General features: G+C 38.1%; 1 protein-coding gene across 1 annotated transcript; it reads right to left on the reverse strand.

Moving 5' to 3' along the window:
* Positions 1-27,255: 27,255 nt before the first annotated feature.
* GPR83 (G protein-coupled receptor 83) lies at positions 27,256-57,339 on the reverse strand. Its single transcript, XM_072402661.1, has 4 exons — positions 56,666-57,339; positions 34,807-34,932; positions 31,476-31,609; positions 27,256-28,506 (listed from the first exon to the last, which is right to left on the reverse strand). Exons 1-4 carry the CDS (start codon positions 57,077-57,079, stop codon positions 27,882-27,884), a joined length of 1,299 nt encoding a protein of 432 aa, XP_072258762.1. The 5' UTR covers positions 57,080-57,339; the 3' UTR covers positions 27,256-27,881.
* Positions 57,340-62,499: the final 5,160 nt, after the last annotated feature.

A 62,499-nucleotide genomic window follows, 5' to 3' on the forward strand; every position in this document is an offset into this window, starting at 1 on the left:
ATAATGACCTGTCTGATACCAGGTCATTATTGCATTATTCCACTTAACAGTGGAATAATGCACTTAAAAGTGGAACTTTAGTTCCAAAAAGACATGACACAAAATTCACCGGCTACATTGAATGCCCAGAGGCAATTATTAACTAAATTATGTATATCACCCAAAATCTTAAACAGCAAACAGTGGCTACTAATGTATACAATGTAGCACAATGTTTCTCAACCTTTTTAACACTGAGGAACCCCTTGAAATAATTTTAAGTTCTTTAGGAAACCCCTGCTATAATTACTATTATCACAACTCAAAGTAATGTATTGTGGTCAGTGGGAAGATTTCCTCTTGCTGGCCAGTGAAAAGAATATCATCGTTACAGATAGCCTAAAAGATCATTGGTGTCACTTAAACTATCATGAGAGGCACAAATTGCTCATTGTTTAGGATCCCCTAGCAAGCTCTGGAGGAATCTGAGGATTTCATAGAACCCTGATTGAGAAACACTGACGTAACATATGGAAATACTTGGAATTACATCATGGCATACTATATAATAAAACCTTATTTTCCAGATATGTATTGTCCAGGTAATTGTCCTATTTGCCTTTTTCCTAAAGTAATGTCATATGTATAAAAACATTCCCATTATTACCAATATTGCACGACTAGGATCTTGTTTAAAATGCAAAAAAAGAAACAATTTTTGTTACTTATAATCATTTTACTTGACACTAAAGTGTTCCTAGATTGTTTAATGAAAATTAGAAGTTTATATTTTATCTTCTTTGCACATTGGCTCAGCTTCCATGAAAAAGTGAAGCTAATCTATTTTGAAAAAAAAAAAAACAAGGATTCTTTTTCTCAAAAGATATATATAAATAAATATGGAAAAGCAAAGGGACATTTTTGACTATAATTTTGCTTTTAGATCACACTAAACTCAAAATAATTTGGTTAAATAATTGAGCCCAAGGTAATAACTGAAAACTAAGTAAGGCCAGATAACGTTTTCTGTGCAGTTTAACAATCACTGAATGTTTTTCAGCTACCAATTATTTACATTAAGTGCGTTGACTAATGCTAAAATCAGGTGCCACATAATGCCAAATAAATGCTGTGAGTATTGACTTGCTCACTGCTTAAAAAGCTAACTTAACCTCTGGAAATGCCAGTGGTGAGTTGAAGTATAATCAATTAGATTCTGCATGTCTTTGAAGTTATTGGCTTTCAAACAGATGGTATCTTTTAAACATAAAAGCACTAAATGCATCAGCAACTTCCAAAAAGATATGGTTTTCCATACAGTTTTAGAAGCTAAGCAATTTAAGAAAAAAGGGGGAGGAGGACTTAATGTGACTAATCCATCAGTCACAAAATCCAATCTTTTTTCCCATAGGCATTGCTCTGGATGGAAATGTGATAAACCTAAAAGAAATAAAATATTTGTCACTATACCCTTGAATTTTTGTGAGATAACAAAGAACAGATCTTTTCTTAAGGGAGTATAAAGTCCATGTATACAATCTAATATATCAATGAAAATACCCAGAAAATCTGTACCAGCCAAGGTAAAAAATACAGGCAATGTATATACCACACAAAGAACAGCATCAGCTATTCACTCTGAAAAAGGTGGCAAGTGAAAACTTAAAATATAATGTTAAGCATTTCTGTATAGCAGGAAATTTGTTTATGTTACTGTAAGGTACTCACCCCTCCAGCGGTCCCGGGTCGTCCTCACCCGCGATGACCCCAGACATCACGGGCAACGTGGAGAAAAACGCTGGGGCTGCGGCCGCTCTGCTTGCAGCGTGTCTCATCTCACTGGCGGAGCGATCTATCCTGGCCGAACTACTGTTCAGCCGAACGACACCCCCAGCATCTCTGCAGCCGTGCACAGTAATGCACACGTCCTCGGCATTCCTGCGGGCGCGCACAGTACAGCACAGCCCAAGGATCCTGCTGTAAGAGGGGCGCACAGCACTATGCGTGCCTCTTGTACCCCCGGGGGCAAGGCAGCCAGCTGCCTCACCACGGGGTGGGGCAGCTAAAGTTTGAATTCGGCTGCAGGGGATTATTTATTCCGTATGTTTCCTCCTATCCAATAGGGCCAGGTGACGCAATGTATTTGGGCACTCTGCCTATTTAATGAGACCCTGTCATTAGCACTCTTGTTGATTAAGTAAAAGCAATGAGCAGAAGTAAAGCATAATACAAATATATATTGGAACAAGGTTTTATCAAGTCCTATTATACTAGTCAGGGTCAAATGTTTAGAGCAGGGGTCTGCAACCTGCGGCTTCGGAGCCGCATGCGGCTCTTCAGCCTCCTTGTTGTGGCTCCCTTCGGCTGCCACGGGGAGATCTCTGATGGGGGATTCCCTTCCTCCCAAGACACTGCGGAGGAGGGGGATTCCCTATCCGTAAGCATTTCTGTATAGCAGGAAATTTGTTTATGTTACTGTAAGGTACTCACCCCTCCAGCGGTCCCGGGTCGTCCTCACCCGCGATGACCCCAGGGATCACGGGCAGCGTGGAGAAAAACGCTGGGGCTGCGGCCGCTCTGCTTGCAGCGTGTCTCATCTCACTGGTGGAGCAATCTGTCCCGGCCGAACGACACCCCCAGCATCCCTGCAGCCGTGCACAGTAATGCACACGTCCTCAGCATTCCTGCGGGCGGGCACAGTACAGCACGGCTCAAGGGTCCTGCTGTAAGAGGGGCGCACACCACTATGCGTGCCTCTTGTACCCCCCAGGGGCAAGGCAGCCAGCTGCCTCCCCACAGGGTGGGGCAACTAATGTTTGAATTCGGCCACAGGGGATTATTTATTCAATATGATTCCTCCTATCCAATAGGGCCAGGTGACGCAATGTAATTGGGCACTCTGCCTATTTAATGAGACCCTGTCATTAGCACTCTTGTTGATTAAGTAAAAGCAATGTGCAGAAGTAAAGCATAATACAAATATATATTGGAACAAGGCTTTATCAAGTGCTATTGTACTAGTCAGGGTCAAATGTTTAGAGGACCATATGTAATTTATTCTACTATATATTATTCTTTTTTGTAAATCTATCAATCTAGTAAAAACCACAGCACCAATAGAACCGTTATGCTCAGGTCTTTTTAACTATTGACTTTGTTTCAGCATGGCCTACTAGCTTTTAGCCTTTTGCCTTGCCCTGACTTTCCCCAATCTCAATATTATCAATTTGAACAAGTACTCAGGTATCTGTATCCCTTTCATATTTAAGAACTCTGGAGCATACTCTACAGAGTCTGATAGATAATGGAACACAGAATGCAAGACAATCCATGAGCACGTCTAACATCTCAGAAAAGCCTTGTTAAAAAAGCATACAAAATATAAATATATTGATACTGTATATATGAATTTCTATTCTCTTTCATTGCATGCTGCATTTGTGTTTAGGAACACATTATATACATTATTCTTTAATAAGCTAATAAGGAAATCTCTTTATGACCATTCTACATTTCACAATCAGATTTTAAACCACCATGACCATGAGACAAACTTTATTTTATGTGTCCCATAGGGCAGACATAGGTCAATATCTCCCCTGAGAATTATTAAATTTGCCTGTTGTTAGTGTAAATTAGTTAACTGAAGGACACAAATGAGAAATGTTTCTAATTAGGTCCTTGTTTACTTAGCATGTGGGATATACTTAGAATTATAGACTGGACTGAGAACAAGAGAACAAACATGACAAAATATGTTTATATCTACAAACTTGTTTGTACCCTGAAAAAATGGCTTGAGACCCAACCTTGATTGTTTAGAGTTTTTCTTTTTTTCCATCTCATCTTCACCTTTGATATACCTAGATCATCTTTTGCCAAGGGGCTTTTGGCACCCCACAAATCCAGACTAATTAGGAAACACCTGTGCTCCTTGCAGAGCCTATGGGGTGATATTCTGCCTAAAAAACTACTTCGTTCTGGCAAAAAGTAGGGGTCAGAGGCATCACTGCCCCCATGCATGCGGGGCAGCACGATGGCTCAGGGGTTAGCACTCCGGCCTTTGCAGCGCTAGGTCCCAGGTTCGATCCCCAGCCAGGACATTATCTGCATGGAGTTTGCAGGTTCTCCCCATGTCTGCGTGGGTTTCCTCCCACATCCCAAAAACATGCAGTTAGGTTAATTGGCTTCTCCCTAACAATTGACCTTAGACTACATTAATCACATATGACTATGATAGGGACATTAGATTGTGAGCTCCTTTGAGGGACAGTTAGTGACACAACTATGTACAGCGCTGTGTAATATGATGGTGCTATATAAATACTGTATAATAATAAATGCATGGGGGTCTGGTACTATGTTTGTCACTGAGGTTTGCATTAGAGATATGAATATCCCTTCTGATAGCTTTCTCTCTTTATAAAGTTCCTTGTATGTATGTTCTTGATCTAATTTCAATAACGCTGGGCTGTTTTGGAGAAGGTGGACAGGACCAATGACAATACTTCAAATTTCAATGCAGCAGAACACACCGAAAGTTACTAATATATGGCAAATCGACAGGTATTTTTCTATGCAGTGCTCTTAAAGGTTTAAGGCATATAAAAATGTGTTCTAAAAATAAATTGAAGATGGCAAAATGAAAATGTTTTTACCAGAGTTGCAGTAGATACCAGTGGTTTCAGGATTTGATACTCAGTAGGAAATAATTCAATTTCTAAAAAAAGTAAGTTAATTGCCTGTTAATATTTAATTTTGGAGTTTGGCAACTCCTATACCAAACAAGTCATTCTGTCTGGAAAATAATGTATTTGATGTCTATTCTGTGTACCTAAAAGGCAATGAGGCTTGGACCTCATTGGCCTGTCTCAGGGTCATTCAGACTAAAGAGTCTCCAGCTCACTAATAACATCTGGTCTGTCTACAGAATTACTTTTCATATTCAATGGAAATGTTAACTATTATCTTACAAGGCACAGTAACCTTATCCAGTTCATGTGCCTGTGTTCAATTTTCTCTAATAAATAAAAAAAAAATAGAAGCTGAACTTTTTCTTTATGATCATGGAGACCTAAAAGCCCAGGATAAAGCTGGGGGTCACTGTCCCTATTCCGCTTGGTCCACGGCACTCTGTAACACATAAAAATACTAAATGCTCAGATCACTATGACCTCTAGCAGAGAACTGTTACCCAGTGGTATCTTACCTATCTAATTTGACTGATGTGATTCATGACCTTAATATGCAACGTTCTTGCAATTCTCGTTAATTTTCAAAACTTTTTCTGGTATGCTGAATAATCACCAAAAATTTGACAAAGCATAGTTTTTCCACCTTAAATGTGTGTTAAAGTGCTAATATTAGCGGCTTTGTATTGCATACTTTCTTCAGTTCATAGTTGACTGGTACCCATTATTTATGTTTTTTGTGGTTGTTCTTGGTTTTTTCACCCGTATTTCTGTCCTATCTCCCCTCCTTCTCTCTGACCTCTTAGTCAGTACTGTCAACTCCTTCTTCCCCTTACCCCAGACCTTGTCCAATCCCCTTTCCCATCTGGTACATTAAATATCACACTTGGAGGAACAGAGCCTCTAGGGGACGCTATGGCTTTTACAATAGTGGTGTGAGCCCTAACAAAGGCTAAGGTGCAGAATCTAAGCACAGCCTGGTCTTCTTCAGAGTCTCATTTGGTGAGGATGTTGTGTTGCAGACTGATGCAGTATTGTGGTCCTTGGGCACACTAGGGTGGGCACAACAGAGTATGGTACCAAATCACTAGGCAGGTTAAAAGTCAAGGAAGGCGAGAGCTTAGGTAGGCAGAAAGCAAAAGAAGTAGAACAAATTAGGGAAAATGCAGGGGGGTGGAACGGCGACTATTTCTGCCAGGAATGGTGCTGCTGGGAGCGAATCATTTGCTCCCGGGATGCACAGCAAGGCCCAACAGCCCAATCAGGAGAGATCTGAGCACATGCATATATACAGGGAAGGAGGGAGGGGTTAGTCACTCCATCTTGTGTTCTGTGTCAGAGAAAGAAGCAGGGAGAGAAGTGCATTGTGACAGGGACAAGTTAGGAGCCTTCTGTCTATCTTGAAATATACAGATTGTGCAGTTTTTGACGCTACCTCTTACTATCTAGCTAAAAAAGCAGAAACATTTCTGTTCTACTCTCAAAAAAAAAAAAAAAAAAAGAAGATATTTCATTCTGATAGCACTTGCTATCTATCAAAAAAGCCGGACAAATTTCTGTATTTCTCTCGAAAAAAATACAGATATTTTATTCTGATAACACTTGCTATTTATCAAAAAAGGCCCACCGTTTCCTCCTGCTGCTGCTGCTGCCTGTCAGTACTCAATTCACTGAAACTGTAAACTTCTGGATGGCATTGATGATGCACTACACCCAGCCAGTTACCAATGATGTCCACTCTCCGTCTCGGGGCCCACCGCCTCCTCCTCCTGCTGCTGCCGCTTGTCAGTACTCCATTAACAAAAATTGTATTACACACTTCTGGGTGGCATTGGCGATGCACTACACCCAGCTTGAGATGCCAGTTACTAATGCTGTCCCCACTCCATTCACTAAAATTGTACACTTCTGGGTGGCAATGACGATACACTACACCCAGCACTCCATGACTCTTACCAATGTGTCTCCCTGGCGATAGCTGACCAGAGACCACACTGCTACTGCTCTTGCTGACCCACGCTCCATCTCTGGTCCTCCATCCTTGCCTATGGTCACCGTACTACTTGTCCACAACTTTTTGGGTGCCATTTCTAACACATGTCATGATGCCAGCTAGCAATTATAATCATAATTAACAGGATTTAGATAGTGTTAAGATGTTATGCAGCTATGTAAATTCAATAGGGGTGCGTACATAAAATAGCAACGCATTGTCCAGCTGTTTTGACGGCAAAGACTGTTGTTAGTGGGTTGAGTTCACCCTTTCTCAATGTCCTAATATTTATGCTGCCTTCTGGACACTGTTATTCACGCAAAAATTCTATTGGCCAGCTGTTACATTGCCTGCCATTTTCTGGAAAACCACAAGGAAATTTTTTGTTGGAAATTTTAGTATTTTTTTCCTTGTTGCCACTGTTTTCCCACACTTACCTAGCAAATTTGGTGGTTCTAACATGTATAGGGGCTTTTCTATTAATGTTTAAATTCTGGCTATTGACTTTAATGTAATTTGTGAAATCAATTCGTCGAATTTTCGCGAACCCACCGGAAGTTCTTCGCGCCTTCTTGCTCATCCCTACCAGTGACACAGGGGTCATCACAGAAACAAGGGACCACAGGAAACAAAGGAAGAGACAGGAGGAATGGTGACAAGGAACAATGGGAACACAGGAGACACATGATGAAACAAAGCGCACGAATGACAAAGGGTCACCAAAGACAAAGGGAACACAGGATGACCACAAGTGAATAGACAGGCAAACAACAGACTGGGCTACAAGGGGTTAGCACAAAAGCTGAACTGGAAATCATTCAATTAACAGGCAGGTGAATGGGAAATGCTCAGCAGAGCTAGGGGCTTGACACTGGTGGAAACTAAAATAGGATAAAGCATTACAGAAGATAAAAAGCCTATTCTAAAGCATGAAAGAGAATATAAAGGGTTCTCAAAGAGATTTGGCCATAGTTTTCTAGATATATATAGTAACAGACCTTTTAATTGGTGGACATTTTTACTAATGGGAAAAAAGGGCAGTTGTAGCCAAGGTGTGAAGTTTATTTTGCAATAGCACAGAAGAAAAAAAAATAAATTTTACTTTAATGAGATAACAGAGGTCTTCAAAGTGAAGGAGCTTGGCATGGCTACCATGTTACCTTATCGATATTTAAAGATCGTTTATGCATGTGAAGGACTCTGCGGGGAAGGACATCAAGGAATACATCAGTTAATGAAGAATTACTTTATTTTAAAATAGAGCACATGATCTGTGAATCAAGATTTTTTTTGTTCCCCTCTTCCACCTTATCTGTAAATTGGAAAGTAAAATGATTGATGCTTGAAGAAAAATGAAAGATGAGGCTTGCAAGATAAATGCCAAGTGTTAACTTTTGTAGAATCTGTCTCAGAAACTGTAAATAACAGACTTAGCCATGGAATCTGCAATTCACAATTTCTGCAATGGATTTTGCCCAGGTAAACGCACCAGGATTCCCAACGTTGTTTACCTAGTGACATTTAGAATCAGCATTTTCACATCACTGATCACTGTGACTGACAAAAAAAAATTACAATGCTGGATGACATGATTGATGTGGATTTAGTACTGAGGACATAAATAAAATGTTTTCACAATGTGTATGTCTGTGTACTTCTAGTTTACCCATGTACTAATTTCCCTGGGTGAGGGGACATTATTTTGTAGCTATCTTATTAATGGGGACTTCTATTGCAAATAATCCCCCACCACACTCATCTACAACCATCTGAAGGACAGGGGAAGATATGGAGTCTGGTATGGACAGAAGGAGGGAACGAATGTTTGCTTCCCTTCTTTCCTTGACCACCCAGGTTCCATGCCAGGAAAAATGTCTGATTGGAATATTAGGGATGTTCCATGCCTTCTTTCTTTTATTTTTCGCATATATAAAATAAAACCGATGTGTACAGTTTGTAAATTACAAATTACTCCCCAAGCATGTTTTTTTTATTTTCCCATTGGTTTGCAATTGTCCACATTCTATAAAATAGGTCAAAAAATCTTTGTCCCAATTGACTTAGGGGCAAATCCTATTAACATTTCCTGTTATCTGTATCAACATTAATTTATAAACTCCAAAGCAAACTACCCCCCTCCCCCCATCTCCCCAGAAATTTAAAAGCAAGCTTTCCCATCTATACCTCAACTTCAATTTACAGACAAAAAAACACATGAAATTGCAAAATTGATGAGTAGATGTTATCTGAACAGCCAAATTTGAATAGAACGTCACCAAGTTTTTGTTTTCATTCCCATTACTGGAGGAAGTTGCAACCTCTTTGAGAGAAGTAAAAGTAGTAGAGTAGAAGTAAAGCCAGTCTGTCTCTGCAGAAAGAGGTGGATGAGCCTAAAATTTGCCAGGAAACTGCAAGCCAAAACTTGGGTCAATGTGCAGCCTGGAAGCTCCTAGCGTTATTAGAGTGGTTTAATCTCTGAAGCTATTTTTGTAATATTTCCTTCTTGACTTCACATATGACAAATTTAGAATGGCATTGAAGGCCTCCCACAGTCAGCCAGGTCTGCTGATGAACAAAATGAAAATACATTAGTACTATGAAATATGGATAATCCAGGAAAGTAACACAGATTACCAAATGTGTGCATTTAAAAATATGCTTTAAAGTTTATCTAACACCTCAAGTAAGTTTACAATTAAAAGCTAGAAGACCATAGAAAATAGGTGGAGGAAGAGTTATAAAATTGGTGCCTCTGATGTGACCATTAAGGATTTTTTTTCTATAATGACTATAGCTACAGAGATAAATGAAAGGTTATTTGAAAGTTCTTTACCTGCCCTTCACCAAAAAGTTGGTTTCAAATAAATAAATGAATTAGGTGATCAAGCATTGCTTCTAGATATTGGTAAATAAATGAACCATAAAAAATATTATTAGTAACGCACCGGAAACCCCTTCTGGGATGTGCGCCATATGTCTTTTGTGCCCCTAGATATGACATTACCATCCTTTGATGCATCTACCAAATAGTGGTATGGTATGTTAAAAAGCCTTGGAAGAAGAGGAATTTATCCCAGAGCAAAGAACTGTAAAGAAATAATAAATAGGTTTCCCTCAGTTCTAATATTTGCTTTTTTCCTATACATCTGGAGGAAGATAGAGCTTCGTTCATCCGTGTAAACTATAAAGGGGAAATGCCTAGAATAGGCTAAAATACAATAAAATACACACAGAAAAACCATTACAGAGCTATTAATTTTATTTTTTGTTTTTAATTTATGTATTTATTTATTTTGCTGCAGTTCAGTGGTAAACTAAAGATTTGATATCTGTAAATTATTAAAAAATGTTAAACTTTCAGAGTAATAAAAAATTGCAATTTAGTACCAGCAAGCCCCTGTGAGCAATCATTTTAAAAGCAATCAGGATTGTTAGTGAAAACAAATCATGCATGTAAGCAAAGTGGTAGACAGAAGGGAGGGGGGTTATGAAAGGAATCAGGCTGTTCACTTACTATGATGAATTATTACCTTGCAAGGGTTCATTCAGTTAGCTTAGTGAATGTGGCAATAGTTCTTCTGCAAAGCATACCCATTCACACAAAAGAAAATCTAAAAAAACAAAACAGGATTTTTCTTTATTTTACTTTGCTATGTGAACAGCCTATATTCCTTTTTGTGAACTAAATGCCCCTGATTCATCAAGCAGAATCGGATTATCACTCGCGCATTCGTATTAGCGATCCGGAATCGTACGCGGTCGCGCTATTCAGCAACGGAAAAAGCTTGCGCACGGAGCCGCGCTTATCCGACAGCTTTTTACTGGCGATCTTGCATTAAAAGTCACTGTTCCCCGCTCCCTATTGTGAAGGCTGGAATCCGGCTGGTAGTGAGGCGAGTGTACGCGCATACTCGAGTCCGGACCGCGGTAATCCGCGATCGATGGCCGCGCGTACGTTCGCGCTTCCAGCGAGTGCGGATTTCATTGATGAATCAGGGGCAATGTGTTCTCACACTGCATTAAAGGTCTTTCTTCTCATCTTTGAAATAGGTTACTGAGAGATGACCAAGTGACACCAAGGTAAGACGTCAGAATACATTTCCCAGCAAACCAGCATTACAGTGAGCAAACAATGCTCAGTGATAACTTTAAAAAAGCAAAGCAAGATTTTTTAAAGGATTCTGACAAGTTTGCTTACTAGAGCTGCTTGAAGAATACTGGGAATCCTGATGATTTCAAACTTTGAAAACATACCCTTCTATTACATTCTCTAATGTTGTGATCCTGCGCTCCTGTAATATCACCTAAATGAAACTGCTAGAAGCTAGGGTGTACTATTTTTTTAAAATACTTTCTTGAAGTTTTTGATATCCCAATTGCTTCATTGGGCCCTTCTAAGTCTACAACCTAACCAGATGTCCACTTTAATCCGATATAGGGAAAAATATAAAAATTTATCTACGTAAAACACCAAAATAATATCTCCAAACTCATGCTGCCTACAATGTCTATGCTAAGGTCACTTTAATGAAAAGTTACACATCAATAAAGGACTTTTTTTGTCTGCTTTCAAGTTTCCCAGTCATTGTATTAACAAAATAAAGAAAAATCAAAGCATGAAGCTGCAAAGGCCAAAGCAAATCAATAAATAAAATATGAAATCTGTAAACAAGTAAGTGGAAGCAATAAGTGCTGCTGAGACTCCACTACGGATTAAAGAGTTACTGTTTTTGCAACTAGAAAATTGTTTGCAGTTTAATTTCCTCATTTACCGTGATCATGGTCTTCAGAAATCAGACCAAACATTCTCCAGCCAATATAAAAGGAAAAGGGAGATCTCAGGTAAAAGAGAGAGAAGGGTTATTTAAGATCACTAATTAGGGATAACTGACCATTGAGCATTTATATGAGTTTGTTGGTAATCCCATTCCAAATACATGATAATATTATGGACTTTCTACAGGCTGATTTCCTGCAGAATTACTCCATACCAAACTCATTTAACCATGTCCAGTCTGCTAAAACAGCCTTTCCCATACTACTAACACATAGTTTTGAAAGTTCACAATTGTGTAAAATGTCTTTGTATGCTGTAGCATTAGGAGAATCTTGTATTGGAAACACTTGATAATATTAATTTGGAAGGGTGTTTACATATGCTTACTTATATTTAGACACTCACAGGTACATTAGGATGCACTATGGTTTGCTCAGTGGTGATGTGAGCCCTAAGAAGGTCCATAACAAAAAGTTTAACAAACAACCTGGTTTTCTCCAGGGTCTCTAGAAGTAAGGGTTCTGTGCTGCACATTATTTCCAGGTTAAGGTCTTTGGGCACACCCGTGTGGGCTGAACAATATGACGTACCAGATTAACAGGCAAGGGAATAGTCAGAGAAGGCTGGGCAGACAGTAAACAGGTGATGTCAGGAACAAAGCCAAAGGTCTAGTGCCAAAAAGCAACAAATAAACACAGGCGAAATGGGGGTCACCTGAAGAAACTGGGGAATGCAGGAGACACGGGTAAAGACTGGAGGCATGGGTGACATGGGGGTCACGGAAGATACAAAGGAAGACACTGGGGATACTGGAACAACAAGACAGGAACTGCACAAGTGAACAGTAGTCTGGAAAACAAGGGGTTAGAACAGGACTGCGAAACACTCATTTAGACAACAGCTGAAATGGAAACACTTTCCAGTTCTGGGGGCCTGGCAGTAGTCTAAATACACATTGTTTGAACACTGAGTGCTGTGTTTGAGCCAACTATTAGCCAGGGACTAACAAAAGGCAATCTCCTGATTGGCTGGCGAGAGGGGTGATGCACAATTAACCTGAAAGAGCAGGTGCGCCCAGGGTCAGAATCACCCGCATGCACAGGAGAAAGGAGCAAGCGCTTTAGCGAGGAGGAGGTAGGTGACACAGACTGTTGTCCATACTGTGCAAATCCATTGTGATTCCTGGTGGGTAAAGATGAGTATAGAAATTCAACAATTTGGACAATTTAAGGGAAAGAGGTCCTATCCCTCAACTATGGTGACACCTATCGCCATAAAATTCAAATATGGTTCATGAAAAAGCTTGTGGGGGTCCAATATCTTTGTCATGGCTTTACAGTTTAATTGTGCCACCCCCACACATACACGATAAAATATACATATTCCACAACTATTTGGAGGAGGGGTTGAGGAAAAGAGGTCCTATCCCTCAACTATGCAGTTTCTGAAAAATACTGCAGCTTTAGATTTTAGCTTTAGATGTAAATTGTATGGGTCTGTAGATTGAAGCTCAGTCCCAGTAGTTATAGCTCCCATTTTTCTAATTAGAAATTACTTATCACTATACTATGCATGAAATTACATATGGTTGGCAACCAAGAAAGAGCTATTGTAGACCACCCACAGGGAAAACTTTTTTTTTCTTTGGTTAGCAAAGGGAGGTGTTCTCCTTACTTTCTGTTCTGTCTCACCCCCATTATCTTGACATGAAATGTGATGAAACCTCCCCAATGGGAACACAAACAGAAATGATAAAAGATCTTCTAATTCTAACCACATATATTAGAAAAATGTCTTTAATTGTCTCCCATTGTAAAGATTTCTTCTCTAGTCCTATTCCAACATCCATTAAATAGAAAGTAAGGAAAAACTCTACTTAATGGGAACTCATAGCTATTGAATTCTTCCGGATGTGGACACTACAATCAGTACAAAATGACAGGTATTTTATCACCATGGTTATGAATTGCTAGAGTTCATCCTTGGTTAGAGCTGGCCTTTACATGTGCACTTCAGTCAAAATGTAAATGTATTTTGGTTTGAAAGAAGCATGCTGAAAGTAGATTAAAACTCTTTTGATCCTTTGATCTGTATTAAAAAGATTTGTATTTTAAGGATGGGTAAGCAATTTCAGCCTTAAAACTATTTTCTTTCTAAATGGTGCACATCAATCTCAGGTTAGAATCTATAGTTACTAGCTAAGTGTTAACCTTCAAACAGCTATGTATGGTAGAAACCAATGTAAAGGTGTAACAACCTTATTTCAATGTGTACTGTTCGGTTCCAAAACAATAATGTTTTCATATGACAAATTCCCCTGAATAAGCGGAGGAGACAACTGCGAAGTGCATCAAGAATAAAGATGGGGATGGCTAAATGTACATATTCCATCAATAGATAAATTATATGTTTTTTAAACAGTGTAATAAATTATGCTTTTTGCATATCATGTGTAAAGTTGTGGTGACTTAAAAGTCCTTTTTGGAATAGAAAGTACACATGTGAGTTAACCTTCTCTCCACTGCCAAGCAAACATATGGCCAGAATCGTGAGCCCATTTCCTTGTAACAATGTCCTGAAACCTTAAAAAAAAATAGAAGAGAACAAGAAAAACAATTTAAAATATATTTTTTTTGTTGCTGTAAATCATTTTTCCATTATAATAATTTGCAGCAGTTGCTGTGATTTTCAGGCAGAGTATGCTTTCTTTTCTCTTTGCTCAATTTTGTTTTTGGAGATCTGATTTTGACTTCTGATATGATCTCTATGTTTCATGCTCACACAATGCTTTTCTTTCCCACTTGTCTGAGCAGAAAGTAACACAAGTGGGTTTTGTGTTCTGCAAAACATCCTCAGATAAAACACGAAAACGCTGAAGATGTTCTTTAAAGGGCAAAGTACATCTTGAAACTGAATGGCATTGAGTTCTCAGAAACATTGCTAGATCACTTCAAAACTTTATTATTATTATTATTATTATTATTATTAATAACAAAAAAAAAGCATTTTTATAACGCCACCATATTACACAGCACTGAACATTTAAAGTAAAACTAAACCCTGTAATACCCGCCTGTCCCTGTTCGGCACCACCATCTTATTTCCTTCTTCTTTGCTTCCTTGTTGAGACCTTTGCCTATCTGATTGGCAGGGCCAGGATGACATAACACAAGCGTGCAGGAGTTCATTAAGTTTTGGCAACTGCAGGGGAAGCTGGGGTGTGCCACCTGGTTAACATCAATCAATGCTGAGCTGAGCGCGATTTTCACAGCTCAAGCAAGGAATCCGGCAGGAAAGAATACTTTTTGCAAAAGGGACATCACCTGTCTCTTTTTGCAATAAAGCCCTTCCTGGTCAAAAAGTCTAACTTTCTAAATATCCTTTTAATTCATCTGTAGACACAAGAGAAACCAGAAGGCAACCCATCTAAAGTTACCATTGTGCCCAATTAAAGTTTTTCCTCTTTCCCCTACCTATAAAAAGTGGAAAAGTTACATTTTTTCTTAATGGTGCCAACATTGTCCTCTACTTCTATGGGACTGTCTTGAGTTGCTGCAGCACCTTTAAAGAAGTGTATTAGTTAATTAATCTTTGCATATACTGCTCTGTGTACATATGAAGAGCAATTCTTACACAGAAGAGACATTATACAGTATGTCTGTAGTTTTGTGATTTTTGCATTTTAACTTAAAGTTCAACAGCAAAAATTCTTTATTCTCCCTCTCCTACAGAGAAGTAAAGGATTGGCAAGTATACCCCAAATCCCTGCTCACTTTCATCTTCAATGGTGTCCATTTTTATTTAATCACAGGAATAATTCTGAAGCACAGAGCTACTCAACCCAATACATTTCATGTTATAAGCCTCTTTTCCCTTCAATGCTTCTAGATCACTGTATTCAAGTGTCAGGGATAATGACAAAATGGAAAGAGAAATAGAATAAATTTGTTTCATTTGAGGTTGAGATGGACTCTTAAAGGGCCAGTTCAACCTTAAGTGATATTTTAGCTATAGATAGAGACTAATATGCTAGTTTTAGGTGTTCCCTCCTGTTACATTCTGTATAATAGAAATGTAATAAAATATCCAGCAGACAGATTGAAAAGCCTTCATGATAATCATAGCTGGTGTGCAGATCTGGAAATTCAGCACAAAGATGTCACCAAAAGACCAAGAGATAAAAGAAACTGTCATCAGGTATAATTTGTAAACCAAAGTTTCTCAACCTTTTCAACATGGGGAAACCTTTGAAATAAGTTTCAGGTCTTCAGGTCTGTTATAATTATTATACCCACAGATCACAGTATATTAGTGTGGAGATCAGTAGGAAGAATGCCTCCTATATTGGTGACCATTTGGAAGAATGTCACCCTTACACATAGCCAAAAAGATCATTGGGGTCAGTTAAACTGACCTGATAGCCACAAACTGATCATTGCTTGATGATCCTTTATCAACCACTGGAGTACCAAAGAACCCTGGATGAGAAATCCCACTCTTAAGCATCTACCAAAAACTGAAAAATGAATTTGCCTGGATTATCGATTAAACAGAGGTGCCATCACATGCTCTATAGAGTGTTGTGCACCAGTTAGCTAAACCACCGTTTCTGATAAATGTTTGCTCTGGCATACTGTACGTGTAAAGATACCAGGCAGATGCCAGCCATTTCTTAGTAATAATGCAATGTAAACAGATAGAACTGATTGGCTGTAGGCTAAGTGTACAGTGGCTGCCAATCCATGCCCTCAGCTATGGGAGAGTTGGCCTTCTCTAAAGCCCTGGTCATATGGGTCGGAGTGGTTCATAAGTAAGGATGGACAATATTTGAAAATGTATTGTTACAGTTTTGTGAAAGTAGCTCATTTTCAAAAATAGTGATATTAAAAATTCATTCGCCATTCTATAGCTAATTTCAAATCCCAAAAGTTGTAGAGAGAGATACGAAAGAACCCATGGGAGCATGTTCTAAGTGAAAAAAGTTTTTTTAATAGAATTTAGAATATATGAGAGCTAAATAATTGTTGAGTAAAAAAAAAATTGAAAAACTACTACTTTTAAAAAGTTTTTCACTTGTTTTTCCCACCACCCTAACAAATTTTACCGCAACACTATTGCAATTAAAATTGTAGGTGCTATATGGTCTTTTTCACAACTAATTCCTACAGGGGTTCCTCATAACCCCAACAATTATGGTAACAATTCTATGTTTGGGGGCTTTTCAATTAGTTTGCAAAGTTGGATTCAAGTAAGATAAAGTCAACTTTGCAAAAACTTCTTGCCCAATCCTAATTGTGGGGCTCTACTGTCAGTTCCACCCTACTACTGGAGATGCTAAAATGTTGAAAAATCTATAGGAAGCATCACAGTAAAAGTATCCAGCCAGTATTTGTTTCAGCAGATTCCCCTTGAAGGAAAAACAAGTTGCTGAATCCCCGTCATGAAAAAATGTACATCTACACATCCCAAACTTGATCTTATCCCATTTTACCCATGCCCTTGACTTTTCCAGTGAATGCACCCACATTTGTTTCAAAAGGTGTAAAACCAAGTAACGCAAATGCAGCCTTTCATATTGAGCTTTACCACTCTACCACACATCATAAAAAAACCCTACTTGTGAAGTAATTTTATTCAGAAGACCATACGTTATTTTTGTAAATATTTGGTCCAATAATGTGTGGAATTTGGCTGATATTATGTGTAATCTGTGGTAACAACTATGGCCTCCATAGTTGTCGGATCACAGGTCTCCTCTGAACAACATGCACATGGTCAGTGGTCATGGACTTAATAAATTCTTGTGCATTGGCCCCCATTGCAATTTCTACTTTTTGGTGGTGTAAGTGAACTGCTTCCGGTACAATTATCTGGTGGGTGCCTGCTGTCTGCTGCAAGGAATACAATGTCCACGGTGCTCACCAAAGCCACTCCTCATAGTTGTGTGGTCTGAAGGACTTTGGCCATGGCTGTTGGACTTAGCTGGCACATAAAGCAAGAAGATGATTTGGGGAAACTAAAACTTGCACCCTGGAGGGGAAAAGCCAAGCTCTGTAGCAGCCTGGGTAGGACAGTGAAGTCTGAACCTGAACCCTGGCAAAACACTGGGGTAGATGACAGCTAAGGAAATTGGGGTGTAGATTTATACTAAATAAAGTACCGTATTTTTCGGACTATAAGACGCACTTTTTCTTCCCCAAAACTGGGGGGGAAAAGTGGGTGCGTCTTATACACCGAATACATGTTAAATATAATTAAAAAAAATCATACTCATCCGATACCGCGATCCCGCGATGCTGCGTGCTTCTTCTCCTCGCTCTCCTCCCGGCTGCAGCGCATGTCTCCTCCTCCTCTGAGCGAGGAGAAGCCGACACGCATACCCCAGCGATCCCATAAGCAGGCTGATCCAGAGGAGGAGGGGACACGCGCTGCAGCCAGGAGGAGAGCGAGGAGAAGAAGAAGCCCACAGCATCGCGGGATCGCGGTATCGGGTGAGTATGATTTTTTGGCTTTTTTGGCACAGGGTGATCAGAAGGGGATACATTGTGTTAATGTATCCCCTTCTAATCACTCTGTGTCAATGTATCCCCTTCTGATCACTCTGTGTCAGAGTGATTAGAAGGGGATACATTGACAGAGTGATTAGAAGGCGATACATTGACACAGAGTGATTTTTTAGTATTCTGTTCAGAATCTTTTTTTTCTAGGTTTTTCTCCTTTAAAATTGGGTGCGTCTTATAGGCCGGAGCGTCTTATAGTCCGAAAAATACGGTATAAAGGTAGATTGAGGAGAAGGGGAGGTAAAGTTGAGACGCTAAGTTCATAGGGGATGGTTTGGAGATTGAGTGCAGTAACAGAAGGGGTGCATGGGGATAGCAGAGATAGGAGGGGTAAGAAGTACTGTAAGAGGAGCATAGGAGAGCTATGTATACATTGACAAGACGTTGGAGGTTTTATTCTGAGATGTGGAGGTCATAGGAAGAGGAAGGGCACTGCTGGAGATGTCTTTCTTTTTGCACCAAAATGGCCCAAAATGACCCTGGGCAACACCAAGCGGGGACCTTCTTCTTTAGTGGTCACCAAGACTTAAAAAAAACTCCATGCCTCATCAAACCAAAATTGTTCAACCTGCAAAAACTCTAAAAAAAATTATCACCTATGAGCAAATATTTCCTCCTGAATCTGTACAACAGATTTTTAACTAAAAAAAAAATCTGGCACAGCAGAAGAATGTGTTTTGGTATTTCCTTGCCAATACAAGAAGCCTTTTTCAGAAGGTGATCTAAAGAAAAGCTGCTTGTTTTGGTTTTATCCAACATTTTTATTTAAATCAACAAACTGCATTTTGGCAGAAAAATGATCACTCAGCATATGCTGGATATTTCTGTTCCAAACTCTTTAGAAACAGTAGAATTTGAATGTTTTAGCATTGTTTTTGATAAATTCAGTGAAAACCATGATATTGCCCAACTGTGTCTTTGGGTTAGGAATGTGGATAATAACTTCAGTGTTACTGATGACTTTCATTTTATTGTCTTGTTTCTCAAGCAGGGTTCTGTGGAACCCAGGAGGTTGCTAGGGGTTCTTTGATCAATGAGCAGTTTGTGTCTCTCTGGTCAGTTACCATTGACACCAAATTTTATTTTTGGCTATCTGTACGGGTGATTTTCTTCCTAATGGCCAGCAATGTAAGAGTAATTCTTCCCAATGACCACCACACTAATATACTGTGAGCTGTGGATATAATAATTATAGCAATGGTTCCCTTAAGACCTGATGTTAGTTTCAAGGGTCTTCCCCACATCAAAAAAGAAACACTGTTTGATTGGCTTACATGGCATACATAATAAATTTGCTTTCTAAACTCTAATGAAAATTTTAATTAATTATTTCCCAACACTGAGTATGATGGGTTTGATCATAACAGATGAATGTCCTCCTGTGGTTAGTGCAGAATGGATCTTCAGCTCTACTCTCACATGAGGTTCCCACGTTATTTGGCATTCCCTGTTTTATTTGCCTGGAGGCTCTATGCTGATAAAAAAGAATGAAAGAAAACCAACGTGGACAAGGTGGTTATAGTTGTTAACTTACTTTCAGCCTTTCCACCACATCATCACTAATTTTTAACTACTTGTAAAAGAAGTAGATGCTAAAGGGATATTGTTTTGCACACAAATGTGCACTGGATAAGCAAAGATAATTGCACTTTGGTGATTTAGAGCTTTTATATTAGCTGTTCACATGTTTTAGCCATGGTCTAATACACAGCCTGAACAGGATGAATAGTGGCTGTTAGACATGGATAAATATGCTTGCTTATGTCACCTGTCAACTAAACATACTTAATCTATAACTGCACTGGGTTAAATGTGAGCTGCAGCCATTGTAGAGTGCCTAAAGAGCATTCCAACTTCATTATAGCAACTCTTTTTTTTCCCCTGATTTGGAATGTCTCTTTTTTACAACATATTCCAGGTAATTTTTGCTTGTTTTTCCTCATTCTCTTTGGAGACTCACATTGTTATATTTATATTACACCACATGTTCCTATAGGTATTTTATTATATTATATACAGAGAAACCGCATCTAGTATCCTCCCAAAAACACCACTTTCCCTTTTAAACCACCGAAGTAATTCACAAAATAAGATATTGGTTAATGGCCCATAAGCATTTTATTAGAAACAAATATATCACTTCTTTAAGAACCAGTAATACAAATCACCAAAAATACCAAAAAATAACTAAACATACATTAACTTTCACATAATCCTAACAATAACCAACATTTTGCAGAAATTTTGTCTTAATTCTTTGGTTTCTGGACCTTGAGAGCTCTTCCCCTCTTCCCACAGGGTTTGCATCACCATAAATACACATGCTCCTAGCTCAAACCATAACCCTGCTCAGGAATCTTAGTTACCCACTACACTTATACCCCCTAGCATTCCAATTATATCTTTACCACCATCCACAGAAATATCCACACCAATGCCGGATCTCCACCTACTGATACCACCATCAAACCACCTTCCATTGAGGACCTCACTGCCAGCTCCTGACCTTTCCCCACAAATGGGAGGGCCGGTGGCAAATTTTTCCTTCCCCCTTGCCACCAAAAAATTTTACATCCCATTTCCCTTTTCTTCCACTTTTAATAACTTATCCCACCTATCTCTCACGTCACTTCCATCCCTCCCATAAACAATTCTTATTAACCCCCAACTGTCTTCTCTCTGTCCTCCACAGTCATGCAGGCCTTTCCCAATCACTCCTCTCGTCCCTTTGTTCCAGGCCTGACTTTATTTAGTTTTTGGTTGATATACAGAAAAAGTAGTTTATATTATCATTGTATCATACCAGCTGACCAATTAGTTAGCTAATTTTACTTATGGCCTCTATTAGCATTATAAAGTGGTATTGAAGACAAGATGTAACAAGCATTTTAAAGGGATATTGAAGATAGAATGCAACAACCACTACTACACTATATACATTTTATTTCTATCCTTACTTTGTAGTACAACTAATATTAATATGATTTTGGTGTGTTTTCCATCATAAATCTCACTACAATCCATGGCTGTACCTGTGAATTCCCTTGTCTCTACACCCTGTTAATGGTTGAGAAAATTCTTTGAGAAGCAAGAGGTTCTGTGTAATTTTTCATTTATATATGGTATGTGATCAAGATCTATTGTGAGTAAAGCTTTTTAATGCTTTTTGAATAAGCTGAGCTACATACAACATATAGTTTGAAGTATACTTTTTGTTTTTGGTTGTGTTGTATACTCCTTTTCAGAAAAATGCTCTTAGCCCCTACACTCATGAAAAAGCAGTGTTAACTGCGAAATGCATTAAGTGGGAGCAAGAAAGTAGTAAACTTCTCTCTTGTAGTTAAACTTGTATACAGTATTATGTGGGACACTGCTATGACAAACAATGTTTGTATATGTTTTAACTTTAATAAAATAATCAACATTTTTGTTTTTATGATGTTCCAAAAATTCCTCTTATAAGTAGCCTGTTACTAAGGTACTTATGTGTGTGTATGGTATTCTACAATGTCCAATCTGGCCCTTTACCTTAAGGTTGCGTGCCAGAAAAAGCAGCATCACATGTTACTATGCATATTATAACATTTCTCCCCTGAAGATTACAAATGTCTTTGACCCCTGTACTAGGTATAGAATATTTATATTATGTCAATATGGATAATATACAATTTCTCCCATTTGGACCCGTGTTCTAGGTATAGAATATACAATTTGAAACACCTAAAAAAAACAGGTGCTTCCAACATTGATAAGAAACATTTAAAAATTCACAGCTCAGTTCCAACTTTTACATGATAGACTGAAATCTAAAGCTTTGACATATTTCCCTAATATTAAAGACATCATTAATGATAGCTCTGATGCCTGTCAGGAGCAGTGGTGTTCCATCAGAATACAAAAAAAAAAAATTCAAGAGCTCAAAATGTGTTTTAAAAACTTTGCTTCTTTGCTTAACCTGACACCCTTCATGACTTTACTGACAATTCCATTTGAATTTCGTATTATCAGCAGTGGCACAATCTGAGATCACAACGATCTGAAATACAACTCCATACTGTGCAGTCAGTGGATGACAGTACAATCACTTGTCTAACAGAGCAAAATATTCCACAGCCCTGGAAATATCTACTTGCTTCATCACTTTATTCTATCATCACATTTCACACATTATGTAAAAGGGTGGCTATCTCTTTTATACAAGGAAAAAATGTGATTTGTTACTTTTTTCTTTTTTTGGAGGTCCCCTTCTATCTTTAACATCCAGGCAGTAAAGAGCTAAGGGGAAACCTGCAGCCTCCTGGGATATTTGCGTCATTTATTCCAAGAGGCCGTAGGCTGCTCCTTCTGCGCATGTCTGAGATTGGATATGCATCATCAAGGTGCTTTCCTTTAATGCAGAGGTCAGCAAACTTTTTTGGCCACTAGGCCATTTCAGGGGTAGGCTGGAGCACACCAGGTCAGACTCTCTCTCGAGCCCCGCCTTAATGGCTCCGCCCACCACCAGGAATGCCCCCTGAAGGGAAATCCCTCTCCTCCGCAATGCATACGGAGGACAGGCAATGTTCCCTATTTACCCCTGTGGCAGAAGTGTTAACGTCCACTGCAGTAAATAGGGAAGAAGCCACAACACGGAGGCTCAGGAGTCGCATATGGCTCCGGAGCTTCGGCGACCCTGGCTCCGGTACTTTGTCTCGGCTCTGCTGCCGGGTTGCCGGCCAGCATTAGGCCGCATTGGCCAGGGGGCATTGGGCCTAAACAAACTACCAGTTAGGCCGTATCTGGTCTAAAGGCAGAGTTTGCCAACCCCTGCTCTAATGTAAATAAACAAGTGCTCAATCTCATGCTCAATCTCTTTACCCGATCTTGCACTGTTCAGTCAGGAAGAACATGGAAGAAGGCGACATTGCATGGAATGGTCAGCCCTGGAAAGAAGAGAGAAGCCAAGATAGTGCAGGACATGCTGGGAGCGGTTTGTATATGAATTATTTTTTTTAAATAAAAGTTTCAGCAAAATGGCTATCTGTGTTTGACTATACATATATTCATAAGCATAACTTCTGTGTAATGGTATAAAAATCAGAAAATAAGAAATCTTACAGATGTAAATACTTCTGCAGACCAACATTGTGCTTTGTCCAGCCTGTCCTTTAGTTGCTCAAATATATGGCATTGGTTGCTCAAAAACCCCATTAATGTCATTTTTTGTTTTTTTAAATATTGTTTTTTTTAAAGAAGTCAGTGATGAATTTAATGATCTTGTTTTGCACATATAGGTGTGCTGGCTAAGCAAAAGTAATGTACTCCAGTGATTTAAAGCTTTTCTGCCAGCTATTGACATGTTTTGATGTTCTAGTGCACAGCATGAAGATGAACAATAACTGCTAGACCCGGGCATGCTTGTTCTTGTCATCTGTCAACTGAATGAGTTTAACCACTAATCACTGCAAAGGAAAAATCATCCTACGACCTCTTGTTTTTTTGGTTATCAGTGTTGGTTATCGTATGAATGTGATTATACTTTCTGTGGGACAAATAAAAAATAAAAAGAAGCAGGTTTATGGATGGAATGTGCAGAGCTATGTTGTGTTTGCCCCATCTTGTACCATATTTAGGTAGTTGGCGGACAATATGAATTCCCAGAAGTTGTTCTGACATCCTTTTTTAAATTTTTCCAAAAGCTCCAGCCTTTTCCATACTTCTAAGAATATTTTCATAATTCATGTTTTTGTTTTTTCTTGTATAATGTTTTGCATTAAGCAATTTGTAATTATACATTAAGCAATTCTTTATACAGCTTTAAAAAATAGGACATTCTTATGTGTGCATAATCGAACATGTTCATTTATATCTTTATTTGTCTGCTGAATTTAAGTAGAAGTTTTATTGTGGGGCCTGTTGGCCATGTGTAGTTTTGAGAGCCACTGCATGCTACATCTGCACCGTTGACAACCCCAATGTGCATAGCAAAGTGCACCACAAGACAACATATTTTTCCATGCTGTGTGCAAATGCATGCACACAATCATTCCCAATCACTCCCAATGCAGAAACATTTCATTCTGAAAAAAATTGTAATGGTACACTTATCTTGCCGCCTTTCATTTAATCAATAGGTGATTGCATACGTGCATATGTGGCTCTAAGCTTCCATGATACAAAGGACTGGTTACCAATGAAAGGAGTGGACCAGGGACAATTTAGTTGGGAAGATAAAAGATTGATAATATTGGATGTCCATCAGCCATGTATAAGCTGGGAGCTAACTGGCTTGCCGCAGCTTTTCATGCACACTATAAGAAACTGACTGAGTGCCGTGTAATCAAAGTAAGCAATTTCAGTACAGGAGAGAGTTCAACTTTGATATCTACTTTTATATGTCACGTAGTGCTGACAGTTTTTATCACCTCTTCCATACCTTCACTTAAGGAGGATTATTTATTCCAAATTGTAATATAACGGTCAATCAATGGCCATGTAGTGATATTGTATACTATAACGTTTGTATTATTAATGTGGAAATGGCTGAATATATATATAACACATTACGTACAAAGAGTAACCATCAATGTAATAATAATTCATAGGGATGACAAAGGTTACAAAATTCCCATAGGTGCTGTGTATGATTGAATTAGATGGAGCCGATACCCCCAGGAAAAGCTTACTTTACTCATATTGCTGTTAGTTTCTTCCTATTACAGAACATTTTATTGGCAAAATCAGGAAACTTCTCATTTTCTCAATATCTAAACATTTGTAAATATCATAATCAACCAGAGATAAGTCACATATGGTTGCTTATATGCCATGCCTGGAGTGTTAGCATGGGAAATCAGGTCTATATTCAAAGAATAAGAACATTGCTTTTATAAATTGACATTATTTGCAGATTCTGTCTCCATAATGATTACAAGCTCAATATATCTTTGCTTGCTTGGTGACCTTTTTGGCCCCAGTTACTGTGCATGGCCTGTTTTACTGCAGAGAAGATCAGTGCAATGCCATTTACATTAGACTCAACCCCAATGCACATTCCCAATCTTTCACAATGGTTTTGCATTAAAAGGTTTATAGGAACCCTGTACATTTTTTATTTCTTCTTTTCTGTGTGCAATGGGTCTCCCTGCTGTTCCCTGTGTATTCTATACATTCTATTTTCTTCCTGGGAATTTACCATTGTTTTAGGTAAATTGTGCACATTATACCAGTGATTTTTATGGTATTCTGTAACCCATGTGTCACTTACCTTTCTTTTCTTTACCTTCTTTAGTATATATTTGTAGTATTTAGAAATAAACAACTGGAACCTATCTTTTAACAAAAAAAGAGTCATAGCTAGTTGCCTTCTTCAACTGGGTAGACAGGACATAAATTTTACTCATGATCCACTTCCAATCCAATAAAATAATAAAAAATTGGATCGGTTGTTTAAGAGCAAATTTGTCCCTGTGTACCCATCTAGGCAGAGAAAAGCCCAATTCTCTTTTCTTTTTTAACCTTTACCAACATCCTTACCCTGCAGTTATATTGTTTGGCTCAGAAACTGGACAAACATGTGATCAACACTACAGATAAGCAAAACTGAGTTTTTTTCATACTCGAAATTGCATTAAAAATTAGTACCGTTTAGGGGAAAAGTAGGCAAGTTTAACACCCAGATTATAAATCTGCATCTGCCTCCCTTTAACCAGGATTGCGTTTTTTTTATTTTATCTTATGTTGTAAATCTACTTGTCAAGGACTCTCGACAGTGCCAGTTTAAAGCTACGTACACACTTCCAATTATTATCGTCGGAAAACAAACGACGAACGTTCCTGCACGATATATATGAACGATCGTATAGCACCGATACTGCACATAGAGGTAACGACACGATCGTTCGTAGATATTGTACACACAATAGATACGATCGTTTAAGCGATAGAGGAACTATGTGCACGACAGGAAAGTGAACGGACGTTCGTTCATCACGCATGCTCTGAACATGGACGATCAACGAACGACCGTACACACGAACGATGTTCAACGATCGTCGTCCAATCCGATCCGCCGGTCCGGTCGTTCGTGTCCAGCGACTTTCCTCATTCGTCGGCGTCGTTGGTTACTTTTTTACGAACGATTTTTTGCCCAATCGATCGTTCGTCGTTCGATTGGAACGATAAAAATTGGAAGTGTGTACGCACCTTAAGAATTGAAGGAAGGTAATTCAGCACTCTTCCATTATCTTTAAAGATCCAGATACGGACAGTCAATACTAAGTGTCCATATCAGGTCCTGACTGTGCCTCCTCCAGGTCTTGGGGATTGCTTGCTCCAGTGCAGCAGATTCACCCATGCTGGCCTTTCCCCATCTCTCCCCGCTGGACATGACCTCACTCACACTGGGCAGCCAATATGTCCATATACGTATCCACATATGAAAGACCCAATCTGGTATTAACAAAGGTATAAAAAAGGTAAAAACTCAAGACTTGATAATCACATGACTGCGGTTTAGGTGAGTAAATTGGTAATTTTTGAAAAACCAGAATCAATGGTGCTGAGTTGTCTCTAGCTGTCTAGCGCCTCTATGGATAAAGTGGAGAGAGAACATTAGAGGGGATCAGTTGACGGACATAGATTGCAGTGTTGGAGTTCATTGTGACTTCAGGAACCAACTCTAGGTGAATATACCAGCTTCAGAAGGTATAATTTTCATTAATTATGGTTAGTAGGTAGAAATGATGGGATGGTAAGATGGGTTTAAACCCATACCGTGTCAAGGAGTAAGGGCCAATACAGACCCATGCCGGCTCAACCACAGTCCCAAACTCACCAAATTATGGGAATGTAGTTGACAACAAGAGTGAATTGGAACAATTTGGGTACCATGCTGTAACAAGACTGTGGCATTGCAAAGGTTCCAAAAAGCAGCAAATTGCTTTTAGCCCTGCGGTTGCTTTTGGAAGAACGGCCTTGCATGAAAATATGTTACCTATGGTGTGGATGGGAACTCTCGGTTGGCATTTGTTTCCAATGGGGGTACGAAAGCGGCCTAGCCCTTAGGTTTAACGCACCCTAGGAATTTTAAAATGAGTGCATTCAGAATTGAAGATATTTTGATCTCTAGGGTGATAGTATTACATATTGAAAGACTGATCGAAAGACAATTGGGCTTTTCTTTTTTCTTTAACAAAAGTGAAGCTTCACTGGTTTATTCTTTTCAATTCAATATCCGTCTTTCTTGCAAAAGATACAATAAATATCAACAACAACTCACTTAATGAAGGCAATAACTTTATTTATAAACCACTTCTTTTTTTGTCAATGTCTTGATTTTAAAGATTTTTTTCCTCATTTGCACGAGACATGACATTATACAAAAGATGTTCCCAAAGCAAAGCAGCAAAACCACTGTGAACATTTAGCAAATGCACTGTTTACAAAGTGATTAGATGTAACAGCGGTGTTTCCCTTAGGCTGTGGGAAACACACAGAACAGATGATCTCCAGCAATCTCAGTAAAGGTCAGGGCTCTCGGAATACCTAACCTTTCCTAACCAAATTTCCATAAGTTCCATTGTGGAACATTCAGATAACATAAAACCATATTGTTGAGCTGAGCACTAAACAATGAACTGAAGCACTGACAGATGCTCATGACTTTAGCGCAACACACCAAGGCTTTCAGAGGAAATTGTATAATAAGCCAACATACAGAACAGATTCCAACGCAAGGAGGTCTTACTCTGCAAACTCTGCTATGGAATACATTCATAAGCAGTAATGTCATATATAGTGGAAAGTTTTGTTCTCTGAGCACCAATGGGTAAACTGAAAGCATAATAGACAGTCCTTCACCCTTGAAAAAGTCCACTGGACCTTCTGAGGACTTCATATGATCACCCAACTGACACAATGGGCTCCACTGCCGAAATATCGGTTTTTCCTGACTGGATATTGGAGGAGGATGGAAGGGTGTGAGAAACAAGCGACCTCTTGAAGCTTCGGTTTTCAGGCCAAGCCACCCTATATGAAGGGATATTAGACGGAAGCATGTCTTCCCTCTGGTTAGTCTGTTTTTTGCAAATGTTAAGCAAAGCTTTTAACTCCGATCGGAAATTGTCATTAAGCCAACAATATATAAATGGGTTGTAGCAGGTGCTACTTGTGGCAAACCAGTGAAAGATAAAATAAATGGCATTGTTAGTGAGAATGATTTTGCTGGAGAGAAGGACAACGTAACAGTTTAGGGGGAACCAGCACACAGCAAACAGGACCACTACCAGCATCAGCATTTTAATGGTCTTCTTCTTTTTCCTGCGAAGAGCAAAATACTGTTCCGTAGTCACATCACCTATGGCATTCCGAAGCCACAGCTTTTTTGCCACTGTGGTGTAGGCTACAGAGATGATCAGCAGTGGCAGAACGTAGAGTAGGATGAATGTGGCCAAATCTATATATTTCCAAACGAGATCAGAGGGTTCAGGGAATTTCGGGAGACATAAACATCTCATATTCCCCTCCCTGCAAAAAAAAAAAAAGAGACTTTGAAGAGTACCTGTGCAGTTACAAAGCCAATTTTACAGTAAACACCAAAGATAAAAGTTTGTTTACAATGACAATACATGATTATCTACAGTAATGTAAACTGCACCTAAACCTAAACTGCCAAATGTTTTTAGTTAGGCTGGCCTAAGCTCAAAAATTAGAGATATGCTATAATAAAGGATATATAGAAATCTTAATTGTTCTCATAAACCCTTGTATACATCATTCATATAGTGCATATCACCTTAAATCCAAACATAGTAATATAATACAAAGCAAATACATTGAATTTCTATACTGTAATGAGGTGCTTGATTTGGGAAACTACATCAACCCATTAGATATGCTAAAGTAGCCTCTTATATTATAATATTATCATATGTGATGATGCCTCTTGAGAAACATCTTTAGTATGTGCTTGATGATTAAGACCCAACGGCAGCTTATTTATAAAACTCGTGCTCAAAGGATTGCAGATTGTAAAATTTTCAGAACCTAGTGATGCTATGCTCCTAGTGAATTAATCACCTATATTTTAATGATCCTCAAAAGGAGCTCATCTGCTTATGTAAATTACTTTCATTATCTAAACTGTATGTAGAATTTGTTATATAGAGTTGAGTGAAAATTTAAATCAAGTTCATCTGATTATTGCAAAAATTTTACAAATATAAAGAATGAAGTATTGCCACCATCATTACTGGATGGAAGCAGCCGAGGGAACATGACCCAAATAATGAAAAAGTTACAGGAACACAAGCTTTTCAACGCAGCTCCAAATTTAGTTCAGCCACTAGGTGGAGTTGATGCTGATGCAAACAAATTCAATACAGCTGCTACTAGCAGTCAAACACAATTAGACATATACACATTGTCACATTGGGTCTGATTTATTAATATTATGTTCTCCAAGACTGGAGAAAATATACTATCGGGGGAGAACCTGGGTAATCCAGCAAACATGGAATGGATCTGCTCCAGGGCTGAAACAATTTGCCAACTAATAACAATCTATAGAACACCTGCATATTTTATTATAAAGTGTAAGAGCAATAAAATGTATTCACACAATAAGAAACCTACATTTGTTACCCAATCACAATATATAATAGAATATTTTAACATGATAGATGAAAAGAATTCACATCATTAAGTAAATGAGATGAAACTTTTCTAATTTTAATCATCCCAACATATGCAAGCAAAAATTCTGTTTTGTAATACTCTCTTACACAGGACAGGGTATTTTTTTTTGAAAAGTGGATTTTCACCATCTTAACAAAGATAAAATAATTATTCCTGGCAAAGAGATCATTTACTAAACTAATTGAACAATCTAAACTAATTTAGTAAATTAATCAAATAGAACCTTAGGGAAACAAATAAAGAACATATATGTCATCTTCTAGTAATGAATTATTAGTTCCTAGATTAATGTACTTGTCGGATATACTATATATTGCTTTACATAAAACAATTCCTTGAAGGCCAATAAACATGTATAACACACTTTTATATACACACAAGGCAATAGGGATATTTGAAGTCGGCTTGGAAATGTTGAACCAATGACCATGGAATGTGGTGCAAATCTCACACCAACATATTCAGGCTCAGTATGTCTTTACTTATGTACTTTATTGAATATATGTCCATGAAACCTAAATACTATGTATATTTTTGTGCATAGGGGCACAAAAATATAGCACTGTATATAATACTGGCCCATACAATATGGGCATCTAATAACATTTTTCCTACCACCCAAATCTTGATCTGGTATATTCTTGACGCATTTTATAATATAAAAAGATGAAAATAAAAAAATGACACTTACCTTTACTAGCGCTGATCGGTTGATCCCCATGGAGCTGTCTTCCATACAGTCCCGCACCTTCCCGTTTTTTTGCTTATTTCCAGCGCAGCGGAAGCACCAGCACTACTATCTCGAGCATGTGCAGAAAGAGCAGCCCAAGTCTCCTGGGATTCATGACATTACTATCCCAGGAGGCTCTGCACTCCGATTCAGTCTTTACTGCTGCGGCATCAAGACAGAAGGGGAGGGGCTTTGCTTTTTTTAATTAAAAAAAGGCATTTAATGAAAAATAAAAACAAAACACATTTTTATTTTATATAGAAGGGCTGTCTACCCTCCTGTATAAATAAAAGATTGTAGTGATAGGTCCGCTTTAATGCAAAACTTTTAATGCCATATGGAAATAGGGGGATGCATAACGTTATACTAATCTACACTGCCAAGTAGCAAAGTTCATAAAGACATCTTTCAACAAATAAGTCAGGGGTCCTCAACTATAGTCTTCTAAGGGCACATACAGGCCAGATTCTAGTATGGTTTTATTTATTTATATATTATATATGTGTGTGTGTGTGTGTTTATTTCGGACTCTTTGTAAACCATTCTTTGCCATTTCTACTGTCCAATGGAGCGATACTGAAAATGTGTACAGATCCTGGCCCTTAAAGTTGAGGACCCCTCACCTAGGACATGTTTCAGATATAAGTCTATGACAAAAACCAATGCTCTACTTCTTTAGTCTTTAGCACCCATTCTAGACTCCCCCAGTGTCATCCTGATCATAAAAAATGGAACTCATTCCACAGTTTGGAAAGGAGAAGACTGTCAAGACCATGGCACAATGTAAAGCAGCCCTTTTCTACTATTTAAACATGGAGGAGCCCTTGAAATACATTTCAGGTCTTTAAGGAATTACATTTATTTCTCTAATTACAATATCCACAGCCCACAGCATATTGGCATGGTTGTCATTGGGAAGAATGTCCCAAAAATGGCCAAAAAGCCCATTGGTGTTAGTGGTAACTGACCTGAAAGGCACAGGGGCTTAAGAACCCCCCAGCAACCTATAGAGGAACCCTGGTTGAAAAACAGGTACCGGTATCTAAAGCACCTGGCTGAACTGACTTACCTGTAAGGAAAAATGAAGATTGTTTGGTAAATAGCATGTGGCAAAGAGAAACAGGACGCCAACATCCAGATGATGGCAATATACGCCACTCCTCTAATGGTTGATATCCGCGGCTTTAATGGATGCATGATAACCTGGAAACAGGCAAAGAAAATCTGTTTACAAACCAACTCCAGACAAATGTTTATAGTTTGGACAAGAGTGAGGAAGGATAGACTTTTGGATGACATTGCTGTGATTTTTAGAAATTATCTTTCATTTCATGGTGGCCACCTTTTCAACGCTGATCCATAGGGTATCACTTAGAATAAATTTAAGAGGAAATATTTTCCATGAGAAATAAGACAACATGAAGAATTTAAAATATGTTTATAATACTTTCTTTTTTCAAAGTGATTTCATTGGAGTAATTTCTTTACTGCCCCATTGATGGGGAGATAGAAGGTGAGGATAAATCTCTCCCACAGGATAAACTTAATAAAAAAATCCCACATTTTAACCTGACTTTCATTGTTCCAGAACTACAAAAATAAAGTTTTGCCTTGTTTTGGCATTTAAAGCTTAAAGTGCAACTGTACCTTTTTTTTTTAACCTAGTTGCCCTTAGTGCCCTGACTGCTGCCCTAGTCTTGGACTTACCTTCAGCATTCAGCCACTGATTTTCACTGTGCAGCCTCACTAATAGGAAAAAATGGCTGTGCATGAGTACCACAACCCCAGTTATTCCTATAGGAAAGCATAATGATTGTGGCCTCAAGCCAGGTGGGTGACACTCAAGGGGCAACTAAGTTAAAAAAATAAAAATTGTAGTACAGTTTTACTTTAAATATTGTTTATTCTAGTAATGTGTTTATTAGAAAAATTCCTAAAGCTGTATAGTAAACATGAGTAGATACTTTAATCCTATGCTACCACCGAGGGGTTTATAGCAGACTAGAGCATTAAAAGCTTTATACCCTTAGCAGGGTGCTTCTTCTTCACTGGCCATTCTTAATATGGAAGACAGTCAGTGACCAAGCTCCTTTGGTAAATGCAGTGGAGAAAAATTATATCACGGACCTAGCCGTATTTTTTTGGTACATAAACTTAGTCTTAGTTATTTTCTTTTTTTTTTGTTTGTCATTGAACACCGGAATCTCCACCTGGCACCTGATTATGATTCCGGTTATTCATCTGTACAGAGAGGAGGATTTGCAGGTGGGGTGGGGGATTATGTCCTTAGCAAGCATCTGTGGTGGCCATTCTCTTCTTTTGCACTACGTTGGCTGGATGATGTCAGGACTGGGGAGACTTAGAGGGACCTGGACCACCAAGATAGTGCCTTCCCACTATTAGTCATGACCTGAATGTGTCTATAAGTAACATGTATTATTATTACACTGTATTTTATATAGCGCCATCATATTACACAGCGCTGTACAAAGCCCATAGTCATGTCACTAACTGTCCCTCAAAGGGGCTCACAATCTAATGTCCCTACCGTGGTCATATGTCATTTATACAGTCTAAGGCCAATTTTAGAGGGAAGCCAATTAACCCAACTGCATGTTTTTTGGACCTGAGAGGAAACCAGAGTACCCAGAGGAAACCCACGCAGACACAAGGAGAACCTGCAAACTCCATGCAGATAGTGTCCTGGCCGAGATTCGAACCTAGGACCTAGCACTGCAAGAGTGCTACCTCTGAGCCACCGTGCTGCCCATTCCTGTGTTTGGCTTATCTAGCCACAATTGGACCTGGTGCTTATGTTTGACTTTAAAAGAGGCTTTAGATTTTTAGCTTCTCTGGTGCACATTGACAATGATTTCTGTACTTTCTGGTTTTATGCAAATTAAGAGAGTAATTATAATTAGCAGAAAAGCTTTAACAGAGTATAGATAATTGGCAGAAATGGGCTTCAAGTTGGGTATATTCTAAAAAGTAATAAGCTATCAGACATTTACATTAAATAAGTTATTTCTGCAGGACCTACTCCGGTTCTGCTTTGCATAGTATGAGTCCATAAATGCTGCACATGAAAGAACCAACAAAATAATACATATCCACCCACAATATCCCTTATAGAGCCTGCTGCTCTAAAAAATAGATATTAGTTGCTTTTACCAGGACAGTAATAAACTAAAGCCTTGTGTGGCAGAATGCATACCATTCTACCCCTCCCCCCCCCCCCCCCCCAAAAAAAAAAAAAGCATTTGCTAGGAATATATTTACATTATTACCCATTATTGCCATGTAAAACAATCTTCAATGAGATTGCTAAACAATAGTTATCAGGTTTTAGATAAAAAGCTCTCTGAATTAATGCTTTCTCATAATTTGGGGCCTTGGAAAAGATGAGGGCTCTGGGCAATTGCTTAGTTTATCCTATGACTGGTCCTAATAGGTACTTAAAAGCATCTTCTCCAAGAAATGGTACTTATTTTGGACTAATTGTTTCCGAGAGGGGTAAAATAGGCATCTAGGTCAAACAACCAGGAGGTAGAGACCTTCAACACCGTCTTCCACCTACAATGCCATTTCACATCTTTACCCTGACCTCTTGCTAACAATCCGCACCTTCAGTCATGCAATGCATAAGTGTTTAACACCTATGCAGACTTCCTGACACCAAGCACAGGGTTTTGATTATTAAAATGGGTTGGTTCAACAAATTTCACACTTGGTCCTGGAAAATCAACATCTGCCATGTCACAGTTCATAGTGATTGAATGAAGGTGTTTGTGCTGTGCAGAAATAAATGATGGCTTATTTTCCTACACTAGTAGAACTGAATAAGCACCGTGGAGAGCTGTAAAACGTCTTCATCATTACAATAACAAGTCTGATAGAATGTAACTAACTACTTACAGATTCTCTTAGTAACACAAATGTATTTTATGTATCCTATATTTCCATGAACGCTTTAACGTTTCCATTCTGTGCACACTATTTATAGATCTTTTTTACAAAGCAGCATGTATTTCACATTCACTGATCCTTTAATGGCCTCTCGCTGTGGCATCAGGATGAGTTTTCATGATAAAGTAATGTCCTGTTTCTGTGTATCTCTTCCATTATGATAGCCCTTCTTGTGTCACTTTGGATTGGAACTTTTATTATGTGAAATTCCCTAGACGTGAAATAAACAATAAAAGGCAACCTAGCAAGAAAAGGAACAGAGAGGAATTGGCGGTAGCAGCAGGTGATAAATATACCGGTATGAGGTTATTGAAAGGGTATTTCGGTGAGCGAGGCATCGACCTATCTATGACGTTTCATCCAATGTATTAATCTTTGACTGATCTCACTCGGTGCAGGGGCTCATTGATGTATTTTGTACAATGACACTATACCTGGTGCCTGTCCACTGCAATGGCAGTCAGTGTTAGCGCAGAGACGTGCAGGGAGCAATACTGCGCAAAGCGACTCACATGGCACATGCCTTTTCCAAACATCCAAGTGTTGCTCACAAAGCGAACCTATGGAGAGACATGGGAAATATTATTATATTATAATACAATATTATAATATAATACAAAAACAATAAAATGTGATCATGCCACACATAAACAAAGACATAATAATATTACCAGTGATCCATTTTTAAAGTAGTGAATCTGACATTCACATGGAGAATAAATAAATGTCATAGAAAACACATGAGCCTGGAAGATGATTCATCGAAGAATGTAGGCTAAATATTAAATTCACAGTTTTATAAATTCAACTTAAAGAATCAATTTAACCAAAGTGATATTTTAGGTTTTGGTAGATGCTGAAAAGTTAAACTTTCTTTTTTTATCTTTAAGAAATAAGGAGGAAAGGCCTTAGATGTCAACCAACCCAATAAATCTCGACCTATCAGTGAGGGTTGGTGGAATTACTGTCAAACTATAAATGGAGTTTTGCTTTAAGTCTTCGCTACAACATTAAAACATAGAATTGGCTGAGGGCTTAAAATCATTTGCACAGAACACAATTTATTCATATTTTGATGTAAATAATTCAAAACAACTTCAACATATATGAATGGGAGCTCTTATTAGTATTCATGGTAAAACCTCCATCACAGCTGCATCTGTAACGTACATAGAAGCACACGCTCCAGATATTTCCTGGCCAGCAATTCATAATAAGCTTTTCTATGAATTTGCAGGAAGCTCTCCGTTGATGTGAATGGGTGGTGATAGAATGGACGCATATGTGCCATCTGGAAAGCTTGGCTTCATTAAAATAAATTGAGTAACTAGGTACTTAAAAGTGTTTTAATGTCTGCAAATGTATCTATTTATGCCATATTTATTTCCCACAATCTCATTTTTTTTCTGTAACTATTTGATTGGGGTATAGGGGATTGTTTATTTTACAATTCTATGTGATGAATGTTTAAATTTGTGGGATGCTAAAAATGATAATGATGGTGATGACTAATATGTGAGCTAACATATTGCAACCCATATTACTTTTTCATAGTAGCGGAAATTTCCGTAAAGAGAACCTGTCTAAGTAAGGCTCTTACTTGCCAAGCAGAAAGAGAATATTTACCTCTTCTGCTCTCAATGTTGCTAAATTTTACTGTGAATAAGTAAGAAGGAGGTAGGAGTCATACGTGGATAGTTATTTATTTAGTGCCAACCCCAGGTAATGAGTACTAATGAACAAAAAAACAAAACAGAAGGGGATTTAACCTCCTGGGCCGTTCATTTCTATCCAGATTTATATGTCTAAAAGCGGTACGGGTTGTCTTTCATGAAAATTTATCCTACATTATAATATAATAGTATGAGTATAATAAAGTTTTAAACACAAAATCATGTCAAAATAATAAATGAAATAAATTTGAACAAAATTAATGTAATAATACATTTAATAATAAACTTTGACATGATTTTGTGTTTCAAACTTGATTACACTCATACTATTATATTATACTGTAAAATAAATTTTCATGAAAGGCAATATGTTGCTTTTAGACATACATTCAGTGTATTGCATTCAATACAGGTATTTTGTATTGAATGTAATACAAAATAATTTGAAATTCCCGCTGTGCCCCAGCTACATGCACCAACGTCACTGGGATCTCCCGGGGAAAGTCAACGCAATCGCCGGGAGACAGATCAACGAAGAGAGCGCAGCCAGAGGATGGCAGGAGCCTGGAGGACGCCAATAGGACCAGGTAAGGCTTTATTTTTTTTTTTAGCTACCCTGAGTGGGGCTCGGGTTTAGCGCTTTCAGCTGTTTTTTTTTACCCTGAGCCACACTCGGGCTTACCGCTCCGGAGATTAAGGCAAACACAAATGTTTTACTGGAAAACTAGTATAAGGTGATCACAGTTCAGTAATAAGATTATATTGTCCAAAGACAGGCTTTGGTTTAGGCCAAACAATGACGCTAGACAAATTGCTACTATTTCAGCAGAAAGTAGGTTCTAAAGGCTGTCTGGTAATATAAAGTCCATACCATCAACTGCAGACATCCTTATGTCACAACACGGTTCATCTTTAGAAGGCTTCCTCAGGGGTATTGCGGTATGTGAGACAAACTATGTGATGAAATATTAGGAATTTGTCTTCTTTGTACTGAACCAAAACTTTTGCATATAACCAAAATGTTTGGATAATGTATTTTATTACTGAAGTTTGGTTACCTTATACTTGTTTCACAGTGAAACAACTTGTGTGTTTGCCCTAAAATCCTTCTGTTGTCTTTCTTTTGTTTAAATGTTGCTAAACTTCACTCCATTGCTGAAAAATAGTGCTAGGAAACAGACACTTTTGGGACTATTAATCTAACGAGTTCCCCAGAAGTCTTGTTGGTTCCTCCTGCTCATAGGACTTAATAGTTGTTTGGAAGTCAGCAGATGGAATCAATGAGGGTTGCAGGTGAGTCAGATGCCTGGTCCCCTGGGGTTGTTCTGCTGAGGGAGAGTAGGGTTCTACGGGGATCCATTGTACACCCTATATCATTACACAGAAGTAGATTAGTAAGCGAGAGACCACACATTCCCAATTTTTGCAAATGTTGAATGCAGAAGTTGATTGAACAAAATTATCTCTTTGGTTGGAGCCACAGACAGCGGGACAAGTATATATTGTTTGTCAGCTTTGCAGTAAAAATTTTGGTTTATCTATGGAAAGTAGAATTTGCACATTAACATGTGTGGCATAAACACACAGCAATGGGACAAAAACTCTACCTGCATATTTTTTTTGTTACCTGGGGCCTGGCTGTGTCAACCTTCATGTTTTTATCCCAAGTCCATATACTCACTCATTGGGGACCTTTTATAAATTGTTGGTCTCTTTGGCCATACCTTTGCCATTTTTTTTTCATTTAGATGCGGTCTATTCCCCATGTAGTGCATTGAAATTTGGACACATCCAAATGAAAAATCGGGTAAACTGGTGGATGAATAATTGATAAAAAGATTTCATACTTCTGAATCTTCATATGCACAAACCAGAATTTTCAAAAGGAGTATGAAGGGTCCAAAATATGATAGCGTGTCGTTATACAGCAAAAGTACTAACAGTATTAATTTTTCCCTATTATAAAGGAGAGGAAGCACCTGAAAGATTGTTGTAATTCTTTTAGATTCTATTATCAGATTATCACAATGTGCCTTGGAAATGGCAGAATGTCATATGGAGCCATTTCTTGGAAGGTGAATATCCCGGATCTTCTAGCAATTTTTTCCCCAGCCTAGCTCTAGCCCATCTACTATTTATTTATTGAATTTACAACCCTTCCATTTATGGAGGCTCAGCATCATACATGTAAATGCAAATTGCCGAACAATGCCCAATTCTGCATCAATTTACCCGTTTGATTAATATTTGCACAACTCCTTCCAAGATCCTGACCACTACTTGCATCAGCAGTACTGAGGGTATATTTGACATTCCCTGATTTCTTCTTACCCCCCAACAACTTAATAATGAAATTAACAAAAAAAAAATGTCCATTTTAATTAAAGCCCCAGTGATCAGTCATGGAAACTTCTGTGCTTCTCCATAGAATGAAAATAGATCCTGGTTGGTAGGAAGGGCTACTAGGGAGCATTATAGGCACCCTGCTGTCTAAGTACCCCTCTCCAAAATGCTAAACTCTGATGCAAGCAATGAGCTGGCTTTTGGGAAGACTAATTAAATTACTGGTGGATGTCAAAGCAGTATTTGCATTCAAAATACCCTAGGTAATAGCCACATGTGATGCTGAATCTCCATGATCAAAGGAATTTTAAGCTGCAGCCCAAGGACAATAAGACAAGCGAGAAAATAAAGGAGGCTCTATCTGACCCACTGCAGCTTTTAGAAGCTCATAGGGTAGAACGAGTACAAAGATTAAATGTAAGACTGGAGTTTATCCTAAAACCTTTTACCTATAAAAAGTAAACCAATATGTTGCAACAGACAATGTACAAGATACAGAGCAAGTGATGCAGCAAACATATATTTGCATTTTAATGTAGACACATCTAGCTTAGTCACAAAGGATGTCTTTCCACATCTTTCCACATTAGCATATTGTTTTATAATGGAAAAACATGACCTCTGGGAGTCATTTCATTCTATCTTAGTATAATGAACACAAGAGGAAAGGGCCAGTAACTTGTTCTTCATCGTTTCCTGCTTGGTAATGAAACATCGCTGGAGGAACATGGCCTTCGCGAGTGACTACCTGTTTAATCACCCGTTTGGCAATCGGCAAAGTATATTTCAAATGAATAGAAACTCTAACAAAGAACTTCTTTTATTTACTTCAATTTGGTCTATTTAAAGTACCATTGAGAAAGCCTTGTAATACCTATTGTAAAAACTAGATTCTGCTTGACTTAATTAACTAGTATTGTATCTTGGCTGCAGAACATCTCCCTCCTATTTTATGGAGAGGAGGTGGTGTTTTATGGCCCTAGAATGACAACATCGATACAGCGGGATGAGTGAATGGTATCATTCTAGCATGATTAGCTCTGGTTGCAATTAAAATAGGATTATGAAAAGGCAACTATGTTTGATTTCATTTTATTTTTTTTGCAGAAGAAATAAAGCATTTCTTGTCTGCAATGAAGAGTCACCTGCTAGCCATTTTTCAATTTTCCAGTTTACTGTAGCATTAAAAAACCTTTGGCAAGTTCAGCAAAATATTAGCAAACCTAAGACCTGCTAGGTTCTTGAGCTCAAATCAGCATTAAAGTTACTTAGTAAAGTTTACTGTCATTACCCAGGGCAGGGATGCAAAGGTAAAGAATAAATAGCTGCAGGGACCATCATTAAAGTGAGACCGTTGTTTTGCTTTGCATGTGCAAAGGATTGGTTGTCTTTAAAGCTGCCCACATAAATCTCAATTCTCAGCCAATTTAATCCACTAGGATTTGTTCATACATTCATGTAATTGCTGGAAACAATCTACTACCGAAGAATTTGATCAAATACTGGCAGTTTCCATTCCATATCCAAGTCCATCATAACCATAATTTTGTGACTTTACGTGTTATTGCAGAAGGGACATCGCCTGTCCTTTTCTCTAATAACCACATGCCTGACTTTTAATTTTGTAAATTGTGTAAAGAGGCTTCAGTTCAGCTTTGAATTCTTTAAAATTTTGGCAAAAAATAGAAATTGAATTGAAAGACTTATTGCACCATCAAATGTGTGGCAATATAGGGTTTTAACCTCCCTGGCGGTATTCCAGAGTGTGGCTCGGGGTAATTTTTAGTACCAAAAGCGGTAACCCAAGCCACAATCGGGGTGGAATTGCCAGGGAGTTTAAAAAGATTACACGGTAAGCGGTGCCCGTGGTGTCCTCCAGCAGTGCCCAGCATCTTCTTCACCTGGTGATGCCCGCCTGGCATCTGTGTAGCCTTGCTATGCCTGGCCGGCATCTGCCACCCCAGCATGTGAACGTTGGGGACGCAAGGCCAGGGTACGCAGATTCCGGCCAGGCATCTATGAGCGAGCCTGCGGCTGGGGGGCGGGACCTTGAGTCTGGGGGGCTGAACTGTGTGGCTGGGAGGCGGGACAAGGTGGGAAATTTAAAATAGTAAGTATTTTTAAATGTACTGCTTTTCCATTTAAAAATACTTATTATTACCACATACATACATACCACCAGGGAGGTTAAAGTTGTAAAGCAAACTTTAAATGACCAATTATGGCACCGACTTACCTGTTTGCAGGCACCCTGCCGTGGTTACATGTCTTGTCACTGCTATGTCCCAGGAACTGCCATCTTTGCTGTCAACTCCATGCTGGACGTCTGGGTTCATGGCACTACCATTGGATGCCCACTGATAATAACTGATAACCTCTGTAACCGGATGCTGGCTTTGTATGTGGTGCTGCTGCAAGCCAAGCTTTGCATTATCTTGCACATGCACTGTGTAGTGTAAAGCTAACACAAGAAGCTAAAAGGCATTGCATGTCTCTTTTGTCAACGAGCTCTACCTTCTGGTGACTTTTTTCAACTTTTTTCCCTTTAAAAAAGCTGCTGGATGATTGCTGCTTGCTGAAGTTAAAAATCATCAGACTAGTCATTTAAATAGTGCCCGTGCAAAGTAAACTAATTAAAGTAAACCATTAACTAATAATTAGCAAATACTATATACAATACTTATTTGCTTTAAATCAAGCAAGACAGCAGATGTCGGTTGGTTTAGTTATAATTCCATGAGCAAAAAAGGTCATAGCATCACCAATATATTACATGAATAATGATTTTTCCTTTCCTTTCTCTATTCATTTCCTGAGCCTATTAAAATAATAGGAAGTTTTTGTGAATGAAGAGAAAAAGAGAACTGTGTATGATTTACATACTTGGTATTTAAAGTGCAAAGGTTCTGTAATTTTTCCATATAGAGTGATTATTATGAGCCTCCAGCAGCAGCTATTAAAACATTGTGGGAGGAGGAGATGAACTAATAAAAGTGAACCAGAATGTTAAAGTCATGATTTTCTATGTAAAAAAGAACATCCATTAAGTTTATTTTGCCTTAAAATGTCTTGTATTCCCCCTGAAAAATATCAGCGTACTGACATTTGTATATTTGCAGTGTGAGATCCAAGGTACTACTGACTGACTGATAGGTATAGATTTACTAAAGGAATATAAGCTGTTCACTGGCCAAAGTAAATTGTCCCCTTGTTGGAGATATTTGACTTAGCTTAGTGAATGAAGCCATTCGATCCTGTGCAAGAAAAAAATCCATTGTCCTAGCATTCCTCCTGCCAGCGCACCCACGGGTCAACTCCTCTCCTTTTGACCCCCAGGACCACCTACCCAAGCTTTAAGAAAGCATCCTACCTTAACCTCCATGGTCCTAATTCTGTCCTTGCAGCAGTATTACTCAGATTGGTATTGTCTTCTCTCTCCTCCCTATGACCCATGCTTACCTGGCAAGAGGAGTGCCAGGAAAAGGGAAAATTTGTTGTGATATTTACTGTAATTTTCCTTTCCTGGCAACTCCTCCTGGCAGTGCATTTTCCTCCTTTTCTTTCCTGTCTTTAGCTTGATACGGAACACAAAGTTTGGGGTAGGACGTCATTAGGAAACTTAGGTAGGTGGTCCTGCGGGTCAATAAAAAGTAGGGTTGACCCGTGGGTGCGCTGTTAGGAGGAGTTTCCAGGAAAGTAAAATAACGGGTAAGTATGACAACAATTTTATCTCTTTTAGATCTCCTTGCATGTCATTGAGTATTATTTGCAAACTATCACCACATTCACTATTTATTTGTAAATGATTCTACGCAAGGGTATATTTTACTTCTTTAAGTGAACAGCACATATTTCTTTTGTAAATCAACCCCACATTCTACCGATAGAGATTTGCAGTGAGATTTAGTGATGTCACTACTGTGCTGCTCAATGTTCTCCTTGCTGGAGGGGAATCCCTACCTAAACACCTGCAGTAGAAGCATCTCCCTGAATTTTAAAGAAATATCTTTTACAAGTTTGTAAATAACATTGAGGTTGTCTCTTACTTTTATTAATGTACATTTAGTTATGTTCTTTACTCAATTGCTCCCAATCAAAATGTAGTTAATAAAGTTAAACACTGTATTATGAAGAAGAAGAATCCTTGTACTCACTGTATACATTTTATACTCCAGCCATATATTACTTTGTGACTAACAAAGGAAAACATTTACTATCAAAGATTTACAAGATATTATGTGCTATGATTACCATATGAATATCATCTTTCCCGTATTATTTGTTCGCTGAATACAAAGTTAAAAACATGTACTCTGTTTATCCTGTCTGAAGTCTTTTATATTGTACACAAGAAGATCTTAGAAACAAATGCAGCATTTTTCTATACTTAATAGAATAGGGATTTACATATATTTTGTTTATATATGTGTAATAGCTAAGACTAAAAAGTATGCCTATTGTAAATGATCAGTCTAGTCTTTGTTATAAAAAGCATATGGTACAATAGGCAGAAAAAAGCAAAAGAAGATTTGAACTCAGTTAATAAAATATTAAAATAACACCAAAGTAGATAAAACAATGACACTTTTGTGCGATCAGTAAAAAGCCAAATGGAATGGATGAGATAAAAGATGTTAATTATAGTACAATAAATTTCCCTTTTCAGTGATACATATTTTCAAGTATTGGTAACTCAAACAATGGCTGGAGTAGAACCCACAAATTGGCTCCCTGGTGTGTTCTCTACACGTTTCACAGCCAGCGCTGCTTCCTCAGGAGAGTTAACAGTGCTCTTCTGTACAGAGATGCATGTGGACCTACTGGCTCTTTTGTATAAATATGGATTCAAAAATAGGCATGCTGCATTACCACCAGTCTGCAACTGGAAGTCATAACATCTCCAGGAGGAGACGGCAAATAAAAAGCCATCACCCTGCCAATGATCCCCAACAAACCAACTGTTTGAAACATAAAAGAATAGCATACCCCTCCAGGGGACAGGCGGAAGAGATTTCAATGAAACAAAAGGAGGATTAACTGTATAAATAATTTAGTAGTCTCACCAAGTCGCACATATACCGGCTTATTTTCATTCTGTATGTTTTATTCAATATTATTTTATGAATTTTTTTTAAGGTAAGCACTTTCATTCCCCTTTATGAAGGAGCGTAAGCTGTAAAACGCGTAGAAATCACTAGCGGAATCAATTTGTAGACTCTTCTCCACAAAGCTAATAATACTTGCAAATATGTACCAATGACAGAGCAATTTTGTTGTACGGTTGATAGCAACTTCTGTCTCGCCTCCTACTGCAGACTGCAGGCTAAATTAGCTTACAAAGAGGCTTAATGTGACTTCATTTCAGCATTTTATAATTCTTGATACAGTTGCACTTAAGACTTGGAAGGGGAGTGCTGGTAAAAGACACTTGCATTTCTAATACACTCATGTATACTGAAAAGGAGAAAGTACAGAGGGATGACCATGACTCTGATGTTCCTTTCTTATTGTCCAATCACAGACGGGGGAGGGGAAGAGACCAGGTTGTATTGTCTAGCTGCAGTGGAGAAAATGAGGTCACCAGACTCACTGTATTGTCTAGCAGGGCTGTGCAAGTCTCAGGGCCATTTCGAGAAAAGTACAATTTAATTGGAAGGTAGTTTGATTTCATCTATGTATTTTATCTGTGATTAAAAAACTCAAGGATCAATGCTGTATATGGTATTTGGTGGATTATGTAGCCCCGTTTCTCCAACATTTCCTTCAGCTCTGCTCTATAAATTCTCTGTCTCTTCCTTTCTACCTTCTCAAATTTAAAATTCATCAATAATAAATCATGTCATTTTCAACAGTTCTGTTCACCTTCCGTATGAGGAACTGGCACCAGAATCTCATTCTCTGCCACCTGCATCTGTCTAAAAGTCACTGCTACGGTCTCAAGCTTTTAAGGGTATGTGTTGAGTTTTTTCATATATCTCCTTTTTTATTTTACGTTTTATTCCACAGAGAACTCCATATATATATATACCTCAAACCCACCCACCCACTACAGTTCAGTCACATTCCAGAAAAGTCTAAACTGGTTTAAAATAGTTTTCATATATACCCCTCTCACCCCTACATGTTCTACTTCCATCATGGAACAAGAATCACCACTTGCTTTCTATCAGCTCCATCACTTACCTTTTCATGAATATTATTCATGTATTGAATTCATTAAAGCACACACTCTAGCTTGTTCAGTAGATAAAAAATAACTAGATTGGTCATTAACATACACAAGGATAAACAAACATGTAATTGGGAAATATTGTGCCAGACCAGAAATGAAATATTTTGTTGGACTACCTTCAGCTTTGATTACAGCACATTCACTATGGTAAATATGCCATGCCATCAGGTAAGAATTATCTATTGATGGAGGAACCTGGTCATTCAGTATATTCAAATAATCAGCTGACCACATTATTTGGGCAAATAACATTGCCTAACCTGACTCACTGGAGCCTCAGATCATAACACTGCCCCAACAGGTACCCCAGATCATAACACTGCCCCCACTGCTACCCCAAAATATAACACAACCCCCACAGGTACCCCAGATTATAACACTGCCCCCACAGGTATCCCAGATCATAACACTGCCCCCACTGGTACCACAAAACATAACACTGCCCCTACAGGTACCCCAGATCATACCACTGCCCCCATGGGTACCCTGGGTCATAACCCTTTCTCCACAGCTACCCCATACCATAAAACTACTCCTCACAGGCTTGGGGACTTTGGCCAGCCGGTGTATAAATAGTGATGTAATGAGGCAAGTTTTCAATCTATAAAAACTCCCATCAGAGTACACAGTAGTATCACTGAATCACCAATGTAGGCTTGTTATAAGCCTGGGTCTGATTAGATTCATTATTCTTATACAAGAAATAGGAGAGTGACTGGCTACATTTTAGCCCATGGGTGCCCTCAATACCTTTTCTAGAACTTGTTGCTGGGCCTTTCATATAATCCTCCAGCAAATAGAAAAACTTTAATAGCCTTTATGAGAGGTTTTCAATTCTTCCTATTGGACTTTTTGTGCATTTCATATTAATGAGAATGCAACAGGAAGAGTCTGAGAATGCAAAAAGTGAATGGGAACATCCAAAACTTAAAAAAAGACAAATGAGCGAAGAAATTATGGCTTGAAAGTCTCACTGTTCCAGCAACCAGACGATGTCTGAGCCTGATTCAATACAATGGCAATCACCACTAACTAGAATATCACTTTTCAGAAGACTGGCTCAATAACGAAGCTTTCCCCTCTCAAATCCTTTGTAATCTTCCCAATGCCAGAAATGTACTTGTCAACTCCATGGCAGACACCGACCCTTTGTTTCTACAAGATCGGATCTTTGTTACTACAAGAGCTGCAGTGCCAACAAAATATCAATATCTGACCCTATTAGCAGATTCACATATTCTAGAAGGTGGATATTTAGAAAAGACATGAAAACTTTTTCAACCTTCCAACAGAAATGTTTCATTTTCTATGTATATTGCGTCTATTCACTCTCTGGTGAAACTTTTTTTGATCTCTGGTCAAGTCCAATATGCCCGAGCCTGACCTATACTTCTACAACCCATAAGGTTCATGCTCCTTGTTGATTTAAATGTAGCTCTGACCTATTCTAGCTGTGAGAGATTGGGTTATGACCCTCCTCTGACTCAATCAGCTTTTTGTTAGACTAAAAAGAGGATTTTATTTTTGCCTTGAGACCAACTTTAATAAATATCCTTCGCAGTATACTTAACTGAACCTGTTTTCACTTATATTGGAGATGAGATTTGCAGAACAGGATGACAAAGCTTCACCTGGAACATGTAAAGTCTATGGTAATCTACAGTGATGTTTTATCATGTAAACTAGCTTCAGGACACACAATGCAAATTGAATTTTGCACTGCACATTGGATTATTTTCATTCCAGACATGTATGCCACAACACGAAGATCCATAATGTAATCCTGGTTTATTTCTGTGTTCTTCTAAAGATAGGAAAAGGATGACGCACAGAGCACATGGTTCACAGAGAAGCAATATGGTCCATTTAGCTTTTGATGAACTAAAAGACCCAGCTGGTCAAACTGGCAGGAAATAGGAACAACATAAAGGCCCTGATTTATGAAAGCTCTTCAATGACAACAAAAGTTCCTGTATATATATTACCTTACTAATAGTAAGCAGAATACCCTATCTACGAAATGGGATGGGACCTGGTGATTGAAACTGGGACTTAATATTCTATTACTTGTGTACATACCTTTATTGACAACCGACTGATGTTATCATGTTATTTATTACTAATGTATTATATATATTCTTATGTTAACAGATTCCTTGACCCCCTCCAGTCTGGTTTTAGAGCTGCCCACTCCACTGAAACAGCCAAAAATCTGTAAACCATTCTTTGAATTCCAGGCCAGTGACTTTGTCTGTGATAATGACATCAGCAAAAATATTTTGGATGCTATCTTTGCTTAAATCAATAGGATGTATCATACCATGGAGAATGTAATGATGTAAATAATGTGTTGTAATTATTAATGCCGTGGAGAGTGTCTGACTTTGTCAAAGGTCAGAAACTGCACTCTTGGCGATATGGAAGTGCACTCACAAGTGATCCTTTGCACTTACTTTCAGTTCACATCACAAAAGGCAATTTTAGCAGTTGTAATAAGCACAAAGAATTCAGCTACATTGATTTTGCAGCAAATAAAACAATTTAGGCAGCTGGTGAAAGTTTATCCATTGGCTGCTTAGGGTAAACTTGCTTGACATATTTGTACCATTGAACTTTTTGAAATTAACTAGTTATTTCTCTTTCATAGCCCGTTCTTGCATGGCATAACCCTCTCCTCTACTTGGAGAGTCCAATTACCTTTGTGCTTGCCCAGCTGCTCCTCCACCTTTCACCTCCGTAAATGTTTCTTAGAATATCTGCTGGGATAGAAGGGAAGTGAAATACTATAGAGCAGCCTTTCACAACCTTTTTAACCCTGAGGAGCACTTGAAAAACTGTTAAGGCCGAAAGGAATTGTTTAATTGTTTTCTGGTCTCAGGAATCCTACTTAAACCAATTTATTGGGGGTCAGTAGGGAAAAAGGTCTCTAAAATTGGTGGCTGTTAAGGAGAAAGAATGCCCTTTATGGAATTGGATAAAATATCACCTTTATAGACAAATAAATTATCATCAGTAATGCAGTTGGCTCTACCAAGTGGTGTTGGCTTCATCATCGAATGGGAGGTCAGTTAGCTACAGTTTTAGGAACCCTCAGCAACCTCTGAAGGAACCATTGGTTGAGCATGGCTGCTATGAAGCTTTAGGTGTGCTTGGATTGCTGACATCACATTCAAGATGGCGGCACCCAGTAGCAGACACAGAGTACTTGGTTGTCTACTCAAAAAGGCTTTTACCGATAAATAACAGGCATTAAATATGTAACAAAACACCTAAAATATTATTGGAAGGTTTTTATTTTTTTGCTAAAGTGAATGACCTGGCAAGAGAGTTTTTCTAAGCAGGGGTTTGCAAGAATCCCATCAGCATTTTATAGTTGTCTAGTTCCTCACCTTGACCTATAATACCCTCAATACTTATAGATTATATTAAATCTGTAGTCAATGATTTGGTGGACGTCTATTTTAATTACATAGGTATGATAGGTGTGATGGCCTGCTGTCCACAAACATTTTGTCCATTATTATTATTATTTTGTATATTTGAGTTGGATATGATAAGGTAATATTCCCATCCCTCCGGTGGCCCGTGTCTTCTACCTTTCTTCCCCTACCATGCCATGGCTTCTTCTTTTAACTCCCTACATGACTTTAGAACTCAGTGGATGGAAAAACTAGTTTTTATCTAGAATTATATAAATAATGTCTAATGCAAACAGAAAGCTTTCTAAACATCCAATAATGCAGCTATGTATTCTTACTGTCAGCAGCATTTCGGGAAGGAAAGGGGACAAACTTTAGCAGCCAATCAAACTTTTCCAAAAACGAATATGTGCTTGACTAGAATAAGCATCCTCATCAGTATCCTACCGATTCATTGTCCAATCAGTAGACCAGGCTTGTTGTATCACAAGACTGGCTGCACAATATTGCCTTTTCAGGTGAGCCAGGTGCTTAACAAAAGCACTGAACTTTAAAAAAAAAAAAACATTTTTATTTTAATTTTATAAAAATAATAATAATTAAATCAAAGAGCATGTTAATATGAGAACATTAAAGACAGTTAAGAACTTTGAGAAGTATATAGCTGGGACCCCAGAACCACTGGGTGCAGTACATTCTTCTACCTGCCGCTATCTTATTGAAAAGCTACTTCAGGACGGCATAGGGTACATTTTTTACATTCCAATCACCCTTATAAGAACATTATTCCATATAAATTGGTTTAACAGAAGACCAAACTGCTATCTTACACTTTTATAACCACCCTCAAATAATTAACATGCTTTAAACCATGCTCACACATCAGCAGAGCCCTTCGGCTTCTGGCTGAATTTAAAATAAATTGTTCCATCTGAGATTACAGGGAACTAGGGGATTTGGCTTTTAATTTAGAGCTGTTCTGAGTAAAATGCTAAGTGGTGCTCTGTAGGATAAGGCAGGTGTCATTATTATACAGACTTCAGAGAGATCGAAACACAAGAGGGTCTCTTCCATTCACATCAATACACAGGAGGGCCGCCATCCTTTCACATAGGTAATCACAAAGTAGTTTCAGTGGCTTAATACCTAATTTTTGTTATAGCCCTGTTTCTTTCAATAACTCTCTAATAGCCGAATAGACTTTGGAAAGGATTGATTCCTGAGGTACAACAATAGGTGTGACACAGGTAGCTGCTATTATTATGATTATATTCTAGAAAAAGTTTTACTGTTGGACATCCAATTGTCTCTGCGGTATTCTCCTCTAATTGCACCAAAAGAGACATCTTCATTTTTGAAAGACACGGCCACTCTGGAAGATTTGTGTTTATGTATTTATGTATGAGTCATTTCTGTGCATGGTAGAAATAGATTATATAGAAATGTAGATATTACATTATGATGCTTGTAAAACTCACGAACATCAAACATTGATTTTATGATTGCAATAAAAAAAAACTAAGCACCGTCGTAAGACAATTCAGATCAGAACAAGTTTATTAAAAGTATATACAACACAAAATAAACTTTAAAAAAGACCCTGACAATCATGTTGTATCTTATCTCTTTCCCTGAAAAAAACCCAAGGAATCCATAAAAACACCAAAAATAATATATTACAATAGAAAGTTTGTAAGTAATTTACCACATACTTGAATATAAACCTATGCAAATATTACCAAAGTACTTTTTTTTTTACTAAAATACAGAAAAATGTAACGACTCGACTATAAACCTAGGGCATGAAACATGATCATCACTACTAAAATTCAAACCAGCGATCAAAAGAAATATTAATAAAAATAAAGAAAATTCATGTGAATAGGTACATCAATGGTGTCCTGTTTTTAAGGTGAAAAAACTCCATGGGCTTAGTCTGTAGTTTGTTTCCCCCTTTATGCAGTTTAAGGCATTTTGTACCTTTGAGGTATTTATGATGGGGCCCTAGCTTCTAAAGTATCTTTTGTGTATGGCTTCTATTTTTCTTGGCCACCTGTAGATGGTGCTGTGTTATCATGTAAAATATGTAACAAACACCAGTAATGTTTCAGATAACAAGGGTTTACTATACATTTTACATGAGGACACAGCACCATCTAGTGGTGTGATTAGAGTATAAATCGAGATTATTTTTCTAATGGCAGAAAAATCTCTGTTCATACTCCAGTACACATGGTATGGTACAGTTAAAGTAGTTCTTTTATGGAATCAACATGCTAGCCACCTGCCATTTTAGAGATTCCTTGCCCCACCCTGTCTTGCTGCCACAATCTGATCCTTATCAAACTTGCTCAGAATTTTACACTTGATTTTCCTGTTTCCAAAATGTCACCTTAAAGAATTGGCGGTTCACTCCCTGCCTAATATATCTCATCCCTTGTCAGGTGCCATTGTAACAAGATGAACATTGTTAATTACTAATTGGTAATCTGTGTTTTTAATGTTTTGGGTGACCAAAGTATGGTGGTGCTGAAATGTTTGCAAAGTGTTCTTTTATTGGTTTATTATTATACTGCTTTAGTTGTTCCCTCTAATAGGTAAGTATTTAAAAATAAAATTATTTTTAATAAACAACTAAGTGCATGGCAAACAGAAAATGGATAGTTTAACCTACCCCTAATACAATGCGCCTGATTTAGCAAAGCTCTCCTGAAAACATTTGCCAACTAAGAGCAAATGATTTTAAAGAAATCCATTCCAGGTTTGCGTGATGCCCCAGGTTCACCCATGATAGTCTATCAGGTCTAATGTATTTCATGTAGAACTGAAAATTCTTTACAAATTCTTCAAACGCAGCAGTCGCTGCTAACATTAAATCAAGTATTACATCCATGGTATGTTAGTTTTAAAAAATGAGATCACACAGGCTCAGCCTGTATATCTTTTTCAGGTTGAAATATTTTGAACTTTTCAGTTGGTTATGATGGGTCATTTGATGCTTTTAAATGATCTTTTGTGCATTATTGTTACCCACTATTAGATGGTGCTGTCTCATTGTGCAACGTGTGTATCAAACTCTAATAATATCTCCTATTTCTATGGCAATAGCGTGTTATACAGTTTATATGAGTACACAGCTCCACCTAGTAGTTTGACTAGAGTATTACATTATATTTTTTTCAAATGGTATTTTAAGGTGAAAATAAATTCAGGATTATACTTGAGTATATATGCAACATATTTTATGCATATTAAATTGTTTAGACATCCAAAAAGCCATTAGACCGCTAATGGGTGCTGCTATCTTGGATGTAATCTTACCAATTACTGCAGTGAGACGCTATAGTACTACCCTGGCATCTACAAAAGTAGGGAGGGAATGGAGTAGCTGGGCCTACACAGAGAATAGTTAGGCACTCCCAGTGGAGGAGAGGGCTAAGGCATAGAAGTCTAGAAGGGGCTGTGCTAAGGACTTGACTAGTTTATTTTTCTAGCAAGCTCAAGTGCACATTGCAGTTAAATAAACGTTAAATAAAATAAATAAAATAAAAATAAATTATAATAAAGAAAAGCAATGTAATTAAGCAGTTAAAATGCATAATTTGTCTGTATATATGTCTGCATTTTTTAAGTTGTGACAGAGTCCCTTTAAGCTATTCAAACCACTTTTTTTATGGCCTCTGTCATCAAAACTGAGAGTAATAGAAAATTCAATATTTGTTGTTGTCACCAGATTAGTAATAGAGAGAAAATCTTGCAATGGGAACAATTTTCTGGCTTTGGGGATTTGGGATTTTTCCTAAATCCCCAAACCAGTCAGTTTTGCTGTAAATCCTGCAAATTGATTTGTTCATATCAAGTCCTCGGTCAAAGCTTAGTCAAAGATCACATGACCTGTTGTTGCAGGGATAATTGTGGTTGTTGACTGCAGAGTTTATTGGTTTTATGTAGATCACATCTGAAATACCAGGATTAAAGACATAATTACTATGTTGTGATTGTAATCAGAACCCGCCAGTAAATACAGCTGTTCAATATCTGCATATGTACATACCAACAATGCATAGACGATCCAAAATTATAAGGTCCAGCTGAACACCAAAATTGAAGATTTACTAAGCAAAAAAGACCTACAAAATGCCTAAAAAAGTATTTTGTTTGATCTAAAAATAAGAAGTGTCTATGCATTTTCTATGTTTTGAGCTTAATAGCTATATTTGGCCCCTTATTTGGAAGGACTCTTTTAGCTACATGCTTTGGGGTAAAGCGTCTCTCTCCCCTCTCTCCAAGAGTTGGAAGGTATGAAGGTGTATCTCTGTGGTATGAAATTAGGAGATTAGGTTTAAGAAATTTTGAGAGAGATTTAGTGACTGTGCCACTCACTGTTTTCCTTGCTGGAGCTTTGACATGAGGAAGAAAAGCCCTTCCTCTACCATTATGGTCACCTCCACCTCACCTGGTGCCTCTCAGGTCAGTTTAACCGATACAAATGGCCTTTTTGGCTATATGTATGGGTGACATTCTTCCTAATGGCCAGCAATGTAAAAGACATTCTTCCCACTGACCACCACACTAATGTACTGTGAGATGTGGATTTAGTAATTATAGTAGGGGTTCCTCCATGTTAAAAAGGTCAATAAACACTTTTCTCTACTCTTCTTCTTCTTATTTTCTACACATATTTTGGCTGTATGAGGGCCCGGCAATATATTAGTATACTATCAGGTCGACTCCTACAGCCATGCTACTTTAAACCATCCAGGCAATGAGTCTAAAATGGGTCTAGCAAATGCTTTCGGAGAAAGAAGAGACAAAAACAAATCTTTTGTAGAGTTCTTTTCCTTAAACTAGAACTTTCTGCTGCTTTGAAACTCTTACCGTACCTATATTCCAGTGCTGGCTGTCCTCACTTCCCGCTCCCGCCAGCTCTCCTCCTAAGGTCTTTCAATACACAGAAGCCCCCTGCTCAATGTTTGTGTGAGCTGCTTCATGTCATTGCTCTTTTTGTAGCATACTGGTCAATTAATTCCTGTTTATATACTTTTTACATCATCATCTTCATCCTGTCTGTGATCATTGTCCACTCTGTTGCTACCTGTTTCCATTCTCCTCCGCTTCACTCCATGTGCACTCTCCTCTCTGGTCCTCCAATCCTCCAGTCTTCATCCACACATACTCCATTACCCCCTTGTGATCATTGTCTTTCACCTCCAACCACAATATTTTCTCCTGTCCCCTGCACTCACACAATTCACACAATTCTGACCCCTGCACTCTGGACTTTGCATAATTATGGCATACAAAAAATAAACCCAACTCAAAAGCAACTCTAATAAAATAAAAAAAAAAAATAAGCATGAACTTGCATAACTAAAGTTCATCTAATAGTGAGAACCTAACAGTTTTTGAATGTTGTCCTCATGAGGTTTTGAATGATGTCTCCGCTATAAATTGATCCATTATCTGCCCTGGTGAGAACTGTTGATGAGAAGGAAGGTGCGAAAAAGAAGACGTAAAAAGGTTTATTAACCTTCTGGGAGGTAACCCCAAGTCTGTAAAAAAACAGCTAAAAGCGGTAACCCTCATTTAATACAAAATAACTGTATTGAATGCAATACACTGGATTTATACCGGTATGTCTAAAAGCGGTACATTGTCTTTCATGAAAATGTATTTTACAGTATCATATAATAGTATGAGTATAATAAAGTTTGAAACACAAAATCATGTCAAAGTTTATTATTAAATTTATTATTAAATGTATTTCATTTATTATTTTGATTTTGTGTTTCAAACTTTATTATACTCATACTATTATATTATACTGTAAAATAAATTTTCATAAAATACAATGAACTGCTTTTAGACGTAAAAATCCAGACAAAAATTAACCGCCCAGGAGGTTATTGAATAGAAATGTTCATACTGGTGGGGATCTATCTCTCCTAATGCCCCTGAGAAGTATTGAAAGCATTAACAGACTCAGCTGGCAGCAAACATACAAAACTTAAATATTGAGGGGATGGAGCTGACCCTTAGAGAAGAAAATGGCTGTCCAAAAAAAGCTAAAGCACTTGAATAATCTCGCCCAAATGAAATGAGCCAACTTTTGAAGGGTGAAAGTCATACCAAACAGGTGGCATTTATGGGCAGATATAGTACACCCTTCCCTGCAGGTATGTGGGCAACTGAACCTTTCTAATTTAATAGGTCTAATAAGTAACATGAGATTAAAATTTATCAAAGAAAAAAAAACTTTACAGCTGTTTTAGTTACCCTGAAATAATGACCTTAGGTAATGGTCTTTAGTATCAGCACATGGGCCCTGGGCACATGCATGTGTACGTATGTGTAAGGGGGCGGGGCTGTGAGCCTGTCAATTTTTTTTTTTATATATTATATCTGTACCTGTTGATACAGTGAGCTCCTATGTTCTTCACTCAACTGCACTGAAATCTCAGGCATCGTTATCATCCTTTTCCAGTTTTTCTCACTATAATACAAAATGCCTCTGTCACTAAATTATGGGGATGAGGAGGGGGGGGGGGGGGGTTCTATTATCCAAATTAGGAGCAGCCTAGAGTGACAACAGCTTTCACTTATACAGTATACCGCCATGTGAAGGGGAAAAAAGAAAACTAATGCAGCAATATATCACATTTGTTTTGGATTCAGATACACTTTACATGTATTTTTAACTGCAGCTATCATAAATACCTGTAAATTTCTTTGTATGAATTTCCTGTTTTAGCAGACACAGAGACTATTACAGCAAAGTCAGTAAAGTGAACTGTATTGTATTGTATTGCACAGAGCTGTCAGTGTAAGCAGAGGAACATGGAAAAGTACAGAGCTGGACTCATTAGTGTCCTGTAGTGTCTTTATAGTCCAGTCCCTGTATACATTTACAATTATAGACCAATAAAGAGAACCTTTCTATTTCCCAAACATGTAAAATAATGATATCTTCTGTTCTATCAGCTAAATAAAACACACTTTTCAGAACAGCACTGTGATATGCAAATGTAGACTTTTATGTAAAAAGTCAACAGCTAAGCCTTTATTTCCTTCTCTAACCCTTCCCCTGGCCACTGATATATGCGGGGAGTATTACCACCTGCCTGTTATAGTATAGGGTAGAGGTGTCTTTGCATGGGGGGATTCACCTTCACTATGGTGCATGAGAGGTAAAAGGCAGCACCCAGTGGGCAAAAAAAAGTTTTCTGGTAGAAAAAGCTGGAGAAGAGTTTTTTGTTCACTAGTTAGGGAAGGTTTAGACATGGAATGGGGACAAACATTCCTGCTTTGCTCTTGGCTGGACTTCCACTTAAAGCATTTGCAGCTTTGACAACACGCAGCAGTGAACGGTACTGAACTGCTTACAGCCAACCTCATTCATTCTTTACTGGGCAGTCATGGGTAGACGCTACATGTAGCTTCTCATCCGAGGCAGCAGTTTGATGGCATGAGGAAGCAGTAACCGCACTACAACCACACCGGCAGTATGAACATAACTTTATTCACCAGGGAGTTTAAGTTGCACATTTCACATATAAATTTTATTGGACTTTAATGGAGCAATAGAGAAAGTGGTTCCACACCCCTGGATAATAGTAAAAGTTTCTGAGCAGAACTGCCAGGAATATCTATCTATCTATCTATCTATCTATCTAGATAGATAGATAGATAGATAGATAGATAGTACCTCTGTTTATTATACTTTTATAATATTTTACTTTATACTGCTATTTCATTCTTTTATAGTATTGTATTGCGTCTAGTTGGGGTTTAGCTTTAAATTGATATTCTTCTGCACACCAGGAGAATCCACAATCTTTGGATTATTGAGTATCAGCATCTACTTCACCCAGCTATCCAGTAAGAGTTTATTAGCAGCTGATCTGCCCTCATTGAATGGCAGAATAGTAAACAGGGGCTGCAAGTCAATTGGCACCTCAATTGCACCATGTGCCTAAAATCAAGGTGGTCCCTTTCTGCTTGGAAGCACATTTGCTTTGGATACAGAGATTTTATTTTCCATCAGCATGCAGTGGCTGCTGTTGCTTTGTTTTGTCTGTAAAGCAGATGAAACCCTTTCAGCCTATATTTGGTGATAATTGAATATAAAAATGCACACTTATTTTTAACCAAAATGTATACTATGTCAAGTGTCTGACTAGGTGCGCAGGAAATGTAAAACACTCATTTTGGAACTGTTATTATAGTATACAGAAAACAAGGCTACATGTCTGATCCCTACACCCACAATTAATATTTTTTGGACTTTTAGTTGTAATTGTGTCCTGGTGACTTCTATGTGTGTTTTGTCAAGAGCTCTTCATAACTCTATAGTTCAGGTATTATGTCTTTTATGCATCTCACACTTCCTGTTGCATTTTTCCCTGAAGTTTTCATAATGAAAAATACAGCAGAAATGGTGAGAACTTATGGCAATGGGATGGGGAGGGGAAGCTGTAACTTCAGCAATAATTTCCCAATTTCCCACCACTGGAGTCCACCAGACTTATAAGAAACCCTGGGCTGATTGAGCTCTCAATCCATTCACATCTCACATCAGATTTGGGCAAACAGACCCACTAAGCGTACAAACGCAGAATGTCCTTACCAGCGTAAAAGGCGTGTTCAACAACGTAATCAATATATCCGACACGGCCAGGTTGACGATGAACATACTGGTGGCCGAATGCATCCTTTTGTTTTTGATGACCACGTGACACACCAAGACATTCCCAAAAAGCGAAAAGACGATGATGAAAGAATACGCCACGGTTAAAAGTGCTTTCACCATGGGGTGCAATTCCACGTCAAAACGGCTTTTCTCTATAAAGTTCTGCCAGTCGGCCAAGCTGTAGTTTTTCCAACTGAACAAAGTGCTGTTGGAGAATTGGATGGATGCCTTCAGGCTGCCATTGAAGTTTAAACTTTCCGATCGTTTTGGCGTGCTGGACAAACCCAGCAAAATTAGCCAAAGGAAGTGGCAAACCATGTCTGAGCAGCTCTGTTTCTTAACAAAAAGCATGGAATAGGCATGGGCTAATTAAGTGGTTAATCCAGACAAGAAAAAAAGAAGCAGCCAAACTATGTAAGCGTGCACTGGTATCGATCATGATAGCTGAACAAAGGATGACTAGAGCATCACTGTCAATCAAAAAAGCAACAGATGTTTCCCAGTGCTCAGTGTAAGCTCTTGCCTCCAGCATCTGTTTCCTTGCTGGTCCTCGCTTACAGCACACTTATATCACATTCAAGCAAGCACAGCTCCCAGACAGCCGGATCCCCAGCTCAAAGCTTATTGGGCTGAAGATTATTACCATTTGTGACGTACCAGAATCCCCCCACTTTATGTGGTGAAAGACCTGCCTTCTGCTACTTTACAAACCTCTAAATGCAAGAAGCGTTGGGGAAAATGAATGAGCCTTGCACACTACTCTGCACATTTCCCTTAATGTCTCAGCCTGCTGACTGTCAACAAAGGATAGAATGGTCAGCATTGTAATGGGATGGATCATTTGTCTTGCACTCATCGGAATCCTGCAGGGAAGGATGGATTTGGTTTGTTACAAAAAATCTGTCTTTTAAATAATATTAGAAATCTTTTTTGGATCTGTTAGACAAAGTCAGCTTAATACTGTTTGCAGCTGAACTTTATAAATAATATATCTCCAGTGCAAATTCACAGTACAACTAGATTTTATTTGAAGGGTTAACCCATCCAAAATCTACGATTCTTTAAAGGGGACTCTATTGTTCCTGCACGCCTGTTCTTGCCATTGTCAGGGGTTTTCCTTTTCCTTGTTAGATTTTTTTTTTATTATTGTATTCTTTGTCATGCAGAATGTAACCAAAGGTGAAGCAACACACAAAAAAGAAGTGATTCAGGATTGGTGGAAGGAAGATTTCATTGTTGGAGATTAAAAGCTACCTATAGCCACAATACAATTTTGGCTGGACTGCTTCTTTAATAGAATTGCTGTGTTAATATAGTTTGTACAAACTGTTAATGCTTTTATGCTAAATCCAGCATTGGATCACTAGACAGATATAAAAAAAAATCCAATTAATTTATTATTATCATTTTGATACAACAGCTGAATGTGTGTTTTTTTAGCTTCCTTGATTCCTCTGCTGGGGGATGAAAGGTTGTCAGCTAATCAGTCTGAAATGCTTCCCCTGAAGCTGTCAACCTAACACTAAGGGGATATTTATACAGCAGTGAATCTGACATTCACTGAAACATTATTTGGTGTGGAATCTTTTAGGTCTATATATTTCAGTGGCAGTAATTGATTCTACACCAGGTAATGTTTCAGTAAATGTCAGATTCATGCTTTGTAAATAGACTCTAGATGATAGTTTTGGCACATTTGCATTGCAATAAAACATCATTATAAGAAAGCAGTATGCCCTGTTCAGTAAGAAGCTTTTAACAAGTGTAATTTCTCAGTGCTTGCAGACTGATTTCTTTGTATCTAGCCATTGATGATCACCCACTAAATCTGCAAACTATACCTATAAATCCTATAGATCAGGGTTCCTCTAGAGGTTGGTAGGGGTTCCTTGAACCATGAGCAGTTTGAACCTCTCAGGTCAGATACTATTGACACCAATGATATTTTTAGTTAGCTGTAGGGGTGACATTTTCCCCACTGGTCAGAAATGTAAGATGCATTCTGACCACCCCATTAATATAATCATTATAGCGAGGTATCCTGAAGACCTGAACATTTTTTCAAGGGTTCCTCAATGTTGAAAAAAGATGAGAAACACTTTTAAAGATTTACCATGTGCTGGATCTTTTAATGTAATGCTTCCAATCAATTCAAACTTTTTTAATGCCTTGCATATTTTTTAATAAAATGATATATACAAAATTTGAATTAAAAAAGAAATTGGGGATAAGGTCTTGTCCTGGAAAAAAATTACACTGTCATTTGATACAGACACTTAGTTTCTCTCGGCAGGTGTTTTAGTGATTTTGGTTCTTGGTATCAATTTTAGGAGTAGAATATTCGCTAGCATTCAGTTAGAAGATAAAGGATCGGTGACCTTCACACTATTCTGGATTGGTATTTGGCTGTCTAGATGTCTTATCTGGTCTTTACTAAATCGTTATTTGGACCTCCGCAGGTAAGTGTGGGATATGGGGCTGATTAATACACTGTAACATGTAAAAGAGCTTGTAAAAGTCAAAAGGATCAATATACAAGTCCACTGGAATGTTAATATTCTGCAATAAACAATCAGTCTTGAAAGACGGATCACCAAGCTTGAATTTGTAGGAGTAATTCTTTATCTTGAGTAATTACTATGGTTGGCCATATCCTCTTCTAAGGAGCTCCATGGTAGATACCAATGGATCAATAGTGTTTATAAGCCAAGCTGTGTCCAGTCAAACGAAATTATTGATTACTCTTTATGTTGAAATTATGTTTACAGGCAAACATTTCTAATGAGAGTCATTTTGACGGTCATTTTACCAGCCACCCACAGTTCAGAACATGAATTAAGCATTTCATATGTACTTACATACATAAAAATACATAAATTATTCATACCCAATGTACGTCAAAGATAGAAATTCGTGACCATTCAAGCGATCTGTTGTCAAACAAATAAAAAAAAAACACGTATAGATTTATTTATTACATTCATAAATAGGCAATGAAGTACCATGACAATCATAGGTCATAATGTGGAGGGAAGGAATATGTATTTCATATGTAATTTAAAGGGAAGCACCAGGCAAACAGATGCCTGGTGCAATAAAACACACATGTTTTAGTGGGCACAATAATATTATATAAGGCCATACCTACTATGCTATATGGGTGGCATAGAATACATAAAAACAGTTTTTGCAAGCATGCTGTCCTGTGGATTTCATGTCACTGACCAACTCTTGCACATATAATACAAGTACAGATAATTCTACATTATCTGATACATCTACGCCTTAAAGTGAAACTTTTATATAATAAAAAAAAAACTTTCAAAGAGCCCTCGCTCCCTCCAGTACCTGATTTCTCTGGGTCCTGCCCCATCCTGGATTTCTTCTTAACGCGTGGACAAGACAGCAGGCACCTTCATCTTCTTCCAGGTTCTTCTTCACATTATCCAAAGTTTCTTCCTGAAAATGTAAAAAAAGGTGCTGATGTTACTGTGCATGTGTGAGATTCTAAGAAAGCCCTTTCTGGGTAAACCTAAGATCTGGCATGTGCAGAACAAACAGCCCAAAGCTTCCTGGGATATGTGACATAGGTATCTCACTAGGATGTGGGTTTCCCCTTCAATCTTTACTGTCGCGCGGCCCATGACATTCTTTCTTTAAAAATCAAAAAATTTACCATATAGCCACCCTTTTGTATAGTGTTAAAATGTGATGATAGGTCTGCTTTATTATACTCATTATATTTTGGAGGATAGGTGTGTACGCCCTAGGAAAATTCAGCTTTTCTGCCAAATGTAAAGCAAATCCCAAATACTTTGATTCGTGATCAGAAAAGAAGTAGAGGGGGAACATCTTCCAAAAGTTTTTTCCACACTTTAGAAAACTTGCACATTCTGTTGTGTCTGTTGGGAAGGTAGCCCTTAAAGCAGAACTAAACTCAGTTCCTACTCATCTGTCTCAGTATCGTCACAGGTGGGACCATTTTCTACCTTCTTCTCTTCCTTCTTCCAGTCCTTTGCCATCTTGATTGGCCAGGCTGGGATGACGTTACTACTGCCCACAGGAGTTTATTAGACACAGCAGCCAAACAGGAAGCTGGAGAAGCCTGGCAATCAATGTTGAGCTGCGCAGCTCAGTGACTTTGACAGGTGTGATCAGGCAGGTGAGTATGTCCAGAATACGTAAGTGACATATGTGATACAATATGCTGAAGTATACACTTAAAGTGGAACTTTAATTCAGGGTTCTTTCTTGAATCATGACCCTTCCCTATAATATTCGAAAATACAATAAATTGACTTCAAATATACTAGACATGGCCAAGAGGGTCAGTTGTTACTTGAACCTTGCCTATGATTATTGGTAGCTGATTTGGTGGTTGTAGCATCACAAAGAATGGGTTTTACCTGGGATTTTCAATGAGAAACTAAAAGGCAAAACCCAAAAAAAACTGAGTTCAAGAATCCAAAGAATAAAAATGTCATCCTTATATTCAGCATTGTGAATTATATAGAATGAGTTTTCCTGAACACTTGGTGTTGCAACTTAATGAGGTGAGATTTCATTTTAAAACCCTAGTAAGCCTCACTACAGATATTCCAGCATTAGTCTGGGATTTTCATGGACTGCAGACTTAACAACTTACAGGCATTGTTGGGGAAAAACATTCACTAAGAGACATTTTGGAGAGTAAAACACCTTTATAATGAGAAAGGTCAGATGTCGGGAGATTTGGTCATGCTAACAGCTGATCTGTCTCTTCTAAAGAGCAGAAGAACATATGTGAAAGCACAGCAATGTTGAAAACTGAAGTAGATAAGCAGCAGCAGAAAACCCAACCGTGATCTTCTCTTGTAAGTTGAGATTTAGTAAGTGAGGTCACTTATAATACAGATCCTAATTAATGAACTGAAAATGTATCCTGGTTTTTGAAGCCTCGATTGCTTCTGACGCACATGGATGAAGAGTCACAATCTCGAGTATGTACCATAGGCTTACTTCCCTAGGCTACAGTACAACAAGGAGATTCAAGGGATTCAAAAAGATTCATTAGGATTCAAAAACTATGGTTGCATGGCTCAATACATATATCCTGATTCTTGTGTGAAACTTCAGAAATTGAGCCTCATAAGCTCTCCATCTAAGCACAACTCCCAACTACAAACATAAGTTCTCAGCATTAAGGAAAGAACTCTGGATTTGGGATGAGGTGCACTACATGTACAGGCATTTCTTTACCCAGAGATCATTCAAAGTAAAAATTCAGCATCTGGCTCTCCACCTTTAACAGTTAGGTACTAAGCCTTTCAATTCCCTAGACCGATGTAAGTGGAATTCACATACTTATACATACTTTATTCTCATTTAAATGTATGAAACCTTCAGTTGTTTTTTATCCTTTCCCTAAACCTTATCCTAAAACCTGACCCCCTATACCAAAGCCTATCCTTAACGTAGATTTAAACCCAGTCAATACTCACCTGTCCTTGTTCTGTCAGAGTGCTGCCATCTTCTTCCTTATCTCCTTCCACATTCCAATCTTCCATCATATTTTTTTCAATTGTATTTTTATTAAGTTTTACAAACTATACATAACAAAAAGGAAAAGGAGAGTAAACATTAAATACAAAAAAAAACAAGGGGGTAAAAGGGAAGGTAGTATTTTGCCATATAGCAATCGTACAGAGAAATCGCAAAGGAAAACCAACAAGTAAGAACAATAGTACAATAGCAGGGTCCTTGTATCTCAATCTCAATAAATGTCCATCACC

This window comes from Pyxicephalus adspersus, chromosome 1 (genome assembly GCF_032062135.1).
Source record: "Pyxicephalus adspersus chromosome 1, UCB_Pads_2.0, whole genome shotgun sequence".
NCBI lineage: Eukaryota > Metazoa > Chordata > Amphibia > Anura > Pyxicephalidae > Pyxicephalus > Pyxicephalus adspersus.

What these genes read in the sequence shown, in the direction of transcription:
- GPR83 (XM_072402661.1), bottom strand. Translation starts at nt 57,079, where the DNA reads ATGCTTTTTGTTAAGAAACAGAGCTGCTCAGACATGGTTTGCCACTTC. An exon ending in TTGCAGTGGACAGGCACCAG is followed by an intron (nt 31,610 to 34,806) that starts GTATAGTGTCAT and finishes GCCTGTTTCCAG; the next exon opens with GTTATCATGCATCCATTAAA. An exon ending in ATCTTCATTTTTCCTTACAG is followed by an intron (nt 28,507 to 31,475) that starts GTAAGTCAGTTC and finishes TTTTTTTTGCAG; the next exon opens with GGAGGGGAATATGAGATGTT.